At 58.4% G+C, this 60,948-nt stretch overlaps 1 protein-coding gene and 1 long non-coding RNA gene across 3 annotated transcripts; one reads left to right on the forward strand and one right to left on the reverse strand.

The window, feature by feature from the left end:
- Window positions 1-33,580: 33,580 nt before the first annotated feature.
- Window positions 33,581-45,838, reverse strand: SIK1 (salt inducible kinase 1). The gene is made up of 15 exons (XM_035282901.3): window positions 45,799-45,838; window positions 45,714-45,765; window positions 44,745-44,906; window positions 44,175-44,291; window positions 40,864-40,927; window positions 40,529-40,690; window positions 40,146-40,270; window positions 39,865-39,988; window positions 39,104-39,342; window positions 38,733-38,879; window positions 38,234-38,359; window positions 37,901-38,117; window positions 37,175-37,456; window positions 36,495-36,726; window positions 33,581-36,084 (listed from the first exon to the last, which is right to left on the reverse strand). Exons 3-15 carry the CDS (start codon window positions 44,892-44,894, stop codon window positions 35,709-35,711), a joined length of 2,361 nt encoding a protein of 786 aa, XP_035138792.1. The 5' UTR covers window positions 44,895-44,906; window positions 45,714-45,765; window positions 45,799-45,838; the 3' UTR covers window positions 33,581-35,708.
- A 4,695-nt stretch (window positions 45,839-50,533) lies between these two features.
- LOC103789682 (uncharacterized) lies at window positions 50,534-60,662 on the forward strand. 2 transcript variants are annotated; one of them, XR_008478281.2, is made up of 4 exons: window positions 50,534-57,974; window positions 58,820-58,919; window positions 59,884-60,028; window positions 60,299-60,662. It is a non-coding gene; the product is annotated as an uncharacterized LOC103789682 (long non-coding RNA). The 2 variants fall into 2 exon arrangements; XR_004737614.3 differs by having other exon boundaries at window positions 57,913-58,501.
- Window positions 60,663-60,948: the final 286 nt, after the last annotated feature.

Genomic DNA, 60,948 nt, shown 5'->3' on the forward strand with positions numbered 1-60,948 from the left:
GGAGCCCCTGGCCCGGCACGCCCTGCACGCCCGGCACACTTGGCTAGTTGGCCTGCTCCGCCCCCCACCCTGCTCCACCCAAGCTGACTGTCTGCTGGGGCCCGTCCCTCAGCCGTGTCTTTCAGCCTGGCCACCTGACCCCTGCTCGGGCAGGGGGCCAGGAGCACCCAATGTCCCAGAGCAGCACTTCCTCTGGAGAGTTCATGATGGGCAGAAGTTAAGGGGCTTTTCTGATGACAGGAAAACAAGCTCTGCGGGCCTTACACGCAGATTCAAGTGTTTGCCACTGTCCCAGAGGACAGGGGAGCACAGGGAGCAACAGACATCGGTCAGGAGGAGCTGGGTGTCCCCCGCCAGCCCAACCCTGTGCATTCCTCCCTGGCCCTGAGCGTCCCGCCCCCAGCCCTGAGCTACCAGGAATTTCAGGGAGAGCACAGGCCAGAAGAAGCCCCAACCCAGTCCTCTGCCTGGCTGCAGCTTCCGGGAGATGTCCGCCCCTCTTCTCTCCTTCTCCGTCCTTCCAGAGGCTTCCCCGACTCCCCTGCTCTGCCACACACACTGTTGGCCAAAATTCACTTTTAAGTATTGATAGAAAAGTGTCCTTACTGCTGTGTCCCGCACATTTTTGGGTGACTGAATTCCGACAGAAAAGTGTCCTTACTGCTGTGTCCCGCATATTTTTGGGTGACTGAATTCCGACAGAAAGGTGTCTTTACTGCTGTGTCCCGCACATTTTTGGGTGACTGAATTCCGACAGAAAGGTGTCCTTACTGCTGTGTCCCGCACATTTTTGGGTGACTGAATTCCGACAGAAAGGTGTCCTTACTGCTATGTCCCGCACATTTTTGGGTGACTGAATTCCGAGAGAAAAGTGTCCTTACTGCTGTGTCCCGCACATTTTTGGGTGACTGAATTCCGACAGAAAGGTGTCCTTACTGCTGTGTCCCGCACATTTTTGGGTGACTGAATTCCGAGAGAAAAGTGTCCTTACTGCTGTGTCCCGCACATTTTTGGGTGACTGAATTCCGACAGAAAGGTGTCTTTACTGCTGTGTCCCGCACATTTTTGGGTGACTGAATTCCGACAGAAAGGTGTCCTTACTGCTGTGTCCCGCACATTTTTGGGTGACTGAATTCCGAGAGGTGTTTGTTTTCTTTTCATGTGAGCCGGTAGGCCTGGAAGAACCTTCCACAGAGGAGCCTCCAGCTCTGATCCCAGGCCCTGTGTCCCCTTAACTCCTGGGACTCACTCCTGTTCCAACACAACCTCCCACCTGCAGGTGCACGGGGCAGTTTCCCGGAAGCCACGCGTGATCCGGACGGCTGTGATGTGTCCATAAGTGACCATGAGCCATCCCTACAGTCACCTCATAACCCCAACTAGATACAGTTTGGGTATCTGTACCCCAGAAATGCCGTGGCCACTCCAGTGCCCCAGGGGGAGGGTGCCTGGGGTGGGGAGGGAAGCTGCAGGCGAGAGAGCCGGTGGGAACAGGACTGGACGACACACTTTTGTGGCCTTTGCACTGACTCACACCACTCACACAGCTGCCAGGGGCCCATCCTGTCCAGTGTCTAGTGTCTCTGGCAGGTGGGAGCCCCGTTCAGTGACCACGGCCCCACACCCTGAACCTCCAAAGAAAGGAGCATTGCTTACCCAGCAACAAGCCCTGTGGATAGTGAGGGTCCCAGGATGGGACAAGGAGGAACTGAAGATCAGCTCTGTGGGACAGAGGCACCGGCTGTCTCCAGACTGCAGTGCCCTGACCGGGATGGGGGTTGGCAGGCAGGTGTGACTAGGACCCGGTAGCCAGCATATGTGTGGCTGCTGCAGCGCCTCTTCCGTCCCCCTCCCAAGCCCCTGCGAATCATGGGGGACCGTCACCCCTGTGGAGTGAGAAGCCACCCCCGCCCGCCTGGGGCTGCCAAACGTCATTAAGTTCTTACGGTGATGGTGACGCGGGCACTGAAAGCCCTGAGAAATAGGCCAGCAGGGGAAGGAGGGAGGGAGGGATCCGGATGCCGGGCCTTTGTGTCCAGGCTGAGGGACATCAGGGACACCGTCTGAGCCTCGAAAGAAGGAGCTGGGGGCTGGCGCCAGGGCAGAGGCCCTGTGTGTATAGGAAGGGAAGACCTGGGCAGGGAGCTAAAGGCACAAGGCGGAACACGCGTGGGCCTCGAAAGGCTCCCTCGGAGCTCTGCATGGGCTAGCCCCAGGAGTGTTAGCGAGAGCGCCCACTGTTCCCACCCACAGACCCCCAGCCCCAGCAGGCTACAGACCAAGCCTTGCTCCTGGGGCTCCATGGAGTATGTTCTGCCACCCAGAACAGACCTCAGAGAGGGTCCCTCCAGCAGCGAAGGCCCATCCTCTGTCCTTTCCTTGCTGGGCATGACACAGGGAATAAAATAATTCCTGATAGTCCTTTCCTGGGGTTTAAGGCCAATTTTTGGGTACCCACCCCAGGCTGCAGCCAGGAAAAAGTAAGGTGGGGCGTCAGGAGCTGTGAGCCGTGCAATGAATGGCCGTGGGCAAGCCCCTGCCTTCTGGGCCTCGGCCGGACACAAGTGTCCCTCCCCTGGCTGGAATGATGCCCAGCGTGGGTCCGTCCAGCTCCACCCTGCCCCCAACCTCCCCTGAGCTCACCACGCACAGGCCCACCAGGGAAGTGGGGCTGGGTACTGCCCGGCACCCCCAAGAGCTGGGTTCAGGCAGGGAGGCCACACAGACCCACCTGTGCCCAGGTAGGCAGGTCCCACAGAACCTGGACAGGTGTGTGACCTGGGCAGGGGTGACAGCAGAAACACAGCTCCTCATTAAAGAGAATGCCTCGTCCTGGGTGTGTGTGTGGCTGTGAGTGTGCATGCTTGTGAGTGTGTGGGAGAGTGTGCCTTGTGGCATGTGTGGTGTGTGTGTGCCTTCGGAGTATGTGCAGTGTGTGTGTCCCTGGTGTGTGTGTGTCCCTGGTGTGTGTCCCTGGAGTATGTGCGGTGTGTGTGTCCCTGGTGTGTGTGTGTCCCTGGTGTGTGTGTGTCCCTGGTGTGTGTCCCTGGAGTATGTGCGGTGTGTGTGTCCCTGGTGTGTGTCCCTGGTGTGTGTGTGTCCCTGGTGTGTGTCCCTGGAGTGTGTGTGGTGTGTGTGTCCCTGGTATGTGTGTGGGACAGTGTGGTTGTCCCAGAATGTGGTTTGGGGAAGCCCAGCCCCTGCAGTGAGTGGGCATAGCGTGCTCCTGTGTTGCTGAGAGCCAGAGAGGACATCTCTGAACCCACGGGGCTTTCCCAATCCAGGCATCTGGGCCTGGGGCCTGGCTGTGGGGCGGAGCCTGGCAGCGGGCCAGGAAGCGCCCCGTGGAGAGCCTTCCAGGATGATGTTGGCCTGGCCGCTGCTGCAGTCCCAGCCCAGCCTTCCAGCCTCTCCAGCTTCAAAAGCCCTTGGCCGACCCCAGGCACTGCCCGGCCATCACCCAGAGCGGCGGCCATAAGACAGCAAGACCTGCTATGCCCACTGGGTGCTGCTAGGACTGCCCAGCTCCCCTGCTGCTCCGTGGACCACTGGGATCCTGGTAGGGTGGGTCGGGCCCCTCCTGGTGACTGGTGTTTATCGGGTTTCCGTGGGGCTGCCGCGCCGACACAGGGTCGCAGTGAGGAGTGAGAATGCCCGAAGCCTGCCCTCATGGGGAGTCAGTCTCCTCGGGGCACGGCCTTGTTCTAGTGATCACAGAGGTTGGCAGATGCTGTCCCCGAACATCACGCACCTGTCACGCCCTGCCCAGCATCCGGGACGGGAGGACCAGGGAAGTGAAGGATGAGGCCCAAGGGCACCGGCCTGGCCAGGGCAAGCCCACGCCTGCTTGCCTGCCCCAAAGCCTGCTTCCTCTCTCCACCCGGCTCCCAGATTTGTCCCAGAAAGCAGGAAGGACTAGGCAGTTGCTTTGGGCACGAGCTAAGAAATCAAGATCAATAATATCTGAGTGCAGCGCTTTTAAAATGAACATTAATGCACAACTCAGGATGAGGAAAACGTCAGACTCTGAAAAGTCGAGGCCCGCCTCTGTGTGACACAGCCCTGGGGGTGCGTGCTCGGCCCACCCCAAACCCCTGTGCCTAGCGCGAGGGAAATGCTGCAGCTTCTGACTTCCAGCAGAGCTGCCCCCCCACCTCCCCACCCCACCATCCCGCGGATAGACGGTTTCCATAGCCACCAGCCCAGGTAGCCGGGAGGCACAGCGGTTCAGGGGCTGCTAAGAGACACTGGGAAGAAGGGGGATCCCTGCCAGGAAGGACCTCCACACTTCCTCCGGAGGAAACTCGACCTTGAAGGGTGAGGAGAGGAATTTCCCCAGCCAGGGCTCTCTGCTTCATGAGAATGGAGCCACTGGCCCCAGGGCCAGGGGAGGCTGCTCCCTTCCTTCCTTCCTCCTTTCCACCGTCCCTCCCCCCGCTTCCTTGTCCCTGTCCCTGCCCCTGGGAGCCTCAGAGCTCGCTACCTGGAGGGGGAATGCCCAGTAGACCGTGCAGCTCTGGCTTCCTCGCGCACTGCCCTTTTGGATGATGATTTATGGATACCAGTTGTTATGAAGGAAGCAAAAGCCGTGTGCAGTGCAGGAGGGAGTCTACTTGATTAAAAGCCCTCACCGGTTGCAGACGCCCTGGGGATGTGTCTGACGGGTGGTGAACGTGGCTTCCAGATTTCTCTTGCTGCAGAGGCTTGGGCAGTCCCAGGGGCAGCTGGCCGCAGGGTGAGCAGGCAGTACCAGGCAGGAGGCAGGGGCCTGGCAGGAAATAGATGCTACATGCAGATTGGATCACTTAAGGGGCATTTAATAAAGGAATTACTTACAGGAACAGGACAGGCTTAGGAGACCAGGAGGGATGGGGTGCTCTGGGGGCAGCCTGGGAGGGAGCTGTGTCTTCCCAAGGCCTGGAAGGGGAGGGCAGGAGCTGATGCCTACCCAAGCCTTGTAGCTGTTGGTAAGAAGGCCCTGGACAGGAGCCGCCCCACTCCCCACCCCACTCCCCACAAAGGACACAGTGGCCCCTGAGCCCTGGAGGGCTGCATCAGGCAGGGTTCTCCTGAGTAATAGACAGAGGGATTTGTCCCGGTTTTTCTGACATAGAAACAATAGGCTGTTTACATAGATGTGTGTATGTTTAGAGTTTTGTTTGTTTGTTTGAGACAGAGTCTTGCTCCTCGCCAGGCTAGAGTGCAGTGGCACAATCTCGGCTCACTGCAGCCACCTTCTCCCAGGTTCAAGTGATTCTCCCGTCTCAGCCTACTGAGTAGCTGGGATTACAGGCACCTGCCATCATGCCTGGCTGATTTTTTGTATTTTAGTAGAGACGGGGTTTCACCATGTTGGCCAGGCTGGTGTTGAACTCCTGACCTCAGGTGATCCACCCGGCTCGGCCTCCCAAAGTAGAGACTTATTTTAAAGCATTGGCTCCTGGTGTCTGGCCGGTTCAGAACCTGCAGGGCAGGCGGTGGGCAGGAGACAGGCGGTGACGTGTGCATTACGGTTTTGAGGCAGGTGTTCTTTTCAGCGAAGCCTCTGTTTTCACCCTCAAGGGCTTCCTTTGACGGAGGAGTCCCTCCCGGAGAAGTTGAGGCTGACCTCCGGGTCATCTGACGGTGGGTACTGAGCGCCTCTGCAGACTGCCTTCCCAGCTACACCTGGGTTCGAGTTGACTGAGCACTTAGGTACTGTGGCCTGGCCAGGATTACAGGTAATGCAAACCTCATCCTCCCAATTTTGCCTCTCCCATCCTGGGCTTCTCTGCCAGGGCTTCCTACAGCTGAGCCAGGGGAGGATAGGGTCTTGGGGGTGTGCAGAGAGCTCAGCAGAGCAAGAAGACGTCGGCCGGGCTGGGGCTCCTGGAGCCTTGGGCAAGAACCTGTCTTTTAGTTCCAGTCTGCAGGAAGCTCCAGGTGGGAGAGGGTGCCCTGTGATGAGATTCCATAAGAGACAGGCTTCTTCCTTCCCCTCCCCTTCCCCGTCACCTGGAACCCACGGTGGTGGAGTATGGGGCAAACGCCTGTGCTGACCTGTGAGCTTTGGTTTCCTCCACTAGAAAACTGGAGAGCTGAAAACACATCCTTGCAGAACATGTGAAATGACCTCCTGACATGCCCGACGCTGCCTGTGCGGGCTCTGGTGATGCCTCAGCGCCTTCTGAAGACACACCCTCCTTCATCCCACACAGTCTCTTGGGGCAGAGATGGGAGAGCTGCGGGCTCAGGCGATTTCCCCCACCAAGTGTTGCAATGCACTGAGAACTCCTCCAGGAGCGTCCGAGGCCACCTGCATTTTCAGAAGAAACTTCCACCATAGAGGCGATTTTTTTCGGGATGGGGGGAAGCCTTGAGAGGCACAGCTCCAGCAGGCACAGCGTCTGATGAGCTCGGAGACCCTCCTGCTGCGCCTGAGAACCCAGTGATGGCACCAGACCCCCAAGCAGGCAGGGAAGCATCGGGCGCTCCTGGGCGTATGAGGGCTCCTCTGCAGGGCCGGGAGGCACCGGCTCACTTAGACTCCTCCGTCTATCACAGAGTAGAATGTGGAGGCAGCCATGAAAATCATAGAAACCGTGTGTGGACCCCCAGCCTGGCAGGAGGGAGGAAGTGAAATTGGGGGTGCACCCAGTAGAGACACCTCCCCTACCCCAGACCTGCTGGGCCCTCTGCAGTCTCCTCCTCTAGCCTGGCCAGTATTCACAGTGGGGGCACGCTCACTGAGCTCTCACACTGCTTTCCCTCCTCTCCCTGGCCCCCGGGGACTCCCTGTCTGCCAAGTGATACAATGCACACCTTCAACTGAACACGTTCCACCCTGACACAGCGTCACTCCACTCCACGTGTGTCTAAGAGCCCTGCCACAGCGACTCCATCACTGCTTTCTGCTCTTGGTGCTGGTTTTTTCTTTCCTTTCCTTTTCTTTTCCTTTTTTTTTTTTTTGAGATGGAGTCTTGTTCTATTGCCCAGGCTAGAGTGCAATGCCTCGATCTCAGCTCACTGCAACCTCCGCCTCCTGGGTTCAAGCAATTCTCCTGTCTCAGCCTCCTGAGTAGCTGGGACTACAGGCATGTGCCACCACGCCTGGCTACTTTTTGTAATTTTAGTAGAGATGGGGTTTCACCATGTTGGTCAGGCTGGTCTCAAACTCCTGACCTCGTGATCCGCCCCATGCAGGTGTTTTGACTGCCATTGTTAGGGGCCGCACAGGGTTGGGAGACGCTAGACCGTGACACGTTAACAAACAAACCTCCAAAATCTCATAGCTTAATCCTGCTACAATGTATTTCTCTCTAGGGCAAGCAGCACACTGATTGGCAGGGCTCTCCTCCGGGGTCACTGGGGATCCCGGCTCCCCATCTCCTGTGCCACCCTCACAGGCATGCCTCCAGGATTGCACATCAGAGAGGGGCCTGTGGAGGAGGCATGCAGCTCCGAGTGTGTTGACAAGCAGACACACGGTCCTTCTGCTCAGAGCCCATTGGCCATGGCTGGTCACATGGTCCCAACCTCACCTCGAGGGACGCTGGGAGTGAAGAAGAGCACGTGGACTATTTAGTGAATACTACTGCCCTTCCTCCACAGAAATGTGGGACAGCTGGCCATGTCTAAAATTAATCCATTTTTAAGAATGTTCAGTAAGATCCCATCCTGGGAAGAAAACCCTATTTAAAAATACATCATATAGAATATATAAAACATATACACATACAGATATAGAGTGTATGTGTTATCTATTGCCATGTAGCAAATTACCCCAAAACTGAGCAGTGTAAAACAACAAACCTTCATCATCTTACAGTTTCAGTGGCTCCAGGATTTTCAAGAAGCCTCGTGGGGAGGCTGCGGCACAGGATCTGGCCAGGGCTGCAACACCTGCAGGTACACTGGGCTGGGAGATCCCTTTCCAAGGAAGCTTGCTCACGTGGTTGCTGGGGAGAAGCCTCCGATTCTCACAAGGCCACTGGTGGGGGCCGGAGCTTCTCACAGGCTGTTGGCGGGAGGCCTCCGTTTCTGGCCCCATGGGCGTCTCCACAGGGCTCCTTGAGCATCCTCTCAACATGGCGACTGGCTTCCCCCAGACTGACCCCAGAGAGAGCAAGGTAGAATCCACAAAGCCATCTGCCAGCTAGTCTGGGACATCACTCACTCTCACGTGGGCCAGCTCAGATGCTGTGATACCAAGACACTGTGATGGTCAATTTCACATGTCACCTTGACTGGGCCATGAGGTGGTGAGACATTTGGCCACTCGTGCTCTGGGGTGTCTGTGAGCTGTCTCTGGATGAGATCAGCATCTGAGCTGAAGGACCCCTGTGTGGGTGGGCCTCCTCCAATCCCTTGAAGGCCTGAACAGACAAAAGGCTGAGGGAGGGCTAACTTGCTTTCTCTGCCTGTAGTCTTCAAACTGGGGCATGGGTCTCATCCGGCCTTCAGATTTGAACTGGACTAAACCTCAGCGCTCCTGGGTCTCAGGCCTTCAGACTCAGATGGGGACATGGGCCCTCTTCAGTCTCCAGGTGACAGATCTCAGGACATCTCAACTTCTGTGATCACATGAGCCAATTCCCCAGAACTAATGAGCAAGCCCATCTCCTCTTGGTTCTGTTTCTCTGGAGAGCCCTGGTGCTCTCACTGGGGAGCCTGGCGGTGAGCACCCCAGGCGACATCCTGGAAGCTGCCACAGAGAGAGAGAGGGTGCATGGTTTTATTTTGAGTGGGATTTTTACTAGAGCCCTGGAATTGATGGCTAAGGTCCACAGATGAAAATGGCAGAGGGTCCAAGCAACCCCCCCGACACCACCCTGCACAGTCTCCACATTGTAAGAAACTCACCAGGCCCAGACACGCCCTGCAGGGCTGAGCACGAGTGACCCACGAGTTACCCAGCCGCGGCCCAAGCCTCCATGTGGGGACAGGGAGGTCGGAGTCATCAAGGCTGGTGGCTCACTGTGGCAGCCAGCCCAGAGGGTGGAGGGGAATGAGCGGAGAGCACACACACCTCTCTGTCCTCACCCAACATCTGGAGAGCCGGCAGCCTCGCCCTGGGCCCAGGAGCACTGACTTTTCAGGAGATTTGAGCTTTCAACTGGGCTGGGCTGCATTTCCACAATTAAAAGTGAGCAGACGGCCGGGCGCAGTGGCTCATGCCTGTAATCCCAGCACTTTGGGAGGCCAAAGCAGGCGGATCACTTGAGGTCAGGAATTCAAGACCAACCTGGCCAACACAGCAAGACCTGTCTCTGCTAAAAATACGAAGCATTAGGCAGGTGTGGTCGTGGGTGCCTGTAATCCCAGCTACTCTGGAGGCTGAGGCATGAGAATCACTCGAACCTGGGAGGCAGACGTTGCAGCGAGCTGAGATCGTGCCACTGCACGCCTGGGCGACAGAGCGAGACTCAGTGGAGTCTGCCCCAGCGGCTGTGAGGACAGGGAGGGGAGTGGGGCAGGGCTTGGCTGAAAGCTGCGATTGGTCAAAGCAAGGCAGTCTGTGCTCACCCCAGGTCTGAGGCTGGGCCAGTGACGGCGTGGAGGCAGCACAGGCGTGGCCAGGCTCTGTCTGCTCGGCCATGTGCACCACCGGCAGAATTCTAAGAAAAACAATGGCAGGTAATGTGTGTTCGTCTGTTCTCACATTACTGTAACGAAGTACACGAGGCCGGGCGCTGTGGCTCACGCCTGTAATCCCTGCACTTTAGGAGGCCGAGGCGGGCAGATCACGAGGTCAGTAGATGGAGACCATCCTGGCCAATAGGGTGAAACCCCATCTCTACTAAAAATACAAAAGGTGGTGGGTGCCTGTAGTCCCAGCTACTCCAGAGGCTGAGGCAGGACAACGGCTTGAACCCCGGGAGGCGGAGGTTGCAGTCAGCTGAGATCGCGCCACTGCACTCCAGACAGAGTGAGACTATGTTGAAAGAGAGAGAGAGAGAGAGAGAGGGAGTGAGGGAGGGAGGGAGAGAGGGAGGGAGGAAGGAGGGAGGGAGGGAGGGAGGAAGGAGGGGGGAGGGAGGGAGGGAGGGAGGAGGGAGGGTGGGAGGGAGGCAGGGAGGAGGGAGGGAGGGGGGAGGGGGGAGGGGGGAGGGAGGGAAGAGGGAGGGAGGAAGGAGGGAGGGGAGGAGGGAGGGAAGAGGGAGGGAGGGAGGGAGGAAGGAGGGAGGGAGGGAGGGAGAGAGGGAGGGAGGAAGGAGGGAGGGAGGGAGGAAGGAGGGAGGAGGGAGGGAGGAGGGAGGGAGGAGGGAGGGAGGGAGGGGGGAGGGGGGAGGGGGGAGGGAGGGAGGGGGGAGGGAGGGAGGAAGGAGGGAGGGGAGGAGGGAGGGAAGAGGGAGGGAGGAAGGGAGGGAGGGAGGAAGGAGGGAGGGAGGGAGGGAGGAAGGAGGGAGGGAGGGAGGGAGGAAGGAGGGAGGAGGGAGGGAGGGAGGAGGGAGGGAGGGAGGGAGGGAGGAGGGAGGGAGGGAGGGAGGCAGGGAGGAGGGAGGGAGGGGGGAGGGGGGGGGGGAGGGGGGAGGGAGGGAAGAGGGAGGGAGGAAGGAGGGAGGGTGGGAGGGAGGGAAGAGGGAGGGAGGGAGGGAGGGAGGAAGGAGGGAGGGAGGGAGGGAGGGAGGGAGGGAGGAAGACACGAGACTGGAGAATTTGTAAGGAAGGAGGTTGAATTGGCTCATGGTTCTGCTGGTGGTGCAGGAAGCACAGCAGCTTCAGCTTCTCCCCTGGGGAGGCCTCTGGAAGCTTCAAGTCATGGCAGGAGGTGACAGGGAGCAGGTGCGTCTTCCGCGGTGACAGCAGGAGGAAGAGAGGAGAGAGTGGGGCGAGGGGCCACACGCTTTTAAATGACCAGATCTCATGAGCACTCACTATTGTGAGGACAGCACCAAAGGCACGGTGCTGAACCGTCCATGGGAAATCCACCCCGACCAGCCCACCGCCTCCCCCAGGCCCCACCTCCAACGCCGGGGATTAGAATTCCGCCTGCGGTTTCAGGGGACAGCTCGAAACCCTGGCCTTGTGCATGCCCAGGGCTGCTTTAAGGAGCTGATTTATCGCCCAGGAAGTGAAAAGACGGGAAGAAGAAAGGAGTTAGGAAGGGACAGGCTGAGACGCATGAGCTAGAGACCCCCGTCCGACTACTGCGAACGGGTTGGCGCTGCTTCCCCGCGATTAAGAGTGAGTGGGGCGGGATGTCTGCAGTCCCTCACGGGGTGAGGGCAGGCACAGTTGCTCCTACCGAGCGTGGGCCTCTCCCGGCCCTCAGGGACAGAGAGCCATGGAGGATGCAGCCCAGCCAGCGCAGGGAGCTGAGGAACCCCCAGTCCATGGCAAGAACATGCACTTGGCCTCACAGCCCACCCCAGGACTTGGGTGGTCCTGTTTGTAATGACAGGCAGCAGAAGGCGTTTCCATGTAAATTCCCACAAAGCTCAGGCTCTCTTGCTCCGGCTTCTGTGACCGGGAAGCCTGGGACACTGATTCGGAGGACCTTCAGCCAGAAAGGGGACCTGCCACCTTCACAGCAGCACCCAGAGAGCAGCTTCCACAGGGCTGGACCCAGGACCCCAAACCATTGCCCTGAGGCTCCGCCCCTCTGCCAGGCTGGCGCCAGGTGTCCTGTCCAGCATAGCCAAGGCAGCCAGTGGCCGTGTCCATTCAGATCTGCCCTCCCACTGTTCCCAAATGAGCTTCTGGGGCCAGAGGTTTTGACTTGGAATTGAGCGAGGTGAAAACTGTGAGAAGAGCCCCCTGGGCAAGGAAGCCCCTCTTCCAGCACAGTCAATTCTGCTGCAAAATGTATTCCTGACCCTCCAGGCCGCCAGCGGAGGGAGAGCCAAGGCCCAGGAGGCTGCGTGAAGACACCCCGGCCACTGGCCGTGTCCCCAGGGCCTACATGCTACACTCTCTGTCAGAGTTCCTGGTGCAGGGGGAGGCTAGTCCATAAAGATGGTGTCCACTTATGCGCCAGGCACAGGAAGGGGCCGGGGATACGGAGTGCCCTGAAACACACGCCCCTCCCTCACAGTGCTTACCCATTTGGCCAGGGAGGTGCAGACCCCGCCCAGCCTCCGTCCTCCCCTTTGCTGGCTGCAGACAAGCCTCTCTTTTCTGTAGGCTGACCCCATCCAATCATCAGGACAGACGCAGGCTCCCTCGCCAGCCACGGTGACTGGTTCTGGGAGCTCACACAGCCCAAGCTTCACCACTAAAAGCCCCCCGGGGGCTTGTTCACAGAGTGAACGGAACAGTGGCCTCTTCCCATCAAGGCTGCTAACCTGGGATTGCCAGAGGCCGTCCGCACCGCATGGAGAGAGAGTAGACAGAAGTAAAGACAAGCAGAGCCGAGAACGGGGAGAGAGACAGAGTGCTGAGTCCATTACTGAGGTCCTGGATCCAGCCATGCCTGCAGCCGCGCCTGGGCGAGATAGTTATGTGAGCCAACGGGTTTCCTTTGGGCTTATGTTCATCTGAGTTGGGATTCTGCACCAAGAGAGCCCTCCCTACCACAGAGGGATCTGCGCTCCTGCAGTGACGCTGGATTCACACAGTAGGTGCACAGGCAGGGCTGCACAGAGGAGCTGTGGAAATGAGGCGGCGGCAGGCGGAACTCGAGTCTTCAAGGATGACAGCAGCTTCTCAGGCAAAGGCCCTCAGAGGGCAAGAACACTGCAGGAGCCCCAGCGAGATGCAAGGGAGCAGGCCAGGCACATGCAGTTTGCAGTGCCGGCCGCGGGCAGTGGAAGGGGAGCTGGGTACAGGAAGGCAGAGGGTGATGGCCGCAGCTCCACTTTCCATCCTGGAGCAGAGAGGGGGTTAAACACCCACCACACACACTCAGCAACCAGACGCCATTCACAGACTGCCCCGCCTGAGTTCTCTCCCAGCTCGTGAGGGAGGCATGGAACCAGCATCTCCTCCCAAAGTCCCCGAACCCTCCTACTTGCTGGCCCCGTGCAGAGAAGGGGACACCTGCTGGCCTTCCTCTCCCCTACCCCATAACTGAGCCGTGGCTAGACCCTGCTCCTCCCTTCCTCCTTCCCTCTCCCTCCCACCAAAGCCCTTCGGACAGTCAGTCCTGAGGCTCCGGCCCGGCTCAGAGGGGCCTGCCCTGGGGTGGCGCTGGTGGTCACCACCCAACACTCGGAAAAGCCGCATTTCTGTTCTGAACTGGGCCCTGAAGCGCGTGTCATCGGCCCTGACGGCCGCAGCAATCCCAGATCCTCTGACCCTGACCCCCCCTGCAGCCACCCTGCCCCTTTCTTGGGGCTGGTTCACACCCCAGGATGCAGGGAAGGCCCTGATGCAGAGCCCCAGGGAGGCCAGGACCTGTCACAACTCTAAGAAGCCACGCTGGGCCTCGGTTGATGGAGGAGGTGACACGTTTGTTTGGGCCTTGCCTGCTGATCGGCGGTGCTCCCGGGCTGCCCAGGCAGAGTAGAGCTGGGGCGGATGGCAGGCTGCAGGGACCCAGCCCCATGAGTCACTCGGAAGGCATTTGCCCCAAAGCTTCCCAGGCCACCTCACCTCCTCCCGCCCCAATCCAGCCCCACCTGGGTCTGAGCCTCAGGAGAGGCGCCTGGGAGGTCAGGATGCAGTTCCTTCGCTCCTGGCTGTGCTTGTGAGAGGACAGCGAGCACAGCCCCAGCCCTCGCCTAGTGGGGGCTTCACGGGACGGTGCTCCCCCCACCCCCACCATGGTGTTGCTTCTGCGGCCCCCGCCGGGGCACAGCAGAGGGAAGGGGCCCGGCTCTCCCACGGGGCCTCTGTAATAATATTTAACCGTAAACCACAGCTGTGGGGAACCCAGGTTGCAGTGAACTTTCATTTCTCTCTGCTGTATATATAGGACTCCGCTCAGCCGGGAGGGAGAATCTGCACTGACCCAGATTCCGGATCGAGGAGGCTGGTGGCATCAGGGCTACCTCCCCTGGGCTTCCTCGGGCCACGCAGGAGTCCCTAGCCCGCCTCCCCCAAGACAGTGCGTACATTTTACCAGTGACAACACAGGCCTCAGACCAGGTGCTAAGCCCAGGCGCACACGGGCACATGCCCCTCCCACCTCCAGGCCATGTCCAGTCAGAGTCCACCCTCCTGGGCGCAGGGCAAGCTTGACTCTCAGCCTCGCCCGGCCAGGCCAGCAGTAGCTGCCTCGGGACCCCAGAACCACAGGTGGCCTGGCCTCTGAGAATGGTAGGGGGCTGAGGGTGAGACCCTAGCTGTGTGGCAGAGGCCCCGGCACTGAGGGTTCCAGGCCATGCCAGTAGTCCACCTCAGGCCCACCTGCAGGCCGGGAGGAAAGAGCCCGCTGCCCAGTGCTGCAGCGTCTGCTCTAAGGAGCGCAGTGACAGGGCCTCCCCTGCAGGTGAGGCCACAGAGTGGCCACTTCCTCCTCCTTGCCCCCTCCCCCCAAGGGGGTTGCTCCCTTATCCTGTTCTGCGGGGCTGGTGTTACTTCCAAAAAGCCATTGCCCCCCATGACCCCCACCATGGTCACCTCCCCCCAGGTCACTTCCCCCAGGTCAGTCCCCACTAGTAGTCACCTCCTCCTGTGGCCAGCTCCCCGCTGTGGTCATCTGCCCCCAAATGACCTGACTCTGTCAGGTCATCTTCCTCCCCTGGTCACCTCCCCCAGAAGCCACCTCCTCCCATGATCACCTCCCCCAGAAGCCACCTCCTCCCGTGGTCACCTCCCCCAGAAGCCACCTCTTCCCGTGATCACCTCTCCAGAAGCCACCTCCTCCCATGGTCACCTCCTCCAGGTTGTCTCCTCCCACGTAACCTCCTCCTGCGGCCTGCTCCCCACTGTGGTCCTCTCTCATCTGCCCCCAAATAACCTCCCCATCAGATCATCTTCCCTGTGGTCACCTCCCCCAGAAGCCACCTCTCCCTGTGGTCACCTCCCTCCCAGGTCAGCTTCCCCTGTGGTCACCTTCCTTCAGGTCACCTCTGTCCCATGCTCACACTGACCAGCTCTCCTGCCAGGAGCCCACTCGGTTTAGCCGGTCACCAACACTCCCCCCTGGGGCTCTCTGGCTCCTGACCTGGAGTCACCGGGGCCAACCCCATCAGATGTGCTGGACAACTTTATGTGGGTCACTTAACGCCTCTGAACCTCAGCTTCCTCTTCTGCACCACGGAGACAAAAACATTTGCTTTCCAAGCCTGTGGTGGTGACTAGGTCCGAATAAGTGGGAAGACAGCTTTCGGCCATGCGCTGCAGCTCGGTGCCCACGAGTGTTAGCGTGTGCGCATGTGCAGATGTGTGTAGACGCTGCCTTCTCCGCTGCAGCGCCTGGCCCCTTGCAGGTGACCCCCAGCCAGCCTCAGGGCTGCCCCGCCTCTCCCCCGGGGATGAGTACTTCATTCGGGGTGAAGTGGGGGGACTGGGGGTGTGAGGGAGCTGTGGCGCAGGGACACACTTGGACCCCTCTCTTCTGCTCTCTGCAGGATAAGTGCTGGGGCTCAGTTTCCTCCTCTGTGCCCTGGAGACATGGCACAGGCCTTGCGAGTGACATGAGGGTTCATGACCCAGGCATGGGCAGCCAGCCCGTCACCGGAGGCCACCCACCCAGCCACAGTGCCTGCGGACTTTAGGTCCAGCAATGCCTATGTGTCGCCTTCCATGCGGCAGCCCCAGTCTCTGCCGACCGTGCGCCGGTCCCGGGCCTGGTCAGCTCTGCTGCAGAGCTGCAGCCCACACCGGGGAATTTTCGGGCAGAGGCGACAGGGGTGCCCGTGTTCCGTGGAGTAACTCCCAAGCTCACAGAGCCCAAGACCACAGTGCTGCGCCTGCAGGTCCAACTGAGCCAGGCCCACGCATCGCCACCCAATGTCTCTCTCCCAGTCCCCTTGCATCTGCCCGGGGAGTTGCGGGGCTGTGCCCCACGGTGGGGGTCAGGAGAGGGGCAACGTTGCACATCCTGGGGAGGCTGAGCCTGGTGCAGTTGGGGGGTGAGAGGGCGGGAAGCCAGGGTGCTGCCTTGAGGATGCCCCCATGTGCTCTCCTGGGGACCCGTGCTCCTCACTGGAGGCCCCTGAGGCTCTGGAACCGAGACCCGCCATCCGCCGGCCCCTCTCGCCGGCTGCAGCACCTCTGCACACTGTGACTTCCCTGCCCCCGACTTGCTCTGCCAGCTTGGGGTAACCACTTCCCTCTGGGGTTTTCACTTCCCTCAAGTGGGGAACGACCACCTGCCCTCGACCCAGGAAGGGACCCTGTCCAACGCCAGCAGCAGTGCCAGGCTGGCATGTGAGGCCTGGAGCGGGCCGGCCCCCAGAGGCTCTGTGGGACGCTGTGTGGTTTCTAAGTACAAGGTCAGGAGAAGAGTCGCCTGACCTGGGAGGGGAGGGGAGGCAGGGCAGGAAATGCCACCATCTCAGCCCACAGGCCTGGCCACCCCAGGGAGCAGTTGTGTGCTGGGCCAGCTGTGCTCCCGGCCAGCAGACCCACAGGGCCCACTTGGAGGAAGGAAAAGAGTTCAGGCACGGGCCCCACGGAAAGTGTTGCCAGGGGATTTTTACCAAACCAAATGCCCGGGTGGACGAGTGGGCCCCGTGGATGCCTAGGCCAGAGGCAGCGGAGCTGGGACAGGGAGCCTCCTGGGCCCCACTCCCAAGACTAGGGCGGACAGGGAGCGCGGTCCGTTTCCCTCCCAGCGGGCACCTCCCATAGCCTCCCCACCTGCCCTCCTCCATCCCAGGTAGCCCGACACATCTGCTGGGGTCCTCACTGGCTGCCCATGAGTCTGGCCACCCAGACGAGTGACTATCAGCATCTAGACCCCGACCGCTGGGAGGTCGGGCACCCAGGAGCAGGGCCCGGAATGCCAGGAGTGAGCCCCTCTCACCATGGCCATAGGCCCAGCCCTGGTCCCACTGCCGAGGACCGGGCAGGCCCAGGACACAGGCGCACTCAGTTCCTCCACCCCTGGTTAGGCCTTTCTGTGGTTGGGGTAGGGCAGGCCCTGCCCTGCCCAGAGGCCTTCCACCCCCATTCCTGCCCTCCCCAGCATGCCCTGAGTGGCCAACTCCCCAAGAGGTTTGCCACCTGCTGAAACCCTCCCATGCCCGGCTGGCACCGCCAGCCCATATCCCGCAGGAGCAGCCCTTCCAGCCGGAGCCTGACCTCACAGTGGCTCCCCTAGCTGAGTCCCAGGAGCAGTGCCCTTCCTGCCCCCAGCAGCCCTGCCGGGGGCTAAGATCCCAGAAGGCTCGGGGGAGACCCAGGAGCCATTTCCCAGGACGGAGCTGGGACTTCCAGGCAGCCTGGGGAGGAGGGAAACGAGCTTGTGCGGGTTGAGCAGGAACAAGCAGCCCGTGTGCCCACTGGGGTCCCGCCCAGCCTGTGTGCCCGCTGGGGTCCCGCCTTCTGAGAGCCCCGCGTGTCCAGGCCTCCACCTCCCAGGAAAGCACCTCAGCTCAGAGAGCCCAGAGCCTCCAGAACAGCTCGAGGAGGCCGCTGGACATAGGGGCCCCAAGGTTGTTTCTGGGGGCCATGGGGGAGGAGAGCCAGGGGCTCCGAACGAAGAGGAGGAAGCAGAAGTGGGCAGGGAACGGGAGGCTGGGGAGACACGGGGCCCGCCCACAAGCAAGGGCTCTGCGCCCTGTTTTCGGAGTCTCTCCATCTGCCTCTGTCTACCCCAGCAGGGAGGATGTGCTTATTTAAAGATGCTGCTACTCGCAGCAGAAGCATCTGTTTCAAAGCAGAAACACGACGGTGCTTGGGTTGGAGGAGGGAGTCATTCCATGTGGAGAACGTTTCCTCTTTACAAAAAGAGGGCCCTGGAGCATCGAGAGGGCGGGAGAGCGGACATCACGGGCAGCTGAGAACTGGAAGGGGGCATCTGGGCTCTCGGGCTGGGCCCCCAGCCCAGGCTTTTCCCCAACAGCCCCTGGTGACTCAACACCCCGGTCTTTTGTCCTCCACAGACAGGAACTGGCATGTTTGGGCCTTATCTTACTTTCCTGTGGCTGCAGAAATTCATTCCATCACCGTTCTGGAGGCCAGGAGTTCAAAGTCAACACGTGGGCAGGGCACGCACCCTCCAGGGCTCCAGGGGACGCTCCCTGACCCTCCCTGCCTGCCCTGTCCATCCCTTCCCATTCCTGGTGGCCCTGGTGGCCCTTGGCTAGCAGCTGTGCCACTTCAGTCTCCGTCCTTACGTGGCCATCTCCCTTGTGCCCATGACTCTGGGCCCCCATCTCCCTCTTCCTGTAAGGACACCTGTCATCTGGGGATTAGGCCCACCTTACTCAAGCAGGTATGACGTCATCTGAACCTGATGGCAGCTGCAGAGACTATTTTCAAATAAGATCACTGCAGGTGCCAGGGGTTAGGACCTGGACAGACCACTGTGGGGGCACAATTAACCCATAACAACCTCCTTCTTGAAAAGAAACAACAGGCCTTCTTCCTGCGGGAGGGTGGAGGGCCTGGCCACCCACCAAGCCCCGGTCTCAGGCAGCGTCTCTGGTAGTGGGGAGGTGCCCTGGGAGCCAGCACAGGCAACGAAACCCAGGAACCCACCCCCACGAGCCCACCCCTGGGAGCCCAACCCCTGCAACTCCACCCCCAGCAACCCTCCCCACCGGAACCCACCCCCCTGGAGTTCTCCAAGAGGTCTGTCACTTCCCAGGGGGCTCTGAGGCCCAGCCGCAGGACCAGGGTCTAACCATGCTGGGACATTACCACCTCTGGGATCTGGACTGAAGGCTTTAACCCTTAGCTCTCCCTCTGTAAGATGGGCTTACTGAGAGGCCTTGGTGAGGTCACCAGGAGAGCTTGCCTGTGGCCAATGAGGGAAGGAGGAAGGATGGTGGGCCCAGGTTCTGCCCGGACCCCGCTGCGGTAGCCAGGCCGTCCATTCCACTCAGCTGCAGGATGACACCCTCATGTGCTTCCCACCTAACCTGAGACCTCAGTTTCCCCATCTGCATCCCTGCGAGGACAAAATCTCAGCTTTGCTCCCTGCCTTATCCATGCATGAGGCCTTACCCTCTGACCCAGGAAGATGAGCCCCAGGAATGGGAGGTGGAAGGCAACCCGGCCGGCCTCCAAGTCCAGAGACCCCCAGCCCCGGCCCTACATCCCGGAAATTCCCCAGAGTCCAACCAGCCCCATCTGAGGGGCTGGAGTCCTGCTGCTGCAGACGACTGCAGGGTGGGCTGGCACCCACCCTGGACGGGCAGGCTGACACCCACCATGGACGGGCAGGCTGGCACCCACCCTGGATGGGCAGGCATGCACCCCTGCTCAGGACAACTGCCCTATTGGTGCCGGAGCCCTGCAGGCAGGGACAATTCAGCCCCATCACCGGAGCACTGCTGGGGGCCTTGCCTCTGATCCCCCAGCCATGTGTGCCTCAGTTTCCTGACCCATAAAGCAGGGAAGCTATGATGACAACCTCAGTGGAACACCCCCAGGGTCCTGGGCACAGGACATGAACCACTGTGGCCACAGCCTGTGGGACAGGCCTCTGAGCTTGTGCCCTCAGGAAAGTGGGGAGAAGCCAGTCACTGAGTCTTGGAAGCAGAGGGTACCCCCTGTGGGGGCTCCCTTGGGCTCGAAACAAGACCAGAAGCCCCTAGGAATGAGAGCCTGGCCACCGTGGGGGCCCAGGGATACAGAGGGACTCCACATGCAGAGCCCGTCCCCAGGAGATCCTGGACCTGGGTGGCCAGCAAGGCCTGGTGTGAGAAACAGCTTGGCCCCAAGTGGGAGGGGTGCCCAGAGCCGCCACGGGCTCTGTGATGGGAGGGCCGGGCTGCTATCACTGCACCACTGGGCTGAGCCTACGCTGCACTCCCAGCTCCTGCTCCTGGAAACTGCCTGGGGGAGGTCAGGGCAAGAGGGTGACCCCACAGCACTATGGCTCAGGACCCGCAAAGGCAAGCTTCACCCCACTCCGACCACTGCTACTGCCCATGGTCAGCCCCATGTCACTGGGGCCCAGGCTCTTTCTCTGACTGGGGGCATTGTGGGGTGTGTGCTGGGGTGTGCCCCTGTCCCCAGCAGAACTCGGCTGTGTGCTCTACTCACCAAGGGCAGCTCCCGCCGTCCCCTGCAAGCTCTGCTGGGCCTTCCCCTCCCTCACCCACTGGTGTGACCTCCCTGCCACCCTTGGTGCCACCCCTACACCTGGGAGCCACAAGTGCCTCTTGGCCCCCAGGTCTCCAGGCAGGGCGATTCTGAGCAGGTGGCATCTCCCAAGCCCTGGCCAGCTCCAAACCCCCTGTACCACCCCGGCAGGACCCAGGGAGCTGCTCTGAATTCTGAGTGGCCAATGGCACGTCATGCCCGTGAAAGGCAATAATCACTGCCTGACTCAGACAGGCAGACTGTTGGGCTGTCATGCCTATTTCAGGAAAATTAATTACACCCCAGGCCGAGAGGGAACTCGCCCATTAAATGTCTTAAAAGCACCTGCCCAGAATGCTATGGCATGGCCTGCCTGCAGCCCCAGGCACGGGAGAGGGTGGGCAGAGCCCCCAAGTTCCCCAGGCGTCTGGAGGGCCGGGCGCGGGAGAGGGTGGGCAGAGCCCCCAAGTTCCCCAGGCGTCTGGAGGGCCGGGCACGGGAGAGGGTGGGCAGAGCCCCCAGAGCTCGTAGGGTGATGCCCAGCAGGGCTCCAGGCCTTTCCAGCCAGGCCCAATCCCTGCCACCACTGATGTTGGAAACTGCAACCTCTGCCTGGGGAATTCCCTTTGAAAGTCAAGCCTTTGATCCAGCTGGGTGGCAGGAAAGGTCTTGGCTGGCCCTGGGGCTGGACCGAGGACCTGGCCCAAGGATCTGGCTGGCCCCACTGTGGCCTTAGAAGCTCTGCAGCAGTAGGCCGAGCATTGCTCACACAGGGAAGGCTGCCCTAGGCCCCTCTGGACCCCTGGCCCTGCTGGCGAGCCTCTTTCCTTCTCCCACTTGCTCTTTGGGGTCTGCTAGGATGGACAACTGGCACTTCTGGGACCAGAAGCTGGGAGCTGGGTTCAGCTGCCCTGGGCTGAAAATTCCGCCCAGGCCTCTAGGCCCCGAGCTTCACCTTTCCCTGGCAAGGGTTGATGTACCTGTTGGTGTAAGCCAGGCTGCACACGCCCCAGGACAAGCTTCCTGAACATGAATGACCGTGGCTCATGTTTGCCTGGGTCCCCCCTCCAAGCTGCCCCCGGGCCCCCCTCCAGGCTCCCCTGGGGCCTACCCTTGCTGTGTCCTGGCAGGCAGAAGAGAAGGGCTTGGAGCAGTTCTACAGCTCAGCAGGGCTTTGCAGGGAGGCACTGCTCAGCACTGGGCATCACATGTGAGCAAGGCAAGGCCTACAGATGGAGCTGGCCAGCCTCCGTGCAGGCTCGGGGCTCCTGGGGACACACATCCACCCTGCCCTGGAGAAACTGTCATTGCCACATCTACTAATTGAGGCTGTAGCATTTGTTAGTAGTTTTCAATTTTTTGTGTATAATATATATATATTTTGAGTGGGAGTCTTGCTCTGTCCCCCAGGCTAGAGTGCAGTGGTGTGATCTCAGCTCTCTCCACCTCCCAGGTTCCTGCGATTCTCCGGCCTCAGCCTCCTGAGTAGCTGGGATTACAGGCACGCACCACCACACCCAGCTAATTTTTGTATTTTTAGTAGAGATGGGGTTCCACCATGTTGGCCAGGCTGGTCACAAACTCCTGATCTCAGGTGATCCACCCGCCTCAGCCTCTCACAGTGCTGGGATTACAGGTGTGAGCCACCGTGGCTGGCCTATAAAAATAAACTTTATAAGAGCCATTCCATCAAACACAGTAAGAGTGATGGCTTCATGCAAACCCACAGCCTCCCTAATGCTTGCTGTGGCCCGGCGTGCACCGTCTGACCACGAAGATGTGGACAGAGGTGTGTGCACCCCATCCCCTTCCCACGTGGAGATACGATGAGTAATTAAAGCACTGTCGACCCAGCAGAAGACATGAAAAGAGGACACGCCCAGGAACAAAGAAGAGACCAGACGAAGCGACGGGAACCAGAGCGCGATGGCAGAGCGGAAGTGCATCATCACTACGCTATGGGCTCAGTGGGCGCCAGCAATGTACACGTGCATAAGGAAACTGCGATGCATAGACGCACCGTGGAATACTATGCAGCCCCAAAAAGGAGCGAACGGATGCCATTCACAGCAATCTGGGTGAGACTGGAGGCCATTCTTCCCGGTGAAGTGACTCAGGAATGAGAAGGCAAACATCCTGTGTGCTCACGCATCGGTGGCAACTGAGCTACGAGGATGCAAAGGCATAAGAATGACACGGTGGACTCTTGAGACTCAGGGCAAACGGTGGGAGGGGTGAGGGGTGAAAGACCACAAATCGGGTTTAGTGTATGCTGCTGGGGTGGTGGGTGCACCAAAATCCCACAAATCAACACCAAAGAACTTCCTCGTGTAACCAAACACCACCTGTTCCCCCAAAAACCTATGGAAATAAAAAAGATTAAAAAGAATGTTAAGTGCACTCAACTCGCCAATGAAAGGCAGAGATGGTTGGACTGACTAAAACACAAAGACTCAAACGTACATATGCTGTGTGCGAGAATGACACTTGAAAGACCAAGATGTCACGCCTGTAATCCCAGCACTTTGGGAGGCCCAGGCGGGTGGATCACGAGGTCAAGAGATCCAGACCATCCTGGTCAACATGGTGAAACTCCATCTCTACTAAAAATACAAAAATTAGCTGGGCATGGTGGCAGATACCTGTAATCCCAGCTACTCGGGAGGCTGAGGCAGGAGAATTGCCTGAACCCAGGAGGCGGAGGTTGCGGTGAGCCGAGATCACGCCATTGCACTCCAGCCTGGGTAACAAGAGCGAAACTCCGTCTCAAAAAAAAAAAAACGAACAAAACAAGAAAGACCAAGATAGATTGTAAATGTGGAAATGGCCAATGATGCAGCAGGCGAACCTGACCCTGGGATGGCCGGCACAGTCATGAGCATCGCAGGCACGGTGGACTCCAGGGCAAGGAGGACGGATGAGGACACGCGGAGACCGTCCGCCTGCGACTAAAGGGTCATCCTGTTAAGGAGACACACAGTCCTAAATACGCACGACCTATGAAAAGCTTCAAAATATGCAGCTGAAACTGAGAGCAGTGAAGACACAGATGAAGGCACGAGCTCCGCCCGCCACCGCTGCACTCCTCTCTCAGCAACGAACAGAGAAAGAAGACGAAAGTCCGTGGACTGCAGACGGCTCGAGCGGCAGCACCACCAGCTCGCCTGGATGTCTGGGGACTTCACCCAACCTCAGCAGAACACGCGTTCTTCTCAGGGCACATGGAGCAGACCCAAGCAGTCAGCTGTAAGTTAAAAATCAGCCACGAAAGATGCCTAAAAATTGCTGAGTATTGAATAATTAGAAATGAAACACGTTTCTAAGTGACCCACAGGTGAACAAGGAAACTACAAGAAAAACAGAACACTTTGCTTTTTTTTTTTTTTGAGAGGGAGTTTTGCTCTCGTCGCCAGGCTGGAGTGTAGTGGTATGATTTCAATTCACTGCAGCCTCCGTCTGCCGGGTTCAAGTGATTCTCCTGCCTCAGCCTCCCAAGTAGCTGGGATGACAGGCACGTGCCACCACGCCCAGCTGATTTTTGTATTTTTAGTAGAGACGGGGTTTCACCATGTTGGCCAGGCTGGTCTGAAATTCCTGACCTCACGTGATCCACCTCCCAAAGTGCTGGGAGTGTGAGCCACCGCGCCCAGCCTAAAAACGAAACATTTGGGACTGAAGGAAAATAAAAACACAGCACACCAAAACATACAGGGTGTCCTGAAGTCGTGCGTGTAGAGAAATCAGAGCTTTAAATGCATACATCAAAAACAAAATACAACATCCATGATCTGATCTTTTTAAAAAAAGCTACAGAAGAGAAAATTCAACCCAAAATAAGTGGAAAAGCGTGAGAATAAGGAGAACAAATCAATCACATAGAAAATGAATGGGCAATGAAGCAAATCCACGGAGCCCGAGGGCGGATCGTGAAAAATTAAAATGCATTGAGAAACTTCCAATCAAAAAAAAGAGAGTAAATACAAACTTTCAATATCAGAAATAAAGTGGAAGATGTTAGCACAGATTCTACACAACAGAAGGGTGATAAAAGAATATTGTGGACAGGGTGTGGTGGTTCACGCCTGTAATCCCAGCACTTTGGGAGGCCGAAGAGGGCGGATCACCTGAGGTCAGGAGTTCGTGATCAGTCTGGCCAACATGGTGAAACCCCGTCGCTACTAAAAATACAAAAATTAGCTGGGCGTGGTGGCGCGTGCCTGTAATCCCAGCTACTCGGGAGGCTGAGGCAGGAGAATCACTTGAACCAGGGAGGTAGAGATTGCAGTGAGCTGAGAGCACCCCACTATACTCTAGCTTAGGTGAAAAAGCAAGACTCCATCTCAAAGAATTAAAAAAGAGAGAGAGTGAGAGAGTATTGTGGACTTTATACTGACAGACCTCGCATCTCAGAGGAAAGGAACGTGACAGACACCAGCTTCCAAACTTACTCGAAAATGAAATCCCAAATCCGAACGGCTCACAGACAACTAAAGAAACTGAATTTGAAATGCAAAACCTTCTGACCAAGAACCTCTAGCCCCAAATGGCTTTGATAATTTAAAGAAGCATTTAGGGACTGAACATTTAACAATTCTACACAAGTATATGGAGTCAGTACAGGGGCAGAAACCGACAAGCTGATTCCGAAATTCACATGGACATGCCAAGGACCTAAAAAAGCAAAATAATTTAGAGAAAGAACAAAATTAGACAATTTCTACTACCTGGTTTCATTGAGATTTAAGTTATGAGGATAAGAATAATCGAGGCACATGCTGTGCCACAGAACAGACGGACCAGCAGAACACAGCAGGGTCCAGAGCAGGCTGTCCTGGTGACGGTCACTTGATTTCTCACACACGTGTCATATTAATTCACTGGGCAAAGCTGGAACAACTCGTTATCCACAGAAAAATAAAAATAAACCTGTACTGCTATCCCAAACCAGGGGCAAAAATCAACTCAGAGTGGACCGAGCCAGAGCCATGCGGGCTGAAAGCATAAACCCACTGGAAGGGCAGCGGGAGAGCCGCAGTGCCGGGGCAGGAAGTGCTTGCTTGGATAAGATGAAAGAAGCACCGGCCACAGTGAGTCAACTAGACCTTGTGACAGTGAAAACCTTCAGCTCTTCACTCCCCAAATGAAAGGCCAGGAGGGAGAGAACTGTTCTGTGCGTGGTCCGGTGGGTACAGACACATGTACTCCTGTAACGAGGGACCTGGATTCCTTTGTTAAAGCATATAAGGAACTCCCACAACTCAGCACTAAGAATTCAAACAACCCAATTAAAAACCAGCAAAGTCGGGCACAGGGGCTCTGGCCTATAATCCCAGCACTTTGGGAGGATCCCTTTAGCTCAGGAGTTCAAGTCCAGCCTAAGCAACATCGTGAAACCCTTTCTCTACCAAAAATAATATATAAAGGTTAACCAGGCATGGTGGTGCATGCCTGTAGCTCCAGCCACTAGGGAGGCTGACATGTGAGGATTGATTGAGTCCAAGAGACAGAGGTTGCAGTGAACCAAGATGGCAGCACTGCATTCCAGCCTGGGTGATGGAGTGAGACCCTGTCTCAAAAAACAAACAAACAAACAAAACACCCAGCAAAGATGTAAATAAACATGAAAAACAGAATGGCTAATTACAAGATGGTAAATGTCACTAGTCATCGGGAAAACGCAAGATAAAATCATGATAAGAAGCCACGACAGGCTATCCAAGTGGCTAAAACTTAAAATACAGACAGCACCAAGGGTCGGCGAGTCTGGGACATGGTGGGCAGGAATACATGTAGGTGCAGCCACTGTGGAGAGCAGCCGGGCGGGTTCTGTTACGTGACTCGCTCCCATGCCACACGAGCCAGCCTCTGCACCTTGGCCTACATACCCAAGAGAAATGAGACATGTCCACACTGGGATTCACAGCCGCATCATTTATAATTGCCCCATGCCAGGAACCACCCAGACATCCATCACCAGGTAAGTGTATAAACAAATGATGGCCGTCCCCACCACGGAACATGACTCAGCAGGAAGCAGAAATGAGCTCCTGATGGGCAACATGTGGAGGAGGCACACGCTGTCTGTTCCATTCCTAGGAGTTCTGGGAAGGGCAAGTGCACGCCCAGGGACAGGAAGCAGGCCACCCGTTGCCTGGGGCAGGGAGCACGGCAAGGGCACGGGCGGAGAGCCCATGGGGGCTTTGTGGGTGACAGATGTGTTCCTCGTGTGGATTCTGACGGTGGAGACCCGAGCGGGTGCAGCAGCAGAACTCCTCAAACTTCACACCTGCATTTGGTGCAGGTCATGGAGAGCGAGGGGGAGCTGGTTTGTTTCTTTCTGCTGGGAAGGGTTTGGTCCTCCCTGTGCCCCACAGTCTTCAGGCCCCGCCTGGAACCCAGGGCCCCGGGCTTCTCACTTCACCTCTGGGCTCAGCTCATGCTCTGTGATCGCAGGAGGGTAACTTCCTCTTCTTTGGATTTCACAGAAAAGCCCCTAAAATCTCCTGGGGAAGCCCATTCACTCCAGCCCAGAATGCTGCAAAGGACAAAAAGGGGAATGGAGCATTTCTGGCCACCTGGGTTCCCTGAGTACTTTTTCCAAGTCCTTTCTCTTTTTCTTTCTTTCTTTATTTTTACAGAAACCACATTCAAATAAGTGAAATAATAATAATAAGAAGAAAGGAATGAGTCAGACCCAGACCCCAGCAGTTCCCCTGAGGAGAGGAACTGAATGCTCCTTGCTCTCCCTTCCTCCCTCCCTCCTCTCTCCCTCCCTCTCTTCTCCCTCCCTGCCTCCCTCCTTTCTCTCTACTTTCCTCTTCTCTCTCCCTCCCTCTCTTCTCCCTCTCTCCCTCCCTCCTCTCTCCCTCCCTCTCTTCTCCCTCTCTCCCTCCCTCTCTTCTCCCTCTCTCCCTCCCTCTCTTCTCCCTCTCTCCCTCCCTCCTCTCTCCCTCCCTCCCTCCCTCCTCTCTCCCTCCCTCTCTTCTCCCTCCCTGCCTCCCTCCTTTCTCTTTACTTTCCTCTTCTCTCTCCCTCCCTCTCTTCTCCCTCTCTCCCTCCCTCCTCTCTCCCTCCCTCTCTCACTCCTCTCTCCCTCCCTCTCTTCTCCCTCCCTCCCTCCCTCCTCTCTCCCTCCCTCTCTCACTCCTCTCTCCCTCCCTCTCTTCTCCCTCCCTGCCTCCCTCCTTTCTCTTTACTTTCCTCTTCTCTCTCCCTCCCTCTCTTCTCCCTCTCTCCCTCCCTCCTCTCTCCCTCCCTCTCTCACTCCTCTCTCCCTCCCTCTCTTCTCCCTCCCTCCCTCCTCTCTCCCTCCCTCTCTCACTCCTCTCTCCCTCCCTCCTCTCTCCCTCCCTCTCTCCCTCCTCTCTCCCTCCCTCTCTTCTCCCTCTCTCCCTCCCTCTCTTCTCCCTCCCTCCCTCCCTCCTCTCCCTCCCTCTCTCCCTCCTCTCTCCCTTCCTCTCTCCCTCCTCTCTCACTCCTCTCTCCCTCCCTCTCTTCTCCCTCTCTCCCTCCCTCCTCTCTCCCTCCCTCTCTCACTCCTCTCTCCCCCCTCTCTCCCTCCCTCCTCTCTCCCTCCCTCTCTTCTCCCTCTCTCCCTCCCTCTCTTCTCCCTCTCTCCCTCCCTCTCTTCTCCCTCTCTCCCTCCCTCCTCTCTCCCTCCCTCCCTCCCTCCTCTCTCCCTCCCTCTCTTCTCCCTCCCTGCCTCCCTCCTTTCTCTTTACTTTCCTCTTCTCTCTCCCTCCCTCTCTTCTCCCTCTCTCCCTCCCTCCTCTCTCCCTCCCTCTCTCACTCCTCTCTCCCTCCCTCTCTTCTCCCTCCCTCCCTCCCTCCTCTCTCCCTCCCTCTCTCACTCCTCTCTCCCTCCCTCCTCTCTCCCTCCCTCTCTTCTCCCTCCCTGCCTCCCTCCTTTCTCTTTACTTTCCTCTTCTCTCTCCCTCCCTCTCTTCTCCCTCTCTCCCTCCCTCCTCTCTCCCTCCCTCTCTCACTCCTCTCTCCCTCCCTCTCTTCTCCCTCCCTCCCTCCTCTCTCCCTCCCTCTCTCACTCCTCTCTCCCTCCCTCCTCTCTCCCTCCCTCTCTCCCTCCTCTCTCCCTCCCTCTCTTCTCCCTCTCTCCCTCCCTCTCTTCTCCCTCCCTCCCTCCCTCCTCTCCCTCCCTCTCTCCCTCCTCTCTCCCTTCCTCTCTCCCTCCTCTCTCACTCCTCTCTCCCTCCCTCTCTTCTCCCTCTCTCCCTCCCTCCTCTCTCCCTCCCTCTCTCACTCCTCTCTCCCTCCCTCTCTTCTCCCTCTCTCCCTCCCTCCTCTCTCCCTCCCTCTCTCACTCCTCTCTCCCTCCCTCCTCTCTCCCTCCCTCTCTCCCTCCTCTCTCCCTCCCTCTCTTCTCCCTCCCTCCCTCCTCTCCCTCCCTCTCTCCCTCCTCTCTCCCTTCCTCTCTCCCTCCTCTCTCCCTCCCTCTCTTCTCCCTCCCTCTCTTCTCCCTCCCTGCCTCCCTCCTTTCTCTCTACTTTCCTCTTCTCTCTCCCTCCCTCTCTTCTCCCTCTCTCCCTCCCTCTCTCCCTCCTCTCTCCCTCCCTCTCTTCTCCCTCCCTCCCTCCCTCCTCTCCCTCCCTCTCTCCCTCCTCTCTCCCTCCCTCTCTCACTCCTCTCTCCCTCCCTCTCTTCTCCCTCTCTCCCTCCCTCCTCTCTCCCTCCCTCTCTCCCTCCTCTCTCCCTCCCTCTCTCCCTCCCTCCTCTCTCCCTCCCTCTCTCCCTCCTCTCTCCCTCCCTCTCTTCTCCCTCTCTCCCTCTCTCCTCTCTCCCTCCCTCTCTTCTCCCTCTCTCCCTCCCTCCTCTCTCCCTCCCTCTCTCCCTCCTCTCTCCCTCCCTCTCTCCCTCCTCTCTCCCTCCCTCTCTTCTCCCTCCCTGCCTCCCTCCTCTCTCTTTTCCTCTTCTCTCCCTCCATCTCTCACTCTCTCCTCTCTGCCAGGTGCCACAGCAGCTGCATAAGCAGGATCCTGGAGCCCAGCCCTCCCGGTCTCTGAGCGCCAGGCCTGGACACCTTCCCCAGGACCACCCTGCACCAAAGATCAGAGGTGGGGCCACACGCAGGGCGACGTGCCCACCACCCCTCAGCAGCACACCCACTAAACAGCCCGGAGTTGTTCTGGAAGAAAAAGCAAGAGGCCCACTCTTTCCTTCCACCCCAAGCGAGCCGGTTCCTCTTAGGCCAGATTCAGTTCCTGCCTCCGAGAAGGTGAGCAACAGAAACAGGCAGAACTTCCCTCAGCTCCTCCAGGCTGGCCCAGGGCATCCCCTCTCCCCACCCCCACCTCCCTCCCGGCTGGCACGGAGACAGTATTCCTGATGGGCCGAAGGCCTTCTTCCTATCGGGGCGAGCGGCCTAGTGAGGGGAGCACCACGCTTCCCAGGGCAGAAAAGCACAGAGGCAGAGCCTGGGCGCCTCAGGCCAAGGCCCCACTCCCACCCCTGTGAGAGGAGGTGGCGTCCACGATGGGACACAGCAGGCGCTGGGTCGCCACTAATCCGGCCTACCACAGTGCTTCCCTGGTGGGTGTCTGGCCCAGTTCTTGCTGGGGCGACACCTGGGGACGCCACCGTGTCCCCTCAGGGCCTGCTGTGTACCCACCATGGTGGGTGCCCTTGTCATGGGAGCCGCTTGCCAACACGGAGCACGTGTGGTCATCGCATCATCAGCGAAGGGCTGGAAAGCTGCAGCGCCAGAAGGCAAGCCCAGGCGTGTGGCCGTGGAGGCCGCATCCTCAGCCACCGTGCCACTCTGCACTCAGGCTGGCTGGGCACACCTTCACCTTGTACAGCAGGAACACAGCAGCCACTTGCTTCCACTGAAGCTCCAGGCTGTGCCCGGCCCTCACCAGACTGAAAGAGAAAGTCTTAGAATCCCAGGAGCCCTGGATGGCTCAGAAGTGCCATTGAGTACTAGGGGTGAGCCCAGGGTGTGCCAGGGCCCAGCTCTGCCCAGCCAGTCCCAGCAGGAAGGAGCATGTCCACAACATGGGAAAATCCTGCCAAACACCGGGGTGGATGGGGGACGCTCACGGTGCCAGACCTGGGCAAGGGGCCATGAAGGGACCCTCAGAAAAGGGGCAAACACACACATGGCTGTGGCCAACTGTCCTGCCCGTTGGGACTGCCCCAGAGGAGGGACTGAAATAACTCAGGAGCAGATCAAGAAGCCCAAGGCAGAATTCTGGGGTCCTACAAGGCCTGCAGGAGGCCCCCTGAGTGGGGCTCCAACTTTCAACCTGAGAATTCCAAGCCTCTGTCTGTCACCATCATCACCATCACCATCATCATCACCATCGTCACCACCATCGTCACCATCATCATCACCATCACCATCACCATCATTGCCATCGTCACCATCACCATCACCATCACCATTGTCATCACTGTCATCACCATCGTCACCATCGTCACCACCATCACCATCGTCACCATCATCATCACCATCACCATCATCACCATCACCATCATCACCATCGTCACCACCATCACCATCATCACCATCGTCACCACCATCACCATCGTCACCATCATCACCATCGTCACCATCATCACCACCATCATCACCACCATCGTCACCATCATCATCACCATCACCATCACCATCATTGCCATCGTCACCATCATCGCCATCATCACCATCACCATCACCATCTCCATTGTCATCACCGTCATCACCATCATCACCATCGTCACGATCGTCACCACCATCACCATCATCACCATCATCACCATCACCATCATCATCACCATCACCATCGTCACCATCATCACCATCGTCACCACCATCACCATCGTCACCATCACCATTACCATCATCACCATCACCATCGTCATCACCATCACCATCATCACCACCATCATCACCACCATCGTCACCATCATCACCATCGTCACCATCACCATCGTCATCACCATCACCATCATCACCACCATCATCACCACCATCGTCACCATCATCACCATCATCATCATCACCATCATCACCATCATCATCATCACCATCATCACCATCGTCACCATCATCATCACCATCACCATCACCATCATTGCCATCGTCACCATCATCACCATCATCACCATCACCATCATTGCCATTGTCACCATCATCACCATCACCATCACCATTGTCATCACCATCATCACCACCATCGTCACCATCACCATCACCATTGTCACCATTATCATCGCCATCACTATTGTCACCATCGTCATCGTCACCATCGTTACCATCACCATCATCACCATCACCATCACCATCTTTGTGGCACCCATCATGAGTTCTGGAAGAAGTGGCCAAGCATGGGAGATGCAGGGGTGGCTTCAGCAATGCTGTGTCCAAATGAGCCACTGCCTGCCAGGGCTGCTTGGGGCACCCTGGAGCACCATGAGACACTGTCGTCCCCACAAGGAGCTGAGACACAGACAGGTCGCACTGTGAATTCGCATGCACGACGTGACAAGAGGTCCCGGCTCGAGGTTCCCAGTTTCCAAGGCTCCATGCTCCCAAACAATAAACACAGATGCCCTCAGGACAGCCACCCGACTCTGTTCAGCAGGTGCCACACAGCCTGACCTCAGTGTCCCAAGCTGGCCCTGCTCTGAGGGGGGTAACCAGGCTGCCTGGAGACAGAGCAGCTCCACGGGCCCCCAGCATCCCTGCCGCCCTCCCCCACACGCACGGCCAGAGTTGGGGCCTCCACTCACTCAGGAGTGCTGACCCCTGGTTCAGCCTCCCTGTCAGACGGCCTCAAGCCACTAAGTCAGTGCCAGCCACAACCAGGACCTCAGAGGCTACTGCTCTGTTCTTAGAGGCAGCAACACTGCAGAGATGACTCAGAAGACACAGAGCCCCCTCCCCCTCCTTCCCACCATCCAGCTGCAAGAGGGGCTGTGCCAGGGCAGGCTCTCCCGAGGACCAGGATGCCCTGGCTGAGCAGGGTTCCAGGAACAGTAAGGCTGGCCCTGGCCACACTTATGCCCTGCCAACATTACCACTGACAGTGGCCTGCCCTGTGCCCACCCCACCCATGGCTCCTGCCTGCTCTCCTCATGGGAGCTGCTATCCACTCACTAGTCATCTGCTCCCTTGAGAAAAAACTTCCTGTCTTTTTAAAAAAAATGTGGGCCAGACACGGTGGCTCACACCTGTAATCCCAGCACTTTGGGAGGCTGAGACGGGCAGACCACTTGAGGTCGGGAGTTGGAGACCAGCCTGGCCAACATGGTGAAACCCTATCTCTACTAAAAATACAAAAGTTAGCTGGGCGTGGTGGTGGGCGCTTGTAATCCCAGCTACTCAGGAGGCTGAGGCTGGAGAATCACTTGAACCTGGGAGGCAGAGGTTGCCATGAGCCAAGATCACGCCATTGCACTCCAGCCTGGGCGACAGAGCAAGCCTCAAAAAAGAAAAACTGTAGTAAAATACACATAACATACAACTTATCATTGTGACCATTTTGGGTACACGGTTCAGTGGCATGAAGAACGTTCATACTGTTATGCAGCCGTCACCGCCGTCCAACTCCAGAGCGTCCCCACCCTCTTAAACTGCAATTCCGGCCCATTCACCTCTGGCTCAGCAGCCCCTCGCCCGGCCTCGGCGCCTACCACCGCGGCTTCCGTCTCTGTGGATCTGACCACGACAGGGACCTCTGGGGCCTGCGTTCTTTCGTGACTGGCTTGTTGCACTGAGCACAGCGTCCTCCCCGGTTGTGGGCGCGTTGGGCTGAGGCCTATTCCACTGTCAGGTGCGTCTTCTCGGCCCGTCCTCGGCTGACCACCACCCGGCGGCTTCCTAGCTTGGCCGCCGTGCTGCTGTGAACAAGGGCATACTAACATCCCCGGACCCTGCCTTCAGCGGCTCGGGTACACACCACGAAGAGAGGCGCGGCTAGCTCGGTTCTGCCTAGTCTTTCGAGGAGCCGGTACGCTGCTTTCCGTAAAGGCTGCGCCACCCAACCCTCCCAACAGCGCGCGGGGAGACCACCTTCCTGGACGCCGAGGCTGAACTTTGTTAACCAAAATATCCGCCAGGTGCCAACATGAACAAATCCTTTGTTCTTACGAGGCGCAGCGCCTGCCCTACAGCTAGAAGATGAAGTCTTTTGGGGACCAGGACATGGTCTGGCCATGAGATTCTTCCACCTGCTCTCGGAGACCCTGATGGAGGAGGACGGGGTAAGAATGGATGGCACCGGCAGCCCTGGGCAGTGCCGAGACTCGGTGACTGACACCACGGCCTGGCCTGGCCTCCAGGGAGTCCTGAGGAGCAGGCAGACCCCGGAGCCACCTGTGGCTGCAGGGCGGGGGTCACCTGCAGCCAGAAGGCCGTTAGTTCCCTGTGGTGAGGGGGAATGCAGGGCTTGGCTCCCTGACCTCCCCTTTAAAATCTGGAACGTCCACAGACCTGGAAGATGTGGCCTCTCAGGGAAGCTGCTCCGAAGGAAAGACCTCCCACAGAGACGAGAGAGGAAGGGCAAAAGTCAAGGTGTTTTCCTTCCAAATTATTTTATTTAAATATTAAATTAAAAAACATACATCAGCTAATCATTTGGCATACGTTTCTCATGTTAACGTAAGAGGTAAAATAATTCAGTTATGGTAAAAAAAAACTATGTACATCTCAATCAGATCACGTAGTGTCTTTAAATAGGCTACCGCATTGCCGTCTATACAGCACTGTCAAGAAATCTACAAAACACACATCACACACTCTTAACAAAACAGGAAAAACAGGCCTTTAACGTCCTCCAGGAGGTGCTACAGCAGTAAGAAAAACAAAACCACAATGAAAGTAAAGTGCTTGTCATTGCTTCGAAGAGGAAACACACATGGTTTCCGAGGCCTTTGATCTGTGGCATTGCAACAGCAATCATTGTGAAAGGCGGAGGGGCTTGTGTTGAATCAATTGTGCTACCTCTGTGAAGGTGAAGGCAAGGGCCTGGCTGCCCACGATGGTCTGGGTGCTCTCCCATCCCAAAAACTTCTCTATGAGTGAACAGGAGACTTTGGTGTTTTCTCTGCGGCGAGGCCCCAGGTCTGCCCTCCAGACAGCCCTTCGCCCAGCCACAGAGCAGCAGTAGCAGCAGGAACGGGGGCAGCCAGCATCCCCGCGGCACAGCCCAGGCGCAGCCCCCGTGGGCGCTGGCAGCCCAGGGACGCGCCTCCAGAACCGGCCCGCCTCCCTACCCTCAAGTAGCTGGGTCAATCTTTGGCTTTTAAAAATACCCGCCTGTCCCCTTTCTCAACGCCTCTGTTTAACACTGCAGGGTGTAAGAAGCCGAAGCAGCTGAAGGCACCTGGGCTGGGTTCAGGGCGAGTGGGAGCAGCATTTCCTTTGTTGCCTTTCAGAGGCTTCTGGCTGATGGAACCTCCCGGAATCCACCTGCCAGAGGTGCGCCCCAACCTTTCAGGTAAGGGCTGCCCCTTCCTGCCACCTCCGCCCCAGCACTGAGGGAGGAAGGCCCTGGGGCCCCTTCTTCAATGCACGCCTGGTGCTGACCGGGACGCTTCTTACCATGAGTGAGGGAAGCTGAAACCTGAACACAAAGTGTCGTACAAACTCCAACCACGAAGTAGTGTCTACCTGTCACCCGTGCAGGTGCATGTGCAGGGTCTGCTTTAAAAAGAAAAGAAACAAAAAAAAAGCCAAAGAGCCCCGGCAAAGACCGGGCGATTTCTCGGGAGGGTCCCAGCCCAGGCAGGCGGCCCTGGGCCCCGAGTGTCTCCTAGCTGCCTGGCCTGCGGTCGGCCCCTGCTACTGCACAGCCTGACCCAAGGCAGGTGTTCTCCCGGACCCCACCATGAAATGGATGAAGGTCTTCAGCAGCTGAACGTGAGGTGCAGCAGGAAGAAGCTTCTGGGCTTCTGCCCCAGGGAATCTGGGCCACGTGACCCTCAGGACGGAGTCCCCAGCACTTTGAAGTCACCTCTGCCCTCTTTGAGGTTCTTCCTGCGGTCCCTCTAAAGAGTCCTGGAAAACTAACTCTTGAGCAGTTTATAAAACTTCTCATCTAAAATCAGGAAAAAAGTGTCTTCCAGGTTTTCATTTCAGGGGAGAGAATTCCAAGAACCTGGAGCTGATCTTCGCCTGGGCTGACCATGTAGAGCTGCTTTAAAACTGATACATGAAGCCAGAGGTTCACAGTTTTCATTAAAGCATAAATCAGGAAGTGGTGAGTGTTAACTAAAGAAACGGATACTAATCAATGCCCACACGCGCACACACGCGCGCACACACAGACGTGGACGACAGACAACGCGCCCGCTCGTTTCCGTGGATGTCCGAGGTCATCATCTCAACCACGACGAAGCTGCAGAGGGGCCGAGATCCCCACACCTCGGAGCTGCAGACGTCCTCCCTCCTCCCTGCTCCCCTCCCTGCCTCCGCCCCAAGACACACCCCTCAATTATCTTCTTCTTAGTTTCCAGTCCTTACTCAGAGTTGAGGTCACTCAGTGCAAGAAAAAAATTAAACAAAAATAAACTAAAAGCCGAAACCCCTAACGTATTGCTTGTTTTGCTTCTAGAAAGTTCTTGGCTTTGAGTCCAGATGTCCTCACCTACTCTGAACTTATTGCTTGGAACAGTCAGTGTCCTCCCAGGACTCGGGGCCGCCCTCACTGCACCAGGACAAAGGTCCCCAGGGGGCAGGGGCTCAGGTCCTCCATCTCGAAGTCCCCCTGCAGCAGCCCCAGGGGCTCACAGCCTGGGGCCAGCCTGGCCGGGCGAGGCAGGGGCGCAGCAGGGAGGGCAGTGGGGCTGGCGCCAATATGCAGCTGTGTGTCTAGGAGCTGCGCGGCCGAGGTCACGGGGGAGACGCCGGCCTGCAGGAGCGGGGGTGGCAGCAGCGGGAGCCCTGACGTGAAGAGGGTGCTGGGGAGCAGGGTGGCCCCAGGGCCATCACAGGGGGCGATCACAAATGGGGTGGGGTTCGGCTGGGGGGCCTGTGAGCAGCTGGGCGTGGCGGCCGGGTGGTGCTGTAACTGGAGCAGCCTGTGGGAACAGAAGACGGGCGGTCACCGAGCAGGCTCACAGGGGTCTCAGGTTTCCAAGTGCCTGTGTGGCAGGGCCCGCCTGTGGAGCTGCAGGCTGCGGCTGCCAAGGGCAGGTGCCTGGCTGATCCCCCCACGGCACCCCACCTTGCCTCCTCCACCTGGCCTCTCAGCACCCCAGAGGTGCAGTCACGAGGTGCTGTCATTCGCTGCCACCCTCGCCCTCCCCAGGGCTTTAAAAGACACACCTGCCTGCTGCACCTAAGACCTGTGCCCTCCACACTTCCCTGGCTGGGGCCAGGGGTGCCTGCTGGGCTACATGGAGGAGGGAACCGCTCAGCAGATGAGGTTCCTCCAGGACACAACCTGCCATGTGCCCTCCCGGGGTCCCAGGGTGGGGGCAGGCCCTACCTCTGCTGCTCCAGCACCTCCTCCAGCAGACTCCGGCCCTCCCGGCTGCTGGCCGCACCGCTGTGCGGGCCCGGACTCTGTGCAGGGGCGTGGAAGGGGCTCAGGCCGCCCCTGCTGGCACGGCTGGCGGGGGCCTGGCACACCTGGCGGGCGAGCCCCTTGATTTTGTTCAGCCCCAGAAACCCTTTGGTCCGCGCGGTCTTCCTCAGTTGCTGCCGAAAGGCCTTCAGCCCTGCGGGGAGACCAGGTCAGGAGGTCAGTGGCCTCCCGCCTCCCAGCCCAGCATCCACAGCCCTTGGCTAATGGGGTTTCCAAGCCTCAGGGAGGGCAAGGAAAGGACAGGGACACAAGCATGGCCGGAGGAGCCTGATAAGCCAGGGGCCCTCCGTAACCCCATGCCTGCTCCAAGTGGGGAGGAGCTGCTCAGCACGGGACCATCTCCTGTGCTTTCAGAAGCAGTCTCGGCGGTCACGTGCTCAGGGACCCACATATGCTTCCGTCCCAGCAGGCTGTGACCTCCAGAGCAGGGCACACCCCAGTCTGCCCAGAGCACTGCAGGTCCCACCCAGGTCTGGTTGAGAATATGGGGCGTCATCCACCATCAAGGATAGTCACAATACTGCCAGAGGCGCGCACGGGGCCTTGGAGAAGGTGCTGAGTGTGGGAGGAGCATGGCTCACCTTGAGTCAGTGAGGTGTCCGACGCCCTCCGTCCCTCCTGGAAGCTCACAGGAAGTAGGACAGCTCCTCCCAAGCCCCCCTGGGCCTGCAGCACGGGGGTGGCAGACTGCGACCCCAGAAAGGGCGAGGCCAGCCTGACTGGGGAGCCGGCGCCCAGCAGCCCCTGAGTGGCAGAGGTGCCACTGAGCTCCATAGGGTCTCTGCTCGCGGAGAAGGTCAGGCAACTGTCTGAGCTGGTACCCTCTGCAGGACTCGCTGTGGCGGACGGGGAGATGACTATACCTGTAGGGGGAGCACGGTTCTCTTGATGCTGCATGCAGAGGAATAGGCTGCCCCGACCTCCCCATCCCTGCCCACAGCCTGGCTGGAAGAGGGCTCGAGGCCACCAGAGCCCAGGCATCCCCAAAGGCAGGCCATCATCGTGTGCAGCTGCAGGTGGCGGTTCATAGTGGTCCTCAGACCCGGGGGCTGCCCTCCCAGCACCCGGGGGTGGCCTGGGAAGACCCTGCTGGTGGCCAAACCCCATGCTGTGTCCTCTGCTAGAAGGAGCACACGCAGGGCAGACTCTAAGCAGCCACAAGATGATCTCAGGGATTAAAACCAGTGGCAAATCTGAAGTCCAACCCTGAGAGGCTGCCAGGCAAAGGTCCATTCTAAATTAGCCCGCTCTCCCATAGACTGCAAGCCCATCCATCAGCGTCCTCCTGGGTCCCCGGGGCCACTTACATGGAGCGGTGAGTGGGGATAGGCGGCTGGAGACCTCGGCCAGGGTGTGCCTCCGGCCCGTGCTGCCAGGCAGGGACTCCTGAGCATCCTGCTCTTCCTCGAGGCCCGGCCCCTGCCTGGCCTCCTCACTGATGGCCGTGTCCAGCAGGCTGCTGGGGGACAGGGGCCGGGGCCGGAACACTCCGCTGCAGCCAGCATCCACCGGGAAGAACAGGGGCTGCATTGGAGAGACAAGCCAGTGACTTTCTGGGCTCCGGGAGAGCCGGCCGCACACAGTGAGGGCACCACGCCGGGCTGAGGCGAGTCCCCTGCACGCCCGCTCTGGGCACTCACCCACTGCAGCGAGCCCTGGAGCTCACAGTCCATCTCGGCCTGCAGGACGGACTGCACCAAGGCCTGCGGCTGCGGGCACAGCAGGGCGGGTCGAAAAGGGTCAGCGGAAAAACCTTCCCGAGGCACCTGGGCCGGAGACAGGAAAGAGGCCATCAGGGGAGTGGCCCGGGCCGGCCGGCGCCATCAAGAGGAGAAACAAGCTGGCTGCTGTCTGGACCACGAGCTGCCTCGCGGTGGGCGTGATGGCTGACTGAGGGGCACTGGCTGGCCGGGCTGGCTCAGGACTACATGCCACTGCTATGCTGCCAGGAGGTGGCATGACAAGCCGGCTTCAGGGATGAGTCAGGAGCAAGTGGCCTCTGGGCAGGGTCCAGCCCCCAAGAGCTGGCACCCCCTTCCCCACGAGGCCTGGGACCCGCTGCCCACAAAAGGAACCACCCTCCAAGCTGGTGCCTGATGGGGGAGGGAGCCTGGGGCCCAGGAGGAGATGCCTGCTCACCTCCAAGCCGCTGAGGTCCGAGCTCCGAGGCCGCGGCTGCCTGGCAGGCCCAGGGCGGGTGCACTGGGCATTCCGATACTCCTTGAGCCGCTCGAGGAGGAGGTAATAGATGGCAGCGAAGTGGTTATAGCTGCTGTTTTGCAGTGACTGGGGACAAGAGGAGCTGAGGTCAGCTCGGGGGCGGCAGGAGCCCCAGGGCCCGCCCGCTCCAGGTTATTCTTGGGTGACTGAGAATATCCTTTAGCGGGGTAGACAAGCTGGCCCCTAAATTAGCCTGCGCTCCTGTTTTAACTCGGCTGGTGAGCACCTGCTTCCCAGGCAAAGCTGCCCAGCCCCTGCATGCAAGGCTGGGCGAGGGTGGCCAAGCTCACCTCCACCGTCCTCTGCCGGTCAACGCCCAGGGTCTGCATGATGCCCAGAGCCTGCTCGTCGTAGTCACCAAGGTTGGAGCTGTAGCTGTGCGCAGAGAAGGCAGGGCAGGCAGGCCCCGGCAGGCAGGGCTCCGGCAGGCAGGGCTCGGCCCGCATCCACCGGTGCTGCCGGATCTGGGCGATGCTGATGCGCCTGGCGGGGTCCACGACCAGCATGCGGCGGATCAGGCTCTCACAGTCTGCGGAGGGCCAAGAGGCTGAGCCGGGGCAGCTGGGACCGTGCCTGCGCTCCCACCCACTACTCCATGTGGGCTGGTATGCCAGGGGCCAGGAGCAGGGGCGAGGCCATTAGCTCGGTCCTGCCACCCAAGGTGAGGCACCAGCCAGGATCCAGTCCCTGGGGGCTGCCTGCCACTCTTTGTGTCCACCACACAGAGAACCACTTGGGTCCACCGTTCTGCCACGCCCTGTGCCTGAGCACTGACATAGAAAAGCCGGGTGCACCACAGCCAGTGGGTTAGACTCAGAGATGAGGCTGGCACCTGGGCGAGGGTGCTGGGCAGGGACAGAAGAAGCAAGGCACCAGCCTATACAGTGAGGGCACCGCCCACCCACCCTGAGAAGGCACCTGGGGGCGGGCTCTCTCCTGCGGCCCACAATAACCTGGGCCTGAGTCCCAGACTCAACACGGACTCAGAAGCCAGCTGCACAGGGGCTGCAGGAGACACAGGCCCCTGCCCACAGGGGACCCCACGACGCACCTTGAGACATGAAGAAGGGGATGCGGAAGCGGCCCTCCAGCACCCGCTGTCTCAGCGTCGGCAGGTTGGGTCCGTCGAAAGGGAGAGAACCGCAGACCAGGACGTACAGCACCACGCCCAGGCTCTGTAGAGGACCACGGAGCCACATCAGCGCCAGTGGCCCAGGGGACACAGCACCCCCAGGGAACACAGCACCCCCGGGGAACACAGCACCCCTGGGGGACACAGCACCCCCAGGGAACACGGCCTCTGGCAGGGGTCTGCGTGCACGCGGCTCCTACCCAGATGTCCAACTGGGGGCCTTCATATTCCTTTCCCTCAAAGACTTCCGGGGCGGCATACGGGGGGCTCCCACACCACGTGGAGAGAGGCTCTCCTGACTTGTAGAAATTCCCAAATCCAAAATCTGAGAGGCAAAGAAAAGGATGGATGAAGTTAAACTGCACATGGCAAGGGCCTGCAGTTTCGGGGCGTGTCGGGAAGCTGGGGCAGCTTTCGGGCACGCTCCCAGCCCAGGGCCTCCATGCCTGCCAGCCTGATGCCCCCGCGCCCACCCTGGGGCCCGGGAAGCTGCGGCGGCTTACGGGCACGCTCCCACCCCAGGGCCTCCATGCCTGCCAGTCTGATGTGCCCCCCCCACCCCCGGGGCCCGGAGCCTCCATGCCTGCCAGCTTGATGTCCATGTTGCCATCCAGCAGCAGGTTCTCGGTCTTGAGGTCCCGGTGGACGATGTGGTGGTCGTGACAGTACTCCACAGCGGACAGGATCTGCCAGAACTTCTTCCGCGCCTCGCTCTCACTCAGGTGCCCGTTGGAAGTCAGATAATCTGAGGAACCACAAAACAAGCTAAAGCCCCAGGGCAAAGCTCCTTCCAGCACCTAGGAGGGCCTGGAGACACCTCAGGGTCCCAGGACGTGTGGGCCCAAACACCAGCTGCGCAAATCCAGACACGATCGTGCCATTTTCTTTCAATGGATATTAAAAACAAGTGTGGCTTACCAAACATTTCTCCGTTTTTAGCAAATTCGGTAACGATGTAAAGCATGTCCTTTGTTTCCATCACCTAAAGAAGAAAGACCTGAGCTTAACCACGCAGAAAAGGCAGACACCAGTGCTACAAATAATCCACCAGAACCCCAGTAAATTTTTAACTTCTCCAGGACAAAGACATTCATCATTTAAAAATGCAAAGAAAGAGAAAATCTCCTGCAATGAAAAAAAAATACAGGAGATTCCTACTCACAAGGACGGCTTCAAAACCAGAGGTGAACTCCTCACTGACTATCCTGCTACGCCTTTGCTCTTACAAAAAGCCTAAATATATTAGAATTCTCCTCTGCGGTCATATTTAATCCAAGTCACCTCACATACAACTTGAGACTGCTTAGGTCGGGCGTGGTGGCTCACGCCTGTAACCCTAGCACTTTGGGAAGCCAAGGCAGGAGAGTCGCATAAGCCCAGGAGTTCGAGACCAGCCTGCTCAACACGACAAGACCCCATCTCTACAAAAAAGACAAAAACTAGCTAGGTGTGGTGGCAGGTGCCTGTAATCGCAGCTACTCAGGAGGCTGAGGCAGGAGGATCATTTGAACCCGGGAGGCAGAGGTTGCAGTGAGCTGAGATCACACCACTGCCCTCCAGCCTGGGCAAGAGGGCAAGATTCTGTCTCAAAAAAACAGACAAAATCCTAAGGGCTACAGAGGAGGAGACTGCTAGAAGTCTCCTGGGCTTTATAGAAGCCTAGCAGGCAACAGATTATTCCAGCCGACGGTCAGAGCCACCTGAGTAAGAGATAACGCATCCCCCATTCCCACTTCCTTTACTGAAAGGACAAACAAGGCTGTCAGAAGCCAGCTGTGCCAGGTCAGTTGCGGTGGGCTGCTCAGCACACAGCCCATCACTCAGCATGAAGCTACACAACAGCCGTGATCAATAACTTTATTTTACTTAAAAAAAGATTTAAAGTATAACATATCTGTGAGTACTGAAAATTTTTGGAGAGGATGAGACAATATATTCTTATGAAAAAAGATTTCTTTGGGTTCAAAATATACAGTTACTCCTTTAAAAAGGTGATTTGTGCTGGGCGCAGTGGCTCACGGTGGTTAATCCCAGCACTCTGGGATTACCCAGGCAGATCACTTGAGGTCAGGAGTTTGAGACCAGCCTGGCCAACATGGCAAAACCCCATCTCTACTACAAATACAAAAATTAGCCAGCCGTCATGGCCTGCGCCTGCAGTCCCAGCCTCTCGGGAGGCTGAGGGAGGAACATCGCTTGAAGCCGGCAGGCAGAGGTAGCAGGGAGCGGAGATTGCACTGCTGTCCCCCAGCCGGCTGACAAAGCAAGACTCCATCCCCCTCTCCAAAAACTGCTTCAAAGAAAGCTGCTTTGAGCTGTAAATCTAGTAAGGAAAGTGTTGTATAAATTTTAGCAGTTTGGCAAGAATTTTAACTGTCCCACCAGGACTCGAAGGCCACGGCTCACCCCATCCCCGGCTGAAGAAAGGCCAGAGGAGGAAAAGAATTAAGAGTCAAAGTGTTTGAAGTTTTTGAAACCCTAAAAAAGGGGGAAAGTGTCTCAGCGGGGTTCTGGGGCCCTGGCCAGCAGAATGAAAATTAGACACTAGCAGCCTGGCACAGCGGCTCACGCCTGTAATCCCAGCACTTTGGAGGCCAAGGTGGACAGATCATGAGGTCAGGAGATTGAGACCAGCCTGGCCACCATGGCAAAACCCCGTCTCTACTAAAAATACAAAAATTAGCCGGGCGTGGTAGCGGGCACCTGTAGTCCCAGCTACTCGGGAGGCTGAGGCAGAAAAATCACTTGAACCCGGGAGGCAGAGGTTGCAGTGAGCTGAGATCACACCATTGCACTCCAGCCTGGGCAACAGAGCGAGACTCCGTCTCAAAAAAAAAAAAAGAAATTAGACACTACCATCAAAAGCAGAGGAATAAAAGTCATTGCTACACCACAGGATTCTATCATCTCCAAACCGTTAAGAATCAGGAGCAGCAGCAGAAAGTAAGTGTCCGACCAGCAGAGGCCTCCAGCCCCAATCACATGGGCAATTTGTTTCTTTACCGGAGCTAATTCCACACAATGGGCAAAGGGGAAGGATAGGAAGAAAAGGAAGGCACTGCCATCAGAGCTCGGCCCTGGAGCAAAGTCAAAAACAAAACCAGCTCAGCCCACCCCCGAGGAAATGGGCCGGGCTCCCTGCACAGGCAGTGACATCAGCGACCAGGGAGCACACAACTTAAAGATGACAACAGAAGCAAAACACGAGCCAGGCGCTTCGGCACCGTTCTGCACGGGAAGACACTGAGTGAATGGGCACCACGGGGAGCACGAGCTCCAGCAAGACCCCTGCTTTTATTTTAATCCAGTGCAGGGGCTTTGAGGGATCAATTCAAATCGCAATTCCCTCTCCGACCACACTGTACACCGAGCCGTCCCAAGTGCACAAACACAGCCACATCCCGGAGTCATCTCGGATTCCATTGTGTAAGAATCATTAAGAGGAAGACAACCCAACACCAGTGGATGAACAGCACCTGCGAGGAGCTTATTCTGGAAGAAGGCTTGATTTCCCCTTTGCAAAACTGGTCATTCATCATTAGGGAGGTGAAAAGGCTGCTTTGCTGTTCTAATTAAGTTAGTACTTATTTCCTAAAGATGTAATTTATTAATTTCAACGTGAGAACAAAAATTAAGTCACAAAAGAAACCAACAGATGGGCAGAGCGAGGCTTGTTCCTAGCGCCGAGGACAAGCTCCTCGCTCTTACTACGGAAAAGTATTTTCATCTCTCTGTTTTTCACGGAAGAGTTTAAATAGGGAAAAAAAAAACGCTCACAACTGTCCTTGCAAAGATAAACCAATGAAAACCAGTAAGAGCTGTTGGCTTTAAAGTTTAGTAGTTATCTGCAAAGGCGGGAGGTTTCCAGTTTTACTCAAATTTGTCTTTTTACGCTAAATGTGTGACCTGTGGCAATACCTATAGATGCGTTTGTTTTCACAGTAAAGCAATTTTAACAACAGATCTGTACACATTTAAAACTGGATCAAGTTAGGACACTAAATAAAATTCCAATGAAGCAAATCTCAATTATGATCCGAGAACAATAAAATAATTGTAAATATATCTGCACGGCCTATAAAAAATCAGTCTATTTACCTTATACAACCAAAAACCAACTTCCACACACCCTGCAAAAGGGAAGCCACCTTCAGAAATTGCAGACTTACATTGTGGAAAATAAAACAGAACACGTTTGCCAGGATCAGCAAGACAACCCGAGCCCTTACCTGGTAAAGCTTTATGATGTGTGGGTGGTTCAGAAGCTTCATTAGCTGAACCTCACGATAGATTTTCTCCAAGTTGCTTGAATCTAATCGTGTTTTATCAATTATTTTTATTGCAACCTACAGATTTTAAAAAGAAAAATGATATTTTGTGTGTTTTTTTTTTAAAAAACCTCAACCTAATTTACACATTTCATTTTTTGCAAGATAATTTCTCAACACTTTGTCTCCAAAATGTCACAAGAAGTTAGGAAAACATAACCAAGAAACCACCAATGTTATTTAAAATAATCGGAGCTAAGCAAGAGCCTCAGGCTCACTTTCCAGGGCTTAGCTGAGTCCGGAACCACCGCACTCTGAGGACGGGTCTGTATTTGCCTTTATCCTCCCTGCTTTCTCCGAAGGTATGTGCGAATTATGCAGAAACATAATACAAAGCATTTTCATTCTTCACCGAACTAAAAAACGGTGACTGTTTACCACGACAATCAAGCCTGGAGCGCTGAATCTGCATGGGGTCCACCTGGGCCCAGTGGGGAAGCCCGGCCGGCTGTGTCCCGCCGCCCCACTCACCTGCGTTTTGGTGACTCGATGCCGCGCCAGCTTCACCACCGCGAAGTTGCCTTTGCCGAGGGTCCGCTCGATGTCGTAAAAACCCACCCGGAGGGGCTTCTGCTGGCCCTGACCCGCCGGGTCCGCGCTGAACTCCGACATGATAACCATGGCTCCGCGCACCTGCGGGGTCGCACAACGCTCAGAGACCACCAGCGCCCCCACCGTGTGCGGTCGACTCCATCCATGCCCGCGGAGCCCCCAGTTCCCACGGGATGCGGGGACCCGCTCCCACGCCTGTCGCCACCACCCTAACCACCTGCCCCTCCAGCCCCCGGAGAGGCGTGGACCCGCCCCCGCCGCCAGCGGTCCGCTCCACCTGGACCCCCGACCCCCTGAGCCCCGCAGGGCGCGCGGACCCGCTCCCACACCCGCCCCCGCCGCCCGAGTTCAGTTCCGTCCGGATCCCAGGACCCCCTGAGCCCCGCTTCCATCCTCACCCCCCGCTGCCCGCTGTCGGTTCCGTCCCCACCCACGACCCCCTCGGCACCCCTCGGCGAGGACCCGCTCCCACACCCGGCCCTGCCGCCCGAGGTCGGCTAGATCCGGATCCCAGGACCGCCCCCAGCCCCGCTCTCACACCCGGCCCCCGCCGCCCGCGATCCGTCCCGTCCCCACCCCCGACCTCCCCGGCACCGCCGGGCTCGCGGACCCGCCCCCCACGCCGGGCCCCTCAGCCCACGGTCGGCTCCAACCCGACCCCCGGATCCCCGGCCCCGGAGCCCCGCGGACCCGCTCCCACCATGGCCCACGCAACAAAGGGGAGCCCGCGGGTGGCGGGACCACCGACCCCGTCCGTGACCCCCCGCGCGCGTACGACCGGGGACCCTAGTGGTGGCCGCAACCCCGAGCCCCGGCCCGGCGCCCGCGCGGAGCCCCCACGGCGGCCACCGCCGCCCGCCCGGAGCCCGGAGCCCGCCGCCGCCTCACCTCCGCCGCCCCCGGAGCGCCCAGGCCGGGAAGCCGCCCGATCGGCCACTCGCGCTGCTCCGGCGCCTACCGCTCCGGCCACCGCCGCTGCCGCTGCTGCCGCCTCCGGGGCCGCGCCGCATGTCAGCCCAGAGCCGCCGCGCTCCGCCGCACGCGGCGCCCGGCCCCGCCCCGCCCCTCGGGCCCCGCCCCCTGCCCCGCCCCCGCCGCCCGGGCGGGGGCCGCCCATTGACGTCACTTTGACGCCAGGGCGACGCGCGGCCGAGCGCCGGGCGGAGGGAGAGCGGGAGATCGGGCGGTTGCCAAGAGACTGGCGGCTCTGACGCGCGCGGGATGAGGCCGTCGCCCTGGCGACCGCGGGCCGGTGACGTCAGGGGCGCCCGCCGCCCGAGGCCCGCCCGCCCGCCTGCGCTCCGCCGGGCGCCCCCTCCCGGGCGCTGGGGGCACTGCGGGCGGCCTGGCCCCCCACTCGCGGGGACTCGGGCCGGGTCCCGCGGGCGCCCTGTGCTGGCCCCCTCCGGGTGGGGACGGCTCTCGGGCCGGGGTCGCCCGCGTGGGTCCTGGCTCCGAGTCTCTGGACTTGAGGGGACCCGGGGGCCTCGCCGGCTCGCTTGAGGGGCGGGTGGCGCGGAGGCCCCCGGGCGCTGCAGGGCGCGGGACACGCGAGGCTCTGCGTCCGCGCCCGGGTCGCCCCCGGCCCCGAGAGGCCGCCCGCCCGCGGGAACCCCGGCCGCTTCTGCTGTTAAAATCTCACATGTTCGGCAAGTTCGAAACTTGAAACCCGAGGAAGCGCGGCCAACCGCTCGGGAAGCCCCCGCCGCGCAGCCGGCCCGGCCCCGACCTCGGCGGCACTGGCGTCCCCGCGGGCGGTGATGGAGCCTGGCCGGCCCCCGGGGTGGGGGCGCGGGGCGGGGATGGGGGCGCGGGCAGGGGATGGGGGCGCGGGCAGGGGATGGGGGCGCGGGCAGGGGATGGGGGCGCGGGCAGGGGATGGGGGCGCGGGCAGGGGATGGGGGCGCGGGCAGGGGATGGGGGCGCGGGGCGGGGATGGGGGGTCGCGGGCAGGGGATGGGGGGCGCGGGCCGGGGATGGGGGGCGCGGGGCGGGGATGGGGGCGCGGGCAGGGGATGGGGGGCCGCGGGGCGGGGATGGGGCGCGGGGCGGGGATGGGGGCGCGGGCAGGGGATGGGGCGCGGGGCGGGGATGGGGGCGCGGGCAGGGGATGGGGGGCCGCGGGGCGGGGATGGGGGGCCGCGGGGCGGGGATGGGGGGCCGCGGGGCGGGGATGGGGGCGCGGGCAGGGGATGTGGGGGCGCGGGCAGGGGATGGGGGGCCGCGGGGCGGGGATGGGGGGCCGCGGGGCGGGGATGTGGGGGCCGCGGGGCGGGGATGGGGGGGCGCGGGCAGGGGATTGGGGGGGCGCGGGGCGGGGATGGGGGCGCGGGGCGGGGATGGGGGGCGCGGGCAGGGGATTGGGGGGCCGCGGGGCGGGGATGGGGGGCACGGGCAGGGGATGGGGGCGCGGGGCCCTTTCCCTGCGCGCGGCCGCTGCCTCTTTTCTCAGGGGGACACTGAGTATGGGCAAAGATAGCTTTAAGCGTGAGGACCCATTTGGGCGTTAGAGTCTGGATCGAGCCTAGGGTCGTGTTTGTGTTAAATACTTCTCAGAAGTGGGAGCGAGAATTCACGGAAGTTGGCACAAAACTTGGAACCCTTCTCGGGAGACTGTCCTGCCTTGGCGGACGCCTGGGACGAGGGCCCGGAGGACCTGGGATGAGCTGCTCCCCTGCGCCCCGCGGGCTGACCACAGATTTCCCAGCCGCCCCCACCACACACACACACACACACACACACACACACTTTTACACACGCGCGCGCGCACGGAGCTTGTCTGGGAGTCAGTTGGCTTTGAAAGGCTTTCAAAGAAATGAAGAGTCCCCAAGTTTTCCTTAATCGTTCGAAGTCCTTTTTCTTTGTCCCAGGTTTATACACCATGAGTATGGGGGAATATTTTTAGTTCCTTTCGGCTAAAGAGTTTGCAGGGGCTCTTCTCCCTTCTGGGGTCCCAGCACCCTGTTAATCTGCTCGGAGGGGAAGTAAGCAGAAGCAGGGCTGGACGGTGACTCCCGCCTGTAATCCCAGTGCTTTGGGAGGCTGAGGCAGAAGGGATCACTTGAGCTCAGGAGTTTGAGACCAGCTTGGACAACATCGTGTCCCCTCTATAAAATATTTTTTAAATAGCCAGGCATGGTGGCTCGTGCCTGTGGGGCAGCTACTTGGGAGCCTGAGCTGGGAGGATGGCTTGGCTGGGGGGTTGAGGCTGCAGTGAGCTGTCATTGTACCACTGCACCCCTGCACCCCAGCCTGAGCAACAGAACAAGACCCTGTCTCAAATAAACATCAAAGGTGGGGTGGGGGAGAAAGCAGGCCCCTGATCCTAGTCACAGTTCAGTCCCTCAGTCTGTGACTTGAAATACCTGCCCCCTCATCCAGGAAGCCAGGCTTCCCCACCCCTCCCACCCTAGCCAGAGTCTTCCAAAGGTCGTGGGTATTTGCAAACACCTGGCTGGCTGTTTGGAAACATTTCATCAGCACCAGATAAAAATTGCGTTGGCAGAACAGTCCCCAAACTCAGGTGCACTTGACCTTTCATCCTGACCCGGTCCTGAGCTTCCAAAACCCGGAACAACCCTGTGCCAACCATGGCTGTCCCGTTTTTCCTTCCCCCCGCCCGGTGGGCGAGGAGCTTGCTCTGCAGAGAAAGGCAGGAAGTGCAGAGGAAAAGGCCAAGCTTGGAACGGCTGTCCCCTGCCCCTCATCACTGAGTCTGTGCTCCGACCCGACCTGCGGGCGCTGCCACCCAGTGTCTTTGCCTGTTCTTTGTGTCCTTGACCTCCAGAGGCTGTTTCCTTTCAGAGGCTTTGATTGCTCTTCTGTTTTCTGGTCTTCCATGCTTTTAACACATGGGGAAAAAGAAAGATGTCGCGTGAGGCTGAGGATGGAAGCCAATGACTGGAGGAGCCCCTCTCTGAGCACGATGGAAGAAACGCTCTCAACGTCTGCAGGGATGGCACTTTAGTATTCTTTTTTCCACGCGGAATTTCTTCAGCCCATCTTATGATTTCTGTGTTTCTGGAGTTCATCTTGTGTCTTGGGCCTTAAGACTTGAAACCACAACAGGAAATGGGTCCCTTTAATATTCCTGGTTCTAGCGCTGGCCACGGGCATGTCCTGAAACTCCCAAATCCATAAACGCAGAGACTGGAGCGTGGGGCAGCATTTTTACAAAGGCATGGGTGCCCAGCAGGCCCCAGCGCTGCCCTCCATGAGGAAGGAATCTCCGTGCAGCCACGAGTGAGCTGGGCTGTTCCCTGACCCACCTCTCCTCTGTGGTGCCCTTCTCTGTCCTCCTGGCTGCTTCAGGTGGTTTTGTCCTTTTTTATTGCCTTTGGCTTCAGCCTAGTGGCTTTAGGTGCCAGAAAATCAGATTAACCACTGCAGCAGTGTCCTTCTCAGGGACCTGGGGGCCACCTTGGTCATTCTGCCCATTGTATCTGGAGAGCTTGACAGACAGACATGTGTGCGCCAGGTCAGGAAGTCACAGCCCTGTCCTGGGAAAGGCAGGTGGGAGAAAGCCCCCAGTCCCCTCCACCCTCGGGGAATGGCCCAGTTGTCCACAGCCTAACTCAGGAACCTCGGTGAACAGGGCAAACCAGAGACTGCCCAGTCCCAGCATCCACCCCAAGGGCGTGGCCTCCTTTGCCTCCTACCCCAGCTCCCAGCTGCTGCAGCTGTGTGGGTCTGACTGTGCCCAGGGTGCCTCCCCGTCTCAGACAGCACCCACCTTCAGGCCAGGCCTTCCACAGGTCAGTGCGTTTTCCTGATATTTAAGCAGGGCCGTGGCCGGGATCAAGGCTGCTTAAATGGATTATGAAGGCTGGCAAAGCACAGCTCACCCTCGCCTCCCGACGGGGAACCTGGGCAAGGAGGGCCTTGGGGCCGGGGGATGTAACTAGGGTAGGGTGTTAAGATTGGAGGGACTAGAGGGGCAGCTTCAGGTCTGCAGAGCAGAACGGGGACCAGCTGGGCTTTCACGCTGGCCCCAGCAGAAACTTGCCTGTTCACCAGCCAGCTGGCCCTCCCCACTCCAGCCCTCTAGGGTTTCTGGTTCCGGTTTCTGCCACTGCAGTTAGTGAGGAATTATTCATGTGGCCAATGTGTTTTCTTGATACTTAGGCAGGGACGTGGCGGAGATAAAGGCTGAGGACTCAAGAGGCCTTTGGGTGTCTGCATCCCTGACCCATATGCTGAAGTCGGAGGGCAGGGAAGCGGGGGGTACAGGAGGGGGCCAGCCTCAGTGCAAGTCAGCCAGGCCCCAAAAAACCATGGGTTGCCCCAGGGTGGGGAATGCTCACTTAGGAAGAATACCATGGACAGCCTGGCTGGGGTGTGCCCTGTGCTGAGCAGGCAGCTCTAGAGTAAACCACCCACTGCAGGTGGAAGGAGACCACATCTGCAAATGGAGCAAAGGTCCCCAGAGACGGAGCAGAAGCCTCTGGGATGCTGCAGACTCGGGGGACCAGGACTGGGGCCCAGAGAAGGCCGCAGGTGCTGGCCGTGCCCTTTATCCTGGGCAGCCTGCCAGGGCTGCACACAGAGCACGGCTCCCGGGAGGTGGAGATGTCTGAGTGGCGGCTCTCATCTCAATGTTGCCAGGTGACCTGCTGGCTGCCGGCACAAAGCATGGTAAACACTCTTTTTTTTTTTTTTTTTTTTTTTTTGGTTACTATTTACTCGTTCAAAAAAATGTGTGAGTTTCTGTCATTTGCAAGAAGTGTGCTAGCTGCCATGAGTCAGCAGGTGGACATAGGTGAGCATGGCCAGACTGTGCCAGGACATGGCGACAGACACGGGAAGGGACGGGTCCCCAGAGAGAGGTGAGATGGTGCCATGTGAGAGAGTTCGGAGTCGTCCTCCAGATGTGCACAAAGGCTTGGGAGGCCCTGCTGTGTGTCAGGTGCTGCGTGAAGGTTGTGGAACAGTGGGAGGGACCTAAGGCACCTTCTCTCGAGGACCGCCTGTTCCAGGTAAGGAGACACGAATGGCACAAACGATAAGAAAAGAAATCCGGTGGTGGAAAAGTGCTGGCAGGAAAGCGGTCTGGAGGGAGCTGCTTCTGGGCATCTCCGTGGGATCTGCCGGGCAGGGACTGAGCACGAACCTGCCCTGAGGACACCAACTGCTCCAGGAGAGGGAAGAGGTGAGTCCCGGCTGGGGGCACTGGCAGGAGGCGGTGCCCACACCTTCCCTCTCTGAATGCTGAGCAGAGGTTCCCAGCAGAAGGGAAAGAAGACCGGAAGCCAAGATTGGGAAGACAAGCCGGTGGGAGTACTGAGCGCCATCAATGTGCATCTGCAGTCTGCTGCCCAGCGCCTGCCTTTCTTTCCGGGGTGCACGTGGAACAGGTGTGGTCTGTCCCAGCTTCACGGCGTTGGGCACCGCCAGGCAAGGATGACGGGGAAAGGGAGGCAGGGACTCGAGCTGCTGGAGCAGGGCTGAGGAGGAAGGAGCTGGGACAGGAAGCGGATGTCAGGAAGGAGTGCCTGTGGGTGAAGGTCCCAGTGGCTCGAGGTTGAGGCATTTCACTTGTGCATCTCACAGCCCAGAGAGGCCAAGCACGGACTGTCGGGGAGAGGGGAGGACCCCCATCTGGGGGTGAGGGCTGAGGAGACACTGGCTCTCTCTGAGGCTTCCGGATGGGTCTCTGTCCATTTCAGCTGCATCTATGGGAACAAGATGAAATGCTCCCTCACTGCTGGTCTTTTCTCATAAAGCAGGTTTTTTTCTAAGTATAAAGATTGGTAGAAAAGGTTCCATAGAAAATCAAGAAAGTGAGCATGTGAAGATGAAGACAGAAAGCACTGGAAATGCTCCTCATCCACCTTTTATTAACAAGGATGAGGCTCCCTGCCTTTCCCAGCTTTTATTAACAAGGATGAGGCATCCTGCCTTTCCCACCTTTTATTAACAAGGATGAGGCATCCTGCCTTTCCCAGCTTTAGGTAGGAAGTGTCTTGCCAGATCACCAAATGCCCGGCGGAACCATAGCTCACGCTGTCTGCCTAGAGTTCCACCCAGCAGCCCCGCACACACGGTGGCATCTAGGGGCTCTTTTCTCTTCATCATGCAGACTGAAGACCCCGTGGAAACAGACCCCACAGCTCAGCCTGAGACTGTGGCCCAGCCTCTCTCACTGCCCCAGCGCCATGCGGACATTTGCCGCTTGATGGACCATTTCTCCACACTGCAGGTGCCTTGTTTTGAGACAGCCCAGCTGTCTGAGAGCCATTGGCATTGAGACTGGATGCCTGGCCAGGTGCCCACAGGCCAGCACTGCCTGAGGAGGAGGGGTCTCTGGAGGCCACAGGCAGAGCCACTGAGATGAATCTTTAGGCAGAGGGCCCCAGATGCCTCCTGGGACCCACTGCCCGGCTGCCAGGCAGGGTCTGGGAGCTACAGACAAGGGATCTGAGTCCCTAGGTTGCCAAGGCAACATGGAAGCCCCTGCCTTTGAGCAGAATGCGGGGCCCTAGGGACGCAGCAGCCCCTGCAGTGCAGCCCGCAAAGGTGTCATTCTTTCTGATCCGGCTCTTGTGGTTTTGGGTGGTATCGTTGTTCGTTTAGGAAGAAAACACATGGGCTGTGTATGGCATGAGCAAGTACAGACGTCACTGGGATCGGCTAATGACAGAGGACTCTAAAGTGACAGGCCGGGTGGCACCAGCACACCACTGTCACGCTGGCATTTCCACTGTGGTCCTTGTTAAGCCAGAAGGAACAAAAGTGTGCTGGGGAAAATAAGGATGGCGGCTTTCTTGTGAAACAGCTGATTTCAAAACTACTGACCACAAGCTGGCATCTGGAATTGGGCAGAGCCTCCTGGGACCAGCTGGACCGGGAAGAAGGCCCAATCAGCCCTTCCTCAGGGCCTGGACTCTCTGGGTCACCCCAAGGCCTGGAAGAAAGTATCCAGATCCTTCTTTGCACAAATGAACTGCAGATTCGAAATCAGCAAGAAGGTTCAGAACCACGGGAGTCTCAGATCCCCAAACCGGCTGGGTTTGCTTCAGTTTTCTCAGAAGCAGCATGTAGGTGCAGAGCTGGTGGGATGGGCCGCCCTGGGTTTCAGGGGTGATCTCCCGACAGCAGAGGTGAGATTTCATAGAATGGAGGGTGTGACATGATCTGTAACGTGGAATCCAGCAGAAGCGCCGGCACTTACAGGAAGAATGGAGGCCCGGGTGTCCCGGCCCACTTCATCATTCCCTATCCTGGAGCAGTCTGCATCCACGGGGAAGGTTCTCACTCAGTCCACACCTGGCAAATCCCATGGAGATGCCAGGCTGATCGTGAAACAAGGGCTGGCTGGAGCTGGCTCCCAGGCCCGGGGCTGGTCAGCAGCAGGGCAGTGGGAAGAAGTGGCCTTTGGACTCCCCTACCTGGCTCATGGCCCAGCTCCAGCTGTCCCTGCTGGGCACTCCTGGTGGTGGTGTCACCAGCCTGGGCCTCCATCTCTTTTTTCTTTTTTTTTTTTTCTGAGAGAGAATCTTGCTCTGTCACCCAGGCTGGAGTACAGTAGCTTACAGGCATGCACCAGCACACCCAGCTAATTTTTGTATTTTTAGTAGAGACAGAGTTTCGCCATGTTGGCCAGGCTGGTCTTGAACTCTTGACCTCAGGTAATCTGCCCACCTCCCAAAGTGCTGGGATGACAGGCATGAGCCGCCACACCCGGCCTTCGTTTCTTTATGGACAATGTGTGGTCCCAGCATCCTGAAGTGGGTGTGAGGCGCGAGTGGGCAGCCTTGGGGTGGGCTCCAGCGCACCTTGCCCCTGCGCTCCTCAGCCGGCCACATGCTACTCTGCTCTCTTCTGCGTGCTTTTTCTTCTTTTTAAACTGGGCTTGATTGGCTTAGGAAGAGACAGGAGACGCCACATACCATGCAGTTAAAAATAAGTCAGATTAAATCAGTAATTAGTCCTGTCCTGGCTTCCTAGGGCTGCTGAAATGCAAACTGGGGGCTTAAAACCATGGCGACTTACTCCCTCCCAGTTCTGGAACCCAGACGCCCAAATGCGTGTTGAAGGGCTGAGCTCCCTGCAGGCTGTGGGGAAGGACCCATCCCACGCCTCTCCTGGCTCCTGGTGGCTTCTGGCCAGCCTTGGTGTCCGGTGGCCTCGTCGCTGTCTCTGACTGCCTCGACGTCTTTACATGGCCTCCTTATAACAACAGCCATTGGAGTGAGGGGCCACTCAAGTCTAGTCTGACTTCATCTCCATTTAACTGATTCTATCTACAAAGGTCTTATTTCCAAATAAGGTCACATTTTGAGCATCCAAGGGGATGTGAGCTTTGGGGAGACTTGATTCCACCAACACCAGCATCGGGGAGGATGGGGCACGGAGATGACGCTAAGGCCCAGGGTGTGCACCCTGGATGGGCTCCCCTGAAATAATGGCGAGGGCAGGCCGGGCTGCTCTGAGGCGTGAGCTGCACGGGACATCTCCCTCGCAGGGGCCGTGGATCGAGGGAGGGTGGGGAGGAGACTGCCCAGAAGGGGAGATACCAGCTAAGTGCTGAGGCTGGTAAGAGGCCTCTAGGAGAAGGGGCAGCTGGGGGGGCAGAGGTGTGGGAGCCACACAGCAGGGAACATGTTCCACCCAGGCTCCTCGCCCTGCCTTCGTCTGGAGTCCCAGACCAGACAACAACACCTGCTCCCCATCTGCCATCTCTGGGGACCCCTCTGGGTTCCCCCACTCATAGAGAATGCCGAGGAGTTCAGGATAGGACAAGTACGTGTCCCTCAAGGCTGCTGTGTTGACGCCCAGTACCTGATGTCTGGGCTCTTCTCTAGACTGGCTGCTCACCCACCTGCTGCCTCCAAAACCAGATAAGAGAAGGTGGGGGAGAGGGTCAGGAGCCTCTCCGGCCCGGGAGCAGAAGCCCCCCGCAGCAGCCTCGGTGTGGGCCTCCTGCAGACTGTGCTGGAGGGGTCGCAGCAGTCCTCACCCAGGGCCGTGCCCTCCCAACAGGAGGCCGCCAGAGGCCCCTGTCCTATGTTTTGGAGCATGGACAGCCAAATTGGTTCATTCAGAACCAACCCGGTCATTTTGGAGGGAATGGGCTGTGCCCCATCCTCCACGCAATACCGGGCCAAGGCTAGCAGGTCTGAGGGTCCCCTGGGAGCTCTCTCCTGCACCCAGCCCCGGCCAGCTCTCCTGCAGGCTCCTCTTCTTAGGTGAGGCTGAGAAGGTGGTTGAAGTGCCAGGGTCCTGTGTGGGTGAAGGTGGCAGCTTCCCAGGGCAGCCAGAGGGCTCAGCTTCCCCCTCGACTTGTTCTCTGTGTGTCTTCACTGACCAGCTTTTCCGGGTATCTGGGCAGAGGGTGAGCAGCTGGAACCGTGAAGGTGTCCACACTTTCAGAGTCAGTCCCCTCCCAGAAGGGGCCAGGGACAGGGCAGGATGGCCGGGCAGTGCGGGAGAGTCTTCCCCTCTGGCCACATTCTCCCCATGCTGGGGAGGGGTGGTCAGAAGCCCACCAAATGGACAGGGAAGTAGGGACAGGTGAGCCAGACTGGATGAGTCTGTCCCTGGAAGCCCCATGACTGCCTCGTCTCCATGCCCTCTAAAATGCCAGATCCACAAAACCACAGTGATGTGCCTCTTCATGGCCACTGTGATGGCTACCATCAAAACACAGCAGAAAATTACAAGTGCCTTCAAGGAAGTGGAGAAGCTAGACCCCTCGTGCATCGTTGGCAGCACTGGGAGTGGTGCAGCCACTGTGGAAAATGGTGAGGGATTCCTCAGACGGCATGGTGATCCACAGGCCGTTCACAGCAGCAGGAGGTGGGACACCCAAGCATCCATCAACAGATGAATGGAGAAACAGAACGTCCCACACAAGGGAATATTACTCAGCCTTAAAAAAGAAGGAAGTTCGGAGGCATGCGCCACACAGAGGAACCTGAAGGACATCACGCTGAGTGAACGAAGCCGGTCCCAACAGGACAAATGCCGTATGGTTCCACATGTACGAGGTCCCTGGAGTACTCAACCCATAGAGGCAGAAAGTAGAGCGGGAGGTGCCGGTGCTGGAGCATGAGTGTGTAACGGGGTCAGAGTTTCAGTTTGGGAAGAGGGAAAAGTTTGGAGCTGGATGGTGTGATGGTTCCCTACAGTGTCAGAGCATTTAATGTCACTAAACTATGGTTTACATTTCATGTTATGTGCATTTACCGCAATAAAACAATTTAAGCCAGGTCCAAGGGTCCAGCAGGAACCAAAAGGACCTCCCAGTAATTCCCTGCCGTGTCCTTAGAAACCCAAGCCCCCTCTGGCATGGAGGGAGGCCTAGCACAAGAGGCTGGCAGTGGGGCGGGCCTTTGCACCCCACCTGCAGCCCTGCCTGGGCACCACATCTGTCAGGGCTACACCAGGTGCCCCCAGAGTTCCGAGTTCTCAAGAGACACTTCAGCTTTCTCATCCCCATAACCTTGTTCCCTTCATTCTGAGTGCCTCCCCTGAACCTGCCACATTCTCCCACTGGGGGCTCTGCTCTCCCCCACCCCAGCCTGATGACGGGTCCTGCTGCTGCCCTGATGCCCTGGCACTTCAGGCATCTGCTAAAAGGGCCCAGAACCAGGAACACAGGGGCTTCTGAGCAAGGCCCAGCTGCTCCTCCAGACCAGGCTTGGGCCCAGCTAAACCACGGAAGCACCCAGCTGCAGGAGGATCAGGGCAGGGGTCGGGCAGTGACAGCCACCCGTTACTTCCTCCTACACTAACCACACCTGAACAAGTGAGCACATTCTCCTGCCAGATACCAGCAGCCAGACACAGCCAGTGCCCCTCCAGCCCAGGAGCACATCTTCCTCAGTCATGCACCTGCACTGCCACACACGTGGTGGTGGACAGACCTGTGTACCAGGGGTGGTGTGTGTCTGTGTGTGCACCAGGGGTGGTGTGTGTATGTGCTTGCTAGGGGTGCTGTGTTTGTGTGGGTGTGTCTGTGTGCCAGGGTGGTGTCTGTGTGTGGGTCTGTGTGTGCCAAGGGTGGTGTGTGTGTGTGTGTGTCTGCATGTGGGTCTGTGTGTGCACTGGGGATGCTGTGTGTATGTGTGTGTGGGTGCATCTGTGTGTGTATGTGTGTGCGCTGGGGGGAGTGTGTGTGGGGATGTCTGTGTATTCTGGGAGCATGTGTGTGTGTGTGTGTCTGCATGTGGGTCTGTGTGTGTCTTTGTGTTTGTGCACTAGGGGTGCTGTGTGTCTGTATGTGTCTGTATGCTGTGTGTCTGTCTCTGCATGTGTCTGTGTGTACACTGGGGATGCTGTGTGTCTATGTGTGTGTGTGCCTGTGTGTGCACCAGGGGCAGTGTGTGTGTCTCTGTGCACTGAGGGTGCTGTGTGTATGCACTGGGGGTGCTATGTCTTTATTTCTGTGTGTCTATGTGTGCGCTGGGGTGGTGTGTTTGTGTGTCTGTGTTTCTGTGTGTGTGCACTGAAGGTGCTGTGTGTGCACACTGGGGACAGTGTGTGTGCCTGTGTGTGTTGGGGTGCTGTGCATGTGTGTGTGGGTGCATCTGTGTGTGTATGTGTGTGCGCTGGGGGGAGTGTGTGGGGGGATGTGTCTGTGTGTGCTTGGGAGTGGTGTGTGTGTGTGTGTGTGTGTGTGTGTCCCACGCTGTGGTCAGCTCTGCCCCTCTGGGAGCTTGCTGGGGCAGAACCCAAGGGCCTCAGCCACTGCTGACAAAGGGGAAATGTCCTTCTTGGGGTCACTGTCAGGACTCCTGACTGCACTGCAGGCACTGATGAGGGGGACACCATTCCTCCCTGGAAGGGTGTGGGGGTCAGTGATCACCGGGAGCTGCCGGATGAGACCTGGAGAGGCAGTGACCGGCCTTGGAGAGCCTGGGCAGGAGAAGCCGGCCATAGCCAGGCTGCCCACCAAGAGCGTCCCAGGGCCTAGGTCCAGGCCAGGGGCAAGTGCACGCAGGAGCAAGGGCCCGATTGGCCACCGCGAGTCATGTGACACCCAGTGAGTGGGCGTGAGCACCGCCCTGACTGGCCGCTGCTGGGCCATGTGACTGCCAGCTGCGAGCCTGATTGGACGTGGTGAGGTCACGGGGCCTGGCTGAGGGGTTGTGGGCGGGCAGCAGCTCCCCGTGCTGGCCGAGGACTGCCATGTTCCCGCAGCCACCGGTGGGGAACTCTTCCCAAAGGGTGCAGGCTCCACGGCCGGCTCCATGGCCAACTCCACGAGGGTCCCAGGCGGAGGGAGGCCTGGGGGGTCCGAGCCTCTCGCAGCCTCCATTGAAGAAGGGCTGGGCTGCCCGGAGCGTCCTGGGGCTAAGGGGGAGCCGGAGCCTGGGCAAAGCCCGGGGGTCCTGCCTGGGGTCGCCCACCTTCCTTCCCCGGCCAAGCTCCCCGCCAGCCCCGCGTGCCCAGGCCTCGGGCCTGGGGAGGGCGACATGATGCACACAGGCCTGGCCCCCCACGCCTCGCAGGACCACGGGGCAGGGAACGCGTCTCACATCTCGGGGACCTCGGGGGCCTGGCCTGGGCTTCTGCCCTTCATCCCCTCCGGGAAGGGGCCGCTCCCTGTCCCCGGGTCTGCCCCATGAGCCGCTCGAAGTGATCTGATGGCGGCTGCAGAAGCCCAGCTTCTCGCCTGAGCCTGCCCCGCCAGCCGCGGGTGACCTGGAGTCAACCTCCCCACCTCCCCGGGTGTAGGTGACCTGGAGTCAACCTCCCCACCTCCCCGGGTGTAGGTGTCCATTCACACTAAGCATTCGCACGCGGCGGGGACGAGGGGAGAAGCAGCAGCGGAGGCAGGAGGAAGACGGGTCCGCAGACAGAGGCATCACCTCTTCCTATGCCCCGGTGGGGGAGACTCCGTGGCTGTGCCACGTCCTGGAGGGTTTTAGAAAGAGGCTGTGTTTGCTTTGCCCCTAGATATCACTTAGAAACACTATGTCCCCTAATTGTTCTGTGGGGGGAGGTTGACTATTTTTACCTTGAGACAGAGTTTGGCTCTTGTTGCCCAGGCTGGAGTGCAGTGGTGCGATCTCTCGGCTCACTGCAACGTCGGTCTCCCCGGTTCAAGTGACTCTCCTGCCTCAGCCTCCCGAGTAGCTGGCATTACAGGTATGCGCCACCACATCCCGCTAATTTTGTATTTTTAGTAGAGGCAGGGTTTCTCCATGTTGGTCAGGCTGGTCTCAAACTCCCGACCTCAGGTGATCCGCCCACCTTGGCCTCTAGACTATAAGCTGGGGTTACAGGCATGAGCCACTGTGCACAGCCTTTTTCTTTTTCCTTTCCTTTTTTTTTTTTTTTGAGATAGAGTTTTGCTCTTATTGCCCTTTTCACTCTTGTTGCCTAGCTGGCCTGGCACAATCTCAGCTCACTTCAACCTCTGCCTCCCGAGTTCAAGCGATTCTCCTGCCTCAGTCTCCCAAAGTGCTGGATTACAGGCCGTGCCACCATACTGGCTAATTTTTGTATTTTTAGTAGAGACGGGGTTTGCCATAGTGGTTAGGCTGGTCTCGAACTCCTGATCTCGGACGATCCACCTGCCCTGGCCTCCTAAAGTACTGAGATTGCAGGTGTGAGCCACCGTGCCCGGTCATGTCCCATAATTGGACCTGCGCTAACAAATTTATATTTTTAAAATATTTTATTCCAGTTTGTAGCAAAGATGGCGCTATGGTTTGAAAGTGTCCCGCAAAGTTCATGTGTTGGAAGCTTGATCCCCAACGTGGAGATGTTGGGAGATGGGGTCTCATGTGACTGGGTCATAGGGGCACGACCCTCACTCACCAGTGGGATGAGGGCAGTTAATGCCATTATCTCAAGAGTGCATTCCTTATAAAAGGAGAAGGTGGCCCCATCTTGCACTTGCTCTCTTTCTCTCTTCCCCCTCTCCTCTCTCTCTCTCTCTCTCTCTATCTCTGTGTGTGTGTGTGTGTGTGTGTATTCTCTCACTTTCTCATTCTGTCTTGCCCTTCTGCCTTCTGCCTTCCACCTTGGGAAGCCACAGCAAGAAGGCCCCGCTCTTGGACTTCCCAGCCGCCGGAGTCATGAGCCAATACATCTCTGTTCATTACAGATTACCCAGACTGAGGTCTTGTTACAGCTGCACAGACCGGACTAAGACAGGGAGCCAGCATCCGACCAGCTCACGGTCTACAGAAAGAGCGTATCTTTTCCCTGACAGTTTCAGCCACGGTCCCAGGGAAGCCCTTCGTTGCCAGGTTTATATCATGTTCAATCTCTAAAGGTGAAGAATGTAGGTCAGCACATCCAAATCATCTGGACTAAGGGCAGGAGGGGATGCTTCCTGGGAGCTGTTACATATGAAGGAGCCACAGACTCATTTGCATGGGCAAAATCAAAAGATGGACCCCCAGTAGGGAAATGCTTTTCTTATTTATTCTGAGAACTCTTTATATATTAAAGGCATGAATCCTCTACATCTTTCTTCCACATGTTCATTCATTACTTGTCTCTGTGGGTTTTTGCAGGAGGCTCATAAACGCTGCCTTGTGAGCGTATCATTCCTGGAGCACACCTGCCATGCAGCATCATTGCATCACAACGCCCACCAGGAGCAGATTGCCAGGCCGCGTTCTCTGGGTGTGAACAACAACAGCAACAAACCTGTGGCTAGTTCTTCAGTCAACAAATTGGTATTCGAAAGGCTGTCATCGCTAGTACGGACGTCATCGGTGAATGAGAAGGCAGAGCCCGCAGCCGCACCTAATAAAAGGCCAGCAGGGAGATACAATCTGCTGTGATTGTGCAATGATGGGACAGAGGCCGGGGGTCACTAGTCCAGGTGCAGTTTTGAGTCCTCACGCAGTCTTTAAAATGTGATAAGGAATGTAACTTTGAACTCAATAACCTTTCCACCACGCTGTGAGCTAAAGGCAAATACAACGGGTGGCCGGCCCCTGCCAGAGACAGGCACTGCGGGCCGCCCTCTCTCCAGGCAGGGCGGGGCACCCTGAGTGCTCAGTGGGCTTCCCAGCCCTCAGTCCCCAGACAGTGAGGGTCCCCGTCCTGCTGGGTGCCCCCCACCCCAGCTCCTGAGCCACATGGTCACGGCTGGGGAAGCACAATCCCAACCCTCAGGAAGGGTTTGTCATCTTGCAACTCAGGACCCCTGGGCCAA

The sequence above is a fragment of the Callithrix jacchus genome, chromosome 21 (assembly GCF_049354715.1).
Source record: "Callithrix jacchus isolate 240 chromosome 21, calJac240_pri, whole genome shotgun sequence".
In the NCBI taxonomy this organism is placed as follows: Eukaryota; Metazoa; Chordata; class Mammalia; order Primates; family Cebidae; genus Callithrix; species Callithrix jacchus.

Coding starts and splice junctions, on each gene's coding strand:
- SIK1 (XM_035282901.3), bottom strand. CDS start 44,894: ATGGTTATCATGTCGGAGTTCAGCGCGGACCCGGCGGGTCAGGGCCAG. Junction 39,989..40,145: donor GCCCCCAGTTGGACATCTGG/GTAGGAGCCGCG, acceptor GGTCCTCTACAG/AGCCTGGGCGTGGTGCTGTA. Junction 39,343..39,864: donor CCCCTTCTTCATGTCTCAAG/GTGCGTCGTGGG, acceptor GGCCCTCCGCAG/ACTGTGAGAGCCTGATCCGC.